Here is a 60,948-nt window from a genome sequence, read left to right as displayed (position 1 = left end):
TGATGTGTATAAAATTGATGACTGTAAGAACCTGCTGTATAAAGAAATAAATAACATAAAATTCAAAAAAAAAAAAAAAAAAAAGAATCCGCCTGCAAGTGCAGGGGACACGGGTTCGAGCTCTGGTCCGGGAAGAACCCACATGCCGCGGAGCAACTAAGCCCGTGCACCACAACTACTGAGCCTGCACTCTAGAGCCCACGAGCCACAACTACTGAGCCTGGGTGCCACAACTACTGAAGCCTGCGTGCCTAGAGCCCGCGCTCCACAACAAGAGAAGCCACCGCAATGAGAAGCCCGCGCCCCGCAACGAAGAGTAGCCCCCGCTCACTGCAACCAGAGGAAGCCCACGCGCAGCAACGAAGACCCAATGCAGCCAAAAATAAATAAATAAAATAAATAAATTTATTTTTGAAAAAAGAAAAGAAAAGGCACAAGATCTGACGTGGGTGGGAGGAAATCACTTTGATAATGATGTGAAGGTTGAAGAGACCAGATGATGGCTCTTAAATTTGGGCACTGTCAATAAAAATGAGTGGGGGGGTCAGGTTGAAAAATTATTGAGGATAATTCTATACAATTAAGAAGTGGCTCTGAGTTTTACAATACCCCTGGGAGGCAGGCGTTTCCCCGTTTTACAAAGGGGGAAATGGACTCAGTGAGGCGCAGTGACTTGGCCGAAGTCACACAGCCAGTTGGCGGTGTAGCCCGGGGGTTCAGTCTTGCTTCTGCAGCGCCGCAGGACCCAGCACACGATGAGGATCCGAGCCAGGCGGGTAGCGGCGGGAACTCTCGCCATTTCTACTCGGTAACTGCCGGAAAGCCTAGCGGACAGCGACTAAAAAGAAGAGCGGGCGTCCACAGACGGGAACAGGGAAGCGAGGCGCGTAGAAGAGTTTTGGGTCTGGGCGGCCGCCGTAGTAGCGGCGCTCTGATCCCCATGACAACAGCGAGAAGCAGCGGGAGGCTTCTGGGCGGTGCAGCAGCTGCGGCCGATTGGAGCAAACAAGGCGCGGAATCCGTGAACTGCCCGCGGCCCCGAGGGCGCAGGTGATGGGGATAGGTCGATGGAGGGAGCCCGGGGTTTGGGGACAACGGTAGGGTGTGGCCGGGGTCGGGCTGGGGCCTTCGAAGGAAGGCGCTGCCCCGAATCCCCGAACCCCCGAACCCCCATCCTCGCTGTCCGGACCAGGGACCGTCGTTGGGCCTCAGTTTCCCCAAACAGGAAATGGGAGGAGGAGAATGGGCATCCCAGCCCAATGGCCCCTCTCAGTGTCTGAGGCCCAGGACTTTCTCTCCTCTGCAGCTCCTGGACTGACCGGCGCTGTCCTGCCCAATGGACGTGAGTCCTACCCCTCTCTGGAGCGGCCCCCTCAGCGCCCTCCACTCACCCTGACTTTGCCTGCCTTGGAGCCTGGACTGGAGAGGGGGCTCTTTACCCAACATAGACCCTTCCAGCTCAGGACAAGAGCTGTGAGACAGAAAGAGAGTTGCAGGGACGGCCTTCCCATGGAAGGGCACATCCCACTCTGGCAAGATGAGGAGCTAGCCAAGCAACAGAGAAGAAAAGGCATCCCAGGCAGAAGGAACAGCATGGGCAGAGACATGAACGTGAGAGAGAGGCCAGGGCATTTGGGGAACTGCTAGGACTTCAGTATGGCTGGAGTGTAATGGGGGAGAGGGAGAGGTAGGCAGGGCCAGATTGAGGCCTTTGCCGCTGAGATAAGAAGTTTGGACTGAGTCGGTGGGAGCCATTGATGGACCGCAAGGGAGGGAAGGATATGCAGGACAGCTGGTGTGGAAAGGGGCACAACTGCAGGTTGCAAGACAGTTAGAGGCCAGTACTGTGGGCTGAGGGATGGTAAAGTAGTGCAGTGGAAGCAGAGACAATAGATCTGTTTGGAGAGGCATTCTGAAAGCAAAAGCAATAAATCTTGGAAAAGTCTAGAATGACCAACAGGTCCTCGATGGTGTTGAAATGGGGATGACAAGAGAAAAGGCAGGTTTGGGGACAAGACGGTGTAGTCCTATTGACTCTCTCCCCACCACCTGGTGGCTGTTCCTCCCCTTTTCCCAGCCACCTCCCGTGTCCCTCCTGGTATTTCTGTGTCCCTGCAGCCCTTTCGCCTCTCCTCATCACCCCTTCCTCCTGTGCTGTCCAGGCCTCCTCTAGCCCGTGGAATCCAACCCCGGCTCCCGTCAGCAGCCCCTCCCTGCTGCTCCCCATCCCTGCCATTGTCGTCCTCGCTGTGGGCATCTATTTGTTGCTGCTGGGCCTAGTGCTGCTGACTAGGCACTGCCTGCTGGTGAGGGGCCTGGTGGGGGCTGAAGGGTGGGCCTGGGGGAGGAGGAACCTGGTCAATTTTTCCCGTCATTCGTAGGCCCTTACCCTGAGACACCTTTGCCATTTAGTCCCCGCATCTGTCCCTTTCGTGGGACCAGGAGATCCTCTTCTCGTCCTCAGCTGAACCTTCTCCTGCCCCTCTCCCCAAAACTGAGTCTTGGCTGTCCCTCCCTACCTGCCGCCTGGCCCAGATCTTGAGCCCTGCCTTCTCTTAGGCCCAGGGCTGCTGCACAGGCTGCAGCTCCCCCTGCAGGAAGCAAGGCGCCTCCAGGCCCCAAGACTGTTGCTGGACCTGTGCAGAAGCCTGTGACTTCCCTCTGCCCAGCCCAGCCCACTACCTGGATGCCTGCTGCTCCCAGCCCGACGAATCTGTGAGTTCTCGTCCTGGCCCCTGGCTCCTGAGTCCTGATCTTGGTACTCTCTGTGCATTCATTTTTTGGTTCAACAAAATTTATTACTGAGTACCTATTCTAGGCCAGGCACAGTTCCGGGTACTGGGTCAGGTGGAGACAGCCAAAAACAACATATCAGATATTTTCTGGTAATGAAAGCTACTTGGAGAAAGGAAAATAGGGCAGCAGTTGGAGAAAGGTAATGTGTGTAACATGTAGGGCACATTTCTACTTCTGAAAATGGTAGTTAAAAGAAAAGACAGCCCCTCACAGAGCTCCTTCTGTTTGCAGAGTAAATACGATGTTCTGGATACTGTGCTACTTTATTAACAACCCCGAGAGCTGGATATTTTAAAAAACCTATCTGTGTATTTTTTTAAATTACAAAGTGTGCATGTAGAAATACATAGAAAGTACAAGTCACTTTATAAACTAGCTCTCTAACCAAGGTTGCTACATTTGGTGTATGTCCCTCATATACTAATACACATACAGTACTATCACTGTTGTATTTTACTATTGGTAAAAATGTAGTCATACCACATATACCACACAGACTATTTCCTCACATCTGCCACTTGCCCTTTTTAACATGACATCACACCTTGGCTACCTATCCATGTTTTTATCCTCCTTTTGCAGGGGAATAAATTGGCTCAGGGAAATTTAGTCACTTTTCCAGCATTCCACAGTAGAGTCTTGCACAGCAAATTGCTCCATCATGTGTTGAAACAGAACCCTCAGGGAGAAGCCTGGCTCACAGAGGACAGGCCATTTTTGCATTTGTGGCTTTAAAGATGTTAAGTGTAATTGACCACCTTCCTAGGCTCTGATTATTTTGGGCTCAGAGATGTAGACAGCAAAGCTCCTGTCCTTGAAGTGGGGACCTTCCCTGGGGAGGGAAGAGTGAGGGGAAAAGACCAAGCAAATTCATAACTCGGGCAGACTGCAGTTGCAAATCCCTGCAAGATGTTTTGAGTTTCAAAATAAATTATGGGCCAAGGAGTTCTCCTCTTTCAGATAATCTGCGTCTGGTTTCCCAGGGGTAGCCCGGAGACGGGGCCCAGGGCTGGGGCTAGGGGGGACAAAGGGGAAAAAGGAGAAGACCCTTGGTCCTCAAACCTCCTATAAGAAATGCTCAATTGCACAATGATTTCTGGCCCCCTGTCCTGGGGACACCACTCCCTTCGCCTTGTGTCCGCGGGGAGGGAAGAGTCAGAGGCCTCTCTTCCTCCTTGAGAGTGAGGTGCACTGTCAGGAGGGACTGGCCCCTCCCACTGCCCCCTCCAGGGCTGCAGGGCGTCCAAGCTGGAGACCTCAGGTCCTGATCCTACCCGGCTTCTGCCGGAGCCAGGAAGGATTCTAGAATGACGAAAGGTCATTCTCTCCTTGAGCTATCTTTCCACAAAGCACAGTAAGGCCTCTGTGTTCTTCAGTTTCCTTACAGTAACAACAGCCACGACAAATATTCCAAAGCTCTTGGCTCCTTCACAGCTGTAGAAACTGAGGCTTACAGAGGCCTAAAGCCTGGGTGGAGACACAAACCCAGGTTTCTCTTTCTCTCAGGGAGAAACCTGCCTATGTTACTTCTTTCACAGGTATGTCGTGAGGACCTAATTCATTCATTCATTTATTTATTCACTTATGGAAGATTTATGGAGTCACTGTTGAGGCACTGTGCTGAGCCTTGGGGGCGCAGTGGAAACAAGGTAGACACGGCCACGGCCACGGGGTTTACATTCCCACGAAGGACAGAGAGAAATAAGTAGGCAATGTGAGAAATTGCCTCACATTCTGAATCGAGGGTGAGAAATGATGCAATCCAGGGCAGTGGTTGGTTCTCAGCCCCTTGTGTGATCAGAAGCTGGGTCCAGGAGGCTTAAATGGAAAGCCAGGCATCCAGGCCCCATGCCCAGTAGATCTGGAATGGGATCGGAATTTGCAAATCTAACAAGTTCTTACACGACTGACACATACCACCAGGGTTAAGAGCTACTGCTAAGGGAAAAGCGCTGTGACAGAAGAGCTCCCTTTTGCTGAGAGCTCCCTCCCTACCAGGCACCGGGCTTCGTGCCTTCCACTGATTCCCCACAGTGACCCTGTGAAGTAGGTGTTATATTTAAAATATATTTCAGAGATGAGGAAACTGAGGTGCAAATCATGAATTAGCCACACCTGGGCCTGAATTAGATTCAAACCCTGAGCTCCAAACAGTAACGATGGCTGGCCTTCACAACCTCAAAGTGAAAGAAATCAGAGTGAAAAACTACGGGCCTAGAGAAACATGGGGGTTAACAGTCATGTGGAGCCCTTGTTTAATGTACTTAAAAAGCAGATTCCTTCCAGAAGCCACAAGGCTGCCTGTGAGAGTCGAGATATCCATTAGCTAGTTATTAACGACTAGAGCCAAACCCTTCCAGGGGGCAGAGCCAAGAAATGCTTTTAATACCCTCTTCTCTGAAGCGAGAGCAGTGTGGGACCTCTCTCAGCCCCCAATTCTGCGCACAGAATGACGGTGCGGTCCTCCAAAAACCCACAGAGTTGACTTCAGCCCAGACTGGGACTCCCCAGAGACACCCCAAACCACACCCCCATCAAATACAAGGAAGCCACCTCGCTCTCTCCCCTCCACCATGATATACTTCTACCTCTTTCTAGAGAGACAATTCTTTTAGCAGGAGCAGATGCCCTCCCCTCACCGGAGCCCCTGGTGATATCTGATCTCACCAGTCATCGGACACTGCACCCCAAAACCTCAGCTCTTCTAAAGGTCATTCCCCTATTCCTGGCTTGGCCCGGTGTCTGATTGAGCTGTGCAACTGTGACTGTCACTAACTCTGTCTCAGGCCTCAAGGAGCCAACCTTGTCACACATCCTGGGTGGGTCCTATTCCAGCCACTTGGCCTGACTCCAGTCCCTGCCTGCAGCGGTGACAGATCATCCGTGTCCCAGGGCAGAAGAGGAGTGGGTGGGAGTGGGCCGGTTCTCCCTTTCCTGTCTCTAAGGACTTGCTGTTCCTATTCCCCAAGAGGCAGACCTTCTGTCTCCCCTAGGAGCTGAGAAGCCCTCTTCTTTCTTCTTTGCCTAAAGAGGGAAAAATGATATGCTTTGATTGATTAATTCATTCAACATTCATCTGTATCTCAGACACCTGCTGAGCCTGAGTCCCCTGGTAGCTCAGTGGAGACAGGAGATGAACTGTCCTTGCCTTAGCAGACCCTGAAAGAAGCTGCTATTCATGGCCCTGGGAAGCAGTTGGTCAAGGGGGATCTCAGGACTGGAAGCAGGCAGGCCCAGACCCATCCCAGCCCCATTCCTTCGTTGTATTCCTTTGCACGATCACTCCCCTCTCTGAACCTCCGTTTCCTCTTTTGTAAAGATGCCCTCTACTCAAGGTTCTGATAAATAAAAGAGATGTAACTCCTTTTAAACATTAAAAAATTAAATCTGCAAATTACCGTTTTTAAGGAAAACTAGATTTTAAAAATCATTCATGAACATAGTCTGTGCCTGGCACAGAGTAGGTGCTCAGAAATAGAGGATGAATGAGATCCAGCTTGGTCTCAGGCCAAGGAAGAAATCCACAAAACCAACAAGTGGTTTTCATCGTAGACAGTGTGTGTGTGCTTTCCCAGTCTAACGACTTTGAATTGCGTGATATACGAGAACCATCTCTGAGCTGAACATTGTGACCTAAGCGTGGGTCCAGGGCCAGTTGACCTCTGGTCCTCAGTCTCCTCATCCATAAGATGGGAAGAAAGAAAGGACCCACCCCCCACCCCACCCCACCGAATGATTTCTTCCAGCTCCTGAACCCAGTTGTTAGGAACATTGCCTCCTTGCTGATTTCTCAACAGCACAAAGAATTGATTTGTTCCCAAGAATGCTGGCTGGTACCCTCTGATCCACTGGGCAAATGGGACTTTCCAGGCCACTCTGTTCCCTTCTCCCCTGAGAAGGAAACAGCTTCAGGCTCTGGTCCCCCTTCCTCCTGCCCAACTCCCTCACCCCGTTCTCCTCTCCCTCAGGATTGGGCCCCTCACTGCCCTCGCTGCTGCCCGCTCTGTGACTGTGCCTGTGCGTGCCAGCTTCCTGACTGCCAGAGCCTCAACTGTCTCTGCTTTGAGATCAAGCTCCGATGACAAGACCCAGGGTCCCTGCCCTTTGGGGAGTGGCCAGCTCCCAGGGCCCACATGCCCTGTTCCCTGAGGGGCCTCAGGACACCTTTCTCCAGGCTATTGGAACCACAAATGGCCTACCCAGCTCACCAGCCTGGGAACCAGCAGTGGAGAGCCTGGCTCCCTGCAGAGTGGGACTCAAGGAGCCCTCCGCCAGCTGGATGGCAGCCCCTTTGGAGGGCCAGAAGAGAGAGTGGCTGGTGCTCTGGCAGGTGCCCCTGCCCTCCTCTCCCCCTCCCCAAGTAAATGATCGTATTTGAAGGTGAGGGTGGGGGACACTGCTCACCACAGTGAGCATTATGGGACAAACTTGGGCCTTGAGTATCAGGGTGTAGGGGTACCCCAGGCACACCCTGTCCATGGACTCTCGGTTATTCTGAGGTGTGAGTGTAGTGCCTGCATGTGCTCTCCCTCTAAAGAAACAGGCTCCAGAGAATCACAGCAGCCAGAGAGAGGCCCGGAGTCAGGGGAGCAGAGGAGGAGGCAGGGAAGGCCGTGGATCTGAGTCCCCTACCCTCCTTCCCTCCCCACAGATCCCTGTCCAAAGATTTCTCTTGACAACCTTTTGAGGGCCTCAGTCTGGATTTCCAAGGAAGAAGTTTCCTCTGAAGTACTGGTGAGTGGGCAGGGGACCCTCCCCCCACCCCCAAAGAGGCAGGCCCACAGCTTCCTTCCCATCCTTCACTTTAGGCCCCCAGCTGGCATGAATGTCAGGAGCTTCAGGTTTCCCTAAATATAGATCCCCTACCAGGGGATCTGTGGCGAGGGAAGGGCAAGGGTCACCGGAGAAGGTCGGGGACATTGGTTGGGGGTAGGGCAGGAGCTGCCTTATAACCCAGCCCGGGTGTGGCCTGACTCACTCGCTGCTGACCAGGCTCTGCCCGCTCCTTCGGCCTCCTCCTCGCAGGTGGGCGCCAGCAGGACAGAGCGGGCGTGGGGCTGGACTGAAGGCGTCGGGATTAAGAGGGTTAAGAGGGGAGACCTGGCGGGTAGGATGGGGAGGCTAGAAGAATATCTGGGAGGCTGACAGCTGGGGGACGGATTTTATTTTGGAGAAGAAAGTCAGTGCCAGGGAGAAGTTTCGCAGGGACTCTGGCCCCGCATCCCCAGACTTGCTTGAGCAGAGCGGTAGCCGGCGGGTTTCCGCTGGGTCTGGCTTTCGGGGGGCGGCCCGGGCGGCGGGCGCGTACGCCCTCCCGGTCCCGGGAGCCAGACCCGCCGGAATGGGGCGCAGATGCGGCGGAGGCACTCTCCCCGCGGGACACCCGGAACCGCTGCCGCCTCGCCTCCGCCCCTTGCCAGCCCCCGCCGTCTCCTCGCGCTCCCCGTGCGTGCCCTCGCCGCCCTCTCTTCCGCCGGGGCTCGCAGTCGGTTGACCTCTGGATTCGGTTACAACGCGACGCACGCTGCCTCAGCGCAGCCGGAAGCTGGGGCTGCCCCGGGCCGCTGGACTGGGCCCGCGGCGGGGGAAGCTGAGCCTCAGTCTTCTCGGGCTCTGCCACCCGCTTTTCCCCGACCCGACCCCACCCCATCCCCATCTCTGCCGGTGCCCCAAATCGGCTGAGTAACAGCGCCCCAAAGCACGCAAAGCAGGGGGGGTTGGGGAAGGAGAAGGGAGAGGGACGGGAGGGCCCCCGCGACCCGCGGGATGTGGCCCGAGTCACGTCCGAGGGGGACGGGGTGGGGGAAGGGATCGTGTTCTCGCCGCACTGTCCTCGCCCAAGCGCCGCCTCCGGGCTTCGCCTTTCGGGGGCCGGACTCTCGCACAGTCCCTTGCCTGCAATTGGACGCCGGGGCGCCTCCGGCCCCCGGCGAAGGGAAAAACCCCGCGGAGGGTGGAGCGGTGCCTTTATAAGGCGCGGCACCGCCTCCTGCCTGCCCGCCCCCGCGCGCCCCCCTCGGGAGCTGAGTAGGCTGCGTTCCCCTTGGAACGCGCCGCAGAACCAGAGTCCTGGTGACGACTGCGGCGTTCGCTCCCTCAGTTCACTCGCCAGCCCGCGGCCCTCCACCGCTGCACCCTGCCAATCCGCCCCTCTCCTGTGCCAGGTGAGCGCCCCTCGCCACGTGCGAAGATCAGGGAGAGGGTCGTGGAGAAGGATCCGGGGTGTAGTGGCGGGTCGGGCGTCCGCGCGGAGCCCCTCACCCGGGCCCAGCATCTCCCCTCTCCACCACCACCCACACCTGTGCTCGTAGCCCAGACTCCCCAACTCTTCCAGCTTGAGCTCCCGCGGTTTGCTGCGCAGTCCAAGGGCCGCTCCGCGCTGAGTCACAGCAGGGAGGAAGGAAGCAGGGCGAGATGAAGTGCCATTTCCCCCTCCCCTTTTCTTGTTAGGACTCTTGGTGCAAGTATTACGGCCCCTTTGCCTCTGCAGGGATCCTAGGATGCCGCAAGGGGTGGGGGCCAGCTCATACACTGCCTCAGGGTTCCCGAAAGCGGGTGGTTGGCCCTGTCCTGGGAGACGGGTGCCCCCGCCGAGGAGGGGAAACCCCTCGGCAGCGTCTGATGCCCCATGAACACTTTCCCTATTTTTCCTTATCGGGTGACCTTGATTCTGAGCCTGGAACAGCTGCAGCCGCAGAGCAGACATGAGCATTTTTCAGGGGAAGGGGTGGGCGCTTGCCTCTCCTCCACGTTCTCTCACCCTGTATGAGCAGTGAGAACGACAAACCTCACCCCTTTTCTCCACCTCGGGCTAGGCTTCCTCTGTGGCCCTTTTCTGGGCTTCTGATGACCCTCCTGCCTTCTTCCTAACATCCTTTTTCTAACAACCTTCCCCCACCGTGGGGGGAGAAGCCTGACCTTGGGGTGTCCTTGAGGCCGTGGAGCCTGAGCCAGCCCTGGGATCTCGAGTGGACTGCAAGGAACGCTCGTGTAACAGTCAGAAGATCTGGGTTCTACTCTCCGATCTGGCTCTAGGGTTGCTGTGTGGCTTGAAACACAGACCTTTTCCCTTCTCTGGCTCCTTTCAGATGAGGAGGTTGGGCCTTCTGCCTTCTGCACAACCTCTAATTCTAAAATACTCTGGCTCGGTTTTGCTTCCAGGCAAGGTGACCCCATGGCAGAGCGCAAGCCAGGAGGGTCCGGCTTCCATGTGACTTGCCTGTCCATGGCTCTGGCCTATTCCCTTTACCCCAGATGCCAGTATACAGCCCCACCCTCAGCTGGGCAACACCCAGCAACAAATAGAGTTAGGAAAGGTACAGGAGGCAGGCCTAGTATAGGGAAGTCGGGTGTAGGGGAGAGCTGGGGACAGGAAGTGCCCCAAGACCTGCCAGTTGTGGGGCAGGGGAGGTAGGGAACCTTTGCCCTGACCTCCAGGCAAGGGGCCTTGCTTGTTGGGAGACCCTGCTAACTAGCCCTCCCTGGTCTGTCTCTTGCCCAGGAACTGACAGGCACCATGCCCCACCAATACCCAGCACTGACCCCGGAGCAGAAGAAGGAGCTCTCTGACATCGCTCACCGGATCGTGGCTCCGGGCAAGGGCATCCTGGCTGCAGATGAGTCCACCGGTGCGGGCAGGACACAGTGGGAGGAGGGCCCCAGGTTGGGGGTGATAGGCTGATCCCCTTATTCCCATGTGATGCTTCCCTCCAGGGAGCATTGCCAAGCGACTGCAGTCCATTGGCACTGAGAACACCGAGGAGAACCGGCGCTTCTACCGCCAACTGCTGCTGACTGCCGACGACCGCGTGAATCCCTGCATTGGGGGCGTCATCCTCTTTCATGAGACGCTCTACCAGAAGACAGATGATGGGCGTCCCTTCCCCCAAGTTATCAAAGCCAAGGGCGGTGTTGTGGGCATCAAGGTGAGGGGGCTAGACCTCAGGGTGTGAGATGTAAGATGGATCTGGGGGAAAGAAATCCAGAGTAGCAGGCTGGGGGATGAACTTCGGGTCGGGAGCCTGGAGACTTGGGTGGAGTCTGCCCCAGATCACCTCCAAATCGTGTGTAAAAAAGCTAGAAACATATGGGACCTGCTTGGCATTTTTAATCCTTGCCATTGTGAGAGGCAGGTGTTACGCTTATTATACAATTGAAAAACCAGATGCTCAAGGCCATGAAGTGTTTTGCTCATAGGGTTAGTAAGTGGTAGGAGCCCAGGCTCTCTGTGTGTGTCCTGCTCTGTAGGATCAGATAACACGACTACGTGAAACATTTGCAAAACAGGAAAGATACTTGAGAGATGAAGTAAAGCCGGGACAGGGCGGGGCTACAGAGGAGAAAATGGCACTAGAGATCACTTCCCTGTCCTGTGTTGTTGCCCCACTCCAACAGGTAGACAAGGGTGTAGTACCCCTGGCAGGAACAAACGGCGAGACAACCACCCAAGGTGAGAACCGTTGAGCTCCCAGCCCTACCGACCAGCCCACCCAGCTCGGTACCCCTCTGGGTGCCCAGGGTGTGTGGGAGCCACGTGCCCCCTCCTCTGCCATGCTTTGATTCCTCCGTCCCCTCTACAGGGCTGGATGGGCTGTCGGAGCGCTGTGCCCAGTACAAGAAGGACGGAGCTGACTTTGCCAAGTGGCGCTGTGTGCTGAAGATAGGGGAACACACCCCCTCCACCCTCGCCATCATGGAAAACGCCAACGTCCTGGCCCGTTATGCCAGCATCTGCCAGCAGGTGGGCCTGTAGGTCCCCAAGAGGCCACTTCCCACCTCTTTCCATTCCAGCGTGTCAGCTAGCCTGCCACCCATCTGCCAGGCTACCTACCTTCCCCAAGGCAACTGCTCTGGATCCTCACCAAGCACCAGGCTTGGGCCCGTGGAGGGCTCTGCAAGCAGAAGAGCAGAATAGGGGTTGTGCAGGTGGATCTGGGGAGATGGCTGATCTCCTGCAATCTGCCAAGGGCTGTGAAGCCAGGGGTCTCTGTTGTCATGGAGATAAGATCTTGGTCAGTGGCTGTGAAGAGCCGTAGGTGGGGCTCTGGGTTAGGAGGCCTCACGGCTGCCCTGTCCCTCACCCCACAGAATGGCATTGTGCCCATCGTGGAGCCTGAGATCCTCCCTGATGGGGACCATGACTTGAAACGCTGTCAGTATGTAACCGAGAAGGTAGGTTGCCTGCCTGGGCAGTGAGGTGGGCTAGAGAGCTGGGCTGGGGGCCCTGGGGCTGACCCCCATCCCCCTCCCTGCTCCACCCTACCCCACTTTGGTCCCGCCCTGCTATAGGTGCTGGCTGCTGTCTACAAGGCTCTGAGTGCCCACCACGTCTACCTGGAAGGCACCTTGCTGAAGCCCAATATGGTAACCCCAGGCCACGCCTGCACCCATAAATATTCTCACGAGGAGATTGCCATGGCAACTGTCACAGCGCTGCGTCGCACAGTGCCCCCCGCTGTCCCTGGTGAGACCCACACCCTCATCTTGACCTCTGGGATGTAGACGAACTGTACCCATAAACCTTGTGCCCATGTGCTCTAATTTCCAGGTCAGCTTCTAGGGCCTCCTACCAGTCCCCCGGGTCTCTGACTACAACCCCTCCCCCCATTTCACCCCCTTGTTCTACAGGGATCACCTTCCTATCTGGAGGCCAGAGTGAGGAGGAGGCATCCATCAACCTCAGCGCCATCAACAAGTGCCACCTGCTGAAGCCGTGGGCCCTGACCTTCTCTTATGGCCGAGCCCTGCAGGCCTCTGCCCTGAAGGCCTGGGGTGGAAAGAAGGAGAACCTGAAGGCTGCCCAGGAAGAATACATCAAGCGAGCCCTGGTAAGGATGGGGCAGGAGGTGGGCAGGGTGCTGGGGTGGATGGGATCTGAGAAGGAACCTTCTCACTCTGGCTCCTCTCCCCTTTTAGGCCAACAGCCTTGCCTGCCAAGGAAAGTACACCCCAAGTGGTAAGGCAGGGGCTGCAGCCAGTGAGTCCCTCTTCATCTCTAACCATGCCTACTAAGCAGAGGTGTTCTAAGGCTGCCCCCTCAACACTCCAGGCCCTGCCCCCTCCCACACTCACTCTTGAAGAGAGGGGGCCTCAACCGGGGCTCCAGGCTGCTCTTTCCCGTCACTCTTGCCTCCCTCGTGACATTGATGCCTGGTGTTGTCTGTGTACGCTAACTCCACCATTTCCAGCCTACTGCCAATAAACAACTATTTAAGGGGGAGTCTGTTGTCCACGTCTGTGGTGTCTAGGGCAGGGGGGTGCTGGGGGAGGGGGCAGAGCCCGGAGAAGAAAGCGCCCTTGCATTATGTTCTTCCTTCTTGAGCAGAAAAATAGGTGAAGGAGATGGATTGGTTTAATACTTTGTTTAATACTTGCCCAGGGCTTCAAGAGAAGAGCTTGTGAATTTTCTTCCAACCACCCAGTGTTCTGTTCCTTCTACCAGCAGCATCTGATAAGGCTTACAGTGGGGGAGTGCATGTGTAACTGCTGGTCTTAGGAGGCTGCAGCCTCAGCCTCAGTTTTAGGCCCCGAACTTACAGGTGTAGAAGGCCCCTGTCACAAAAAAACAGCCACTGACAGAAACTAAGATTTCCTGAATCTATAAGCCGTACAACATGATAGGTATTCTACAGGAGTAGGTACTGTTATTCCCAATTTGTCCTTAAGGCGATCTTGCCTCACTGTTTCTTGGTTGAAACAAGATTATTAATGCATGTCTTCTTAATCTGCACTGTTGAGCTTGTTTGTTTTCCCATCTTAAAAGGAGATGGGATTAGAACTGACTTCTTAGACTCTGGGCTGTGGAACCCCTTGAAGAACCTGGAATCCTCTCTGACATCCACTTCAACAACACAGACACACACACACAGAACTGTGGAGCTCAGGTTCTGGGTTAAGAACTGAACCTCTGTGGCTTCTGCATTCCATGAAGCCAGAATGAGGGCCCTGCACTTCCCCTATACCGCTCTTTGAACCCTTCTCCGTTCACCCAGGCTGGGGTGTAATAGTAACTATATCAGATCTTTTTGGGTATTAAAGATCTTAGTCATAACCAACGACATAGTCCTGCCACTTCCCAAATTTCATGATGTGGACCATTTCCTGTCTGAGCTATCCTCTAGAGGGGAAAAAAAAAATCACCTTTCTGATCTCTGGACCTACTGAATCCCTATAGTCATCTGCATAGAAACTTAGTACCTTCTAGGAATTTAAGAACTTAGTCCTTTACCTTTCTCTGCACATTTGCATCTGTTGCCTACATCCAAAACAGAACTGGTGTCTAGTGCACCTTCAAACTGTGGCCTCACTTCTGTGCCTAGCCTCACTCAGCTCTCTGTGAAACAAAGTCTGAAGTAAAGCAACTAGAAATTGAGGGTCCATAGAAGATAGCAAAAAGGACATTCCAAAAGGGCTCTGACACCAAGAAGTTTGTTTAAAGACCAATCACTTCCTCTGCGTGCAGCAAGAGACTAGGGAAGCAGAGGACTTCAAATGTCAGTTTGGGATGTTTTATAAAGTTTCTAACGACAAAGCGCCAGAAAGAGTAAGTGACAGAAGAAACTAGAACTGAGGACGCAGCTTTCCTGGGTTCAGATTTCAACTTTGGGGACTTCCCTGGTGGTGCAGTGGTTAAGAATCCGCCTGCCAATGCAGGGGACACGGGTTTGAGCCCTGGTCCGGGAAGATCCCACATGCCACGGAGCAACTAAGCCCGTGCGCCACAACTGCTGAGCCTGCGTGCGCCCTAGAGCCCGCGAGCCACAACTACTGAAGCCTGCGTGCTGTGCTCCACAAGAGAAGCCAGCGCAATGAGAAGCCCGCGCACTGCAATGAAGAGTAGCCCCTGCTCCCGCAACTAGAGAAAGCCTGCGGGCAGCAACGAAGACCCAACGCAGCCAAACAAACAAAAACTTCAACTTCGATTCAAACCCAAAGTTCTTAGCTATGCAACCATGAACAAGTTACTTAACCTTTTTTAGCCAGCTTCCGCCTCTAAAAAAAAAGTAAAACTGCAGACAATAAGCAGCTGAGGGGTGTCAAAGGGACCATTCTGGAATCGGGGAGGTCATGTTAGCTGAGGTATAGACTTGGTGTGGGGAAGGTGGACTCTTTTCCACTTCTAATTTCGGAGGTCCTCCACAGCAGAGATTTCTCTGGGGCCCTGGAAAGAGATCCGGACTGGAATTCCTTCACCATTGAACGAATACTTCTGTATGCCAACTGTTCCAGGCCTTGTTCAAAGTAAACACTGGGGCTGCAAGTGTAAACAGGGCAAAGTTCCATCCCTCAGGGATTGTAATGGGGGAGGCCTGCTAAAACAGGTAAACAAAAACGTGTAACTTAAAGTTACAGGTCGGAGTCCCGGCTCAGCTCCAGTTTCCCTCACTGAGATGAGGGGACTGGACTGAGGTCCCTAACATCCCTCGCAGCGCCAATCGGCTTAGCCCACAATCACTTCCGTCCGCTTGTTGCCGACATCCGGTTCCTTGGACTCATTTCCACTCTCAGGCTTGAGGGGGTGGGGTAAGGGCACGGCGTGGGAGGGGGAGTGTGTGTATGACGCCACGTCCGGCGCGCAGCGGAACTGCTCTTCCTCTGCTTCCGCGGCGGGGCCGGAAGTAGAGGCGGTGGTGGCGGCGGCCCAAAGCGGAGGGAAGGAGGAAGACAGGGACCCCGGGAGCCGGAGCCGGAGTCGCAGCGGCGGTAATAGTCTGAGACCCCTCTAGGCCGCCGTCCCCAGCGCGGGCCCGCGGGGCTCGACGGGAGTTAGCGGGGGTGCGGCCCGGCCTGTGGGACGCTGGGGGCCCGGGGGCCGATGTGAGGGGAGGCGGGAGTGGGGAGGCCGGACCAGCTCCAGAATCGAGTTGCCCCCGACCCCGACCCGGCGCCCCCTAGGGACACTCTGATCCGCGGGCTTGTCTTCGCCTTTCCCAGGAGACCCCTGTGCGGTGCGGAGGGGGCGGCGGCCCCGGCTCTGACCCGCGCCGGGGGGTGGGCCATGGCGGAGATCAGCGACCTGGACCGGCAGATCGAGCAGCTGCGGCGCTGCGAGCTCATCAAAGAGAGCGAAGTCAAGGCCCTGTGCGCTAAGGCTAGGTGAGCCCTGTGGCTCCGGGGAAGAGAGGCTTGGGGTTCCGGCCCGGGGCAAACCCAGCTGAGAACTTTGGGCCTGGCTCATCCTGGAAGCTTTCCCGGAGAGGAGCGGAATAGGGCCTCTTCCCTCGAGGAGCAGCCAGCCTGTTGGGGGAAGACAGACCTGGATGAAGACACTTGAAGTATTAGATGATGTGTTTTCAGTGGAGTTAGTTACAGAAAGTACTTAGGAAGCTCAGGGAAACAACCCTATCTGTCTGGGGGGAGCAGAGAACGTTTCTTGGCGGAACTTTGGGATAGACCTCGAAGAATAAGATGATAAAAGGGAGTGTCAGCAAGAACAGGAGTTCAAGGCAGAAACGCTAAAGACTCTGTGGTTTACAGTGTTCTTTTAATTCTAATAACAACCCTAAAATGTGGATGGAATTGATCCCATCTTACAGGTGAGGACTCTCATATTCAACAATTAAGTGATGGGTCGTGAAGCCAGTTCTCCATGTCCTGTCCCTTTTCGGGCCATAATGCAAGAAAGCGGAGTTGGATCACTCTCATATTCATTGTGGGAGCCTAGGAAATAGTAGCCAATAAGTCAGAGTAGAATTAAGCAAGGTGTGGAGGGAGGCCCAACTCAGTTCTGTGGGAAGTAGGGTGATGTAGTGATTAAGAACCAGGTTTTGGAATATGATGGCACTAGGTTGGAATCAGCTCTGCCAACTTCCTCGCTGTGTTGGTGATGTTGAGGTCTCTGAGACTCCGTTTCTTCATGTGGGGATAATAGTACTTAATAAGATGGTTGGTGCTTGGGATGCGCTTAGCATAGGCTTTGGTAAAATGTAAGTGCCGAACAAACGTTGGGTGTTACTGAAATTATTTTGTAGGAAGAGGGCAATGCTGATATGGACAGAAGTTATTAGAGAAGGATTGTAAGAGAAGGTGGCCTTGAAAGATGAAAATAATTTGGATAGCTGATGGGGGCAGGCCCAGTGAGGAAGGGCATTCCTAGCAGGATTAGAATAGGAGTGGAGCCCTGAGATGTGTGGGCAGCGGTGAGGAGACCAGTTACCTGCCTCCTGAGGAACTTTCCATGGCTTCCACCATGCTGGAGAATTGTGGGGAAAGTGCCAGCAGAATTACCCCACATTGATGGAACAACAGGCCCACTGTTAGCCTGGCCTTGTACTGGCAAAGAACTTATATCCATTTCCTTCCCACAGCCATCCTGTGAGGTTGGAATTATTAGCCCCATTTTACAGAATGGGAAGCTGTGACTCCTTGAAGCCTAGTGATTTGACCAAGGCCATCCAGAGAGAAAATGGCCGTCGGGCTCTTTGCTTGGCTTTGCCCCACACAAACTTGTAACAGCGAGACAGGGCCTGCGTGGATTTGGTGAACAGGCAGGGCCTGCTTTTCAGTGCTCGTCTGTGGCTCTTCATGTATTCAGTCTTCATTGCTCTTTGCAGCCCTGTGGAATAGGCAGGGCATGGGATGAGTATTTCACAAAGAGGACACTGAGCCTCAGAGAAGATAATGTCTTGCCCCTGGTCTCACAGCTGATTGGAGGGGAGCCTGGTTTTGGATCCAGGTCTTTGACCATACTCCACGCTCACTGACAGCCAGGCAGACAGACATTTAGACTCTGTGAGAGGCAGCAGGGGGCTACTGAGGAGTGGAAGGGTCCTGCCCAGCTCCTACGATGGAGCTTGGAGGTACTAGGCTCAGGCCTGAGGTGGCCATTGTTATCCCAGGCCCAATCTGGAGGAGGACCAACTCTAGCACCTGGCCGTGGCCTCCTGAGGACCCACCAGGGGCCCAGGCTGAGGCTGGTCGTGTCAAGAGCTTTTGCTCGCTCAGAGGGTACGGAGGCTCGAAACCTTGGAACTACAGAGGCCTGGGAGCTGAATTTGCTCTTGTGAAAAACATCAGCACATTAGAACGGCCGAGGGTTTTGAATCGGGTGGTCTTCAGTATGAAGTATAGCTTTGTCACCTATAAACAGTGTGACCCTGGTCAAGTCACTCTACATCTCCAAGTCTTTGAAATCCTTACGGAGCCTGCATGAGATTCTTCATATCCAGGGACAGGGTCTGGCGCTTTGGTCGGCAGTGTTCGTTGTGGAAGTGAAGGTGAGCAGGTGTGAGCCCTGAGAGGGCTGGTGATGTGCTGCAGGTGACAGAGCTGGGGCCTGGTTCCCACGCTGTGCTGAGGCCTTGCTGGCACTGAGGTAGGTTGCGACCCAGAGTCTGTGGAAGGGGCTGGTATAAAGTCTCAGGAAATTGGGCCCCCGAGGTTCCAATTCAGCCACTCTCCAGCTTTGTGACCTTGATTCTGCCCCTTTTTTCTCTAAAGCCTCAGTTTCTTTGTCAGATGAGGATGGAAAGCACCTCCCAAGTCAGTTGGAAAGGTCATCATAAGCAGTCATGTGGCGGATGTTTGGCACAAGATGCAGTACAGGTGGGAGAGCCTAGCTGCCGGCTGGCCCCTTGGACCACCGCCAGCGCCTCCTGCCGTTCCTGGAAACCGAGGCACACCTCCCTGGAGCCACCTTAGTCGTACAGAGCGCCCTAAACCCAAGGAACTCCTGGTCTTGTGGGAGGGGACTGGCAGAGAGAGAGGGCTGAGCAAGTGCCTCCCACATCAGACTAGCTTGGTAAGGGCCACACTCTGGAGCAGGCTGCCTTGGTTCAGTTTCTGCCTGTGTGACTGGCCGCTTTCTTCATCTGAGCCATAGGAATCATCACAGTGCCTGCCTTCGAGGGTGGTGGTTTGATTGCCTGCGTCATCCATGCAGAGCTCTTACTACCGTCCTGGCACGTGGTGTGAACTGAAGCGTTCACGCTGCCGTGATCATCAAGGACAAAATCTAGAAACACGGCATTACTTACAATTAGGTGTCTGTAACGGACAAAGCAATTTCATGTCAAGCTCACTCAGGTAGAAGTAGACTGCACTGCAAGGAGAAAGGGAGGACCAAGTCCTCACTTCCTCTACATAAATAATAGAAAAGCGTCAACAGCGTATCACTTTGAAGGTGCCTCCGACGGCCGGCCTGCCCAGGGCACCATCCCCATGACTTGGGACAGTCCGGGAGGAGGCCGCTGTGGTGGGGAGAGAGGGGCTGTAAGAGCTCGGCCAAGGGCACGGTCTCTGAGCAGAGGGCTCCGTGGAGAGGAGGAGGAGGACATCTGTTTTCTGGGAGTAAGTGCTGGCTGTGTGAAAGGGAGCAGCGTGGAGAGTCAAGGCCGGGAAAGTCCCAGACTCCTTGCAAAGGCTGAATAAGAGCTTGGGCTTTGGCCTGTTGGCAGCAGGGAGCCACGCACAGAAGGGTCTCGAGCAGTGGGGCTGTGGTCAGACTATCCTGGGGAAATTGCACACCTCCGACCTGCCCCCTAGAGGTTCAAGGACAGCCTCATATCCTCCCCTCCCCCGCAGAAAAGGTCAGGAATAGGGTTGGGCTGGCTCGGCTTTGGTGACCCTGGTCTTCTCCTGTCTCCAGAGAGATCTTGGTGGAGGAGAGCAACGTGCAGAGGGTGGACTCGCCAGTCACAGTGAGTACCCGCCATCCCTCCACAGCCTGGCTTGGTCTTTTAGGCACGTGGTCATTCCCCTTAATCTTGTGGGCTCCGAGGTCTACCCCTCATCCCTGAGAGCCCCATCTTCAAGGGAGCTTTGCTAGAAGAATTGGCTGTTATGGGCAGGGTCTTTGGAGTCATTGGAGGGATGCTCTTGACCAGGGCAGAAGAACTCAGTTCGGTGAGTGATGACTCCACGTGTTCCTGTGTGTTACTAGTGACTTTATTCTGGGTGCCTGGTGGGGAGTAGGGAGAGGAGGGGGCCAGGTCCTCTGGGAGCTGCAGGTCTAGCTGGAAAGAATTGGCTCTAGCTCTTGCCCCCAGAATAGTTGGCACTCAGTGTGGGATGGGGAGATTGGGGTGGGAGAGTAGATTTTTGGCCCTGAGAAGCAGAGGCTTAGCCGAGTGATAAGGATCTTCTCCAGCAGTGGGTGTTTTGAAGGACAGCCCCTGGTAGCAGAGGCTTTCGGACTGTTGAGTTCCGACCTGCTTTCTCACTTCCAGGTATGCGGTGACATCCATGGACAATTCTATGACCTCAAGGAGCTGTTCAGAGTGAGTGTGGGGAAACAATGGGAAAGGTGACCTGGGGGATGACTGGAAGACCCCTTTAACTGAGAGTGGAAACTTTTGAGTTTGGTGAGTGGAGTGGAGGCCAGAGGCCCCTAGTCAGGTGGGCCCATTGTGAAAGAAGGGCCTCAACTTGACTGGAAATGGGCCACCACAGTGGGTAGGGGACAGTTTAGGACCAAGCAGAACCTTCTTCCTCCCTCCTCAGGTGGGAGGCGACGTCCCTGAGACTAACTACCTCTTCATGGGGGACTTTGTGGATCGTGGTTTCTACAGCGTTGAAACGTTCCTCCTGCTGCTGGCACTTAAGGTGGGACCCCCTGACTTCTGGACCCCAGACCCGGGCCACCTCAGGCCTGACCTGTCTGCATCCTTTCGGCCCTCATCTCCTGCTCCATCCACCCCCAACTCTTGAGCTGTGCTGCTGGTGACGGACAGATTCTGCTTGGGTGGTCAGAGAAGCTTTCCTTGACTTGGGGACATCTGATTGGGCCCCTGGAGGATGAGGTCAGAGGGACGGCATTGTAGGGGAGGAAATAGAGGTTCATCCAGTTCAGAAAGTGGCAAGGAGTTGAGTTCAGCTGGGTACATTATCCACTGGGGGGAGAGAGGCTGTAAGGGACCAGATGACAAAGTGCTCTAAGTGTCTTGCTAAGGGCTTGGTCTGTACCTGGTGGATGAAGGAGGGGCCATTAGGTTTGTAGTTGTGAGGTGGGCAGGAGGTGGGAGAGGATTCAGCTTTGCCTCCTCTGGAGGAGGGACTGGGAGCGTGTGAGGTGGATGTAACACCGTTCAGGCAGAGGTGACATGAATCTGGGCCACGGCGGTAGTGATGAGGATGCAGCGGGGCTGGCAGATGTGAGGACATCTAGGAGCACGAGACAGAGCCTCGACCCCAGGCCTGGCGTGGTGCCTACCTCCAGGTTCGCTATCCTGACCGCATCACCCTGATCCGGGGCAACCACGAAAGCCGTCAGATCACCCAGGTCTACGGCTTCTATGACGAGTGTCTGCGCAAGTACGGCTCGGTGACCGTGTGGCGCTACTGCACTGAGATCTTTGACTACCTCAGCCTGTCGGCCATCATCGATGGCAAGGTAGGCCCGCCACACAGCTCCCGGGAATGGGAGAGATGGAAGAGGCGCTGGGCCTCAGCCTCCCTTCCCACCTGTCTCACTCTGCCCTGTAGATCTTCTGTGTGCACGGGGGCCTTTCCCCCTCCATCCAGACACTGGACCAGATCCGGACAATTGACCGAAAGCAAGAGGTGCCTCATGACGGGCCCATGTGTGACCTGCTCTGGTCCGACCCTGAAGGTGAGGGCAGGAGCTCTACTCGTAGTTTGGTGAGTGACTGAGGGGGTCCTGTGGTTAAAGCAGGTGCCTTGAAGGGAAAGCCCGAGCCGGTGAGTTTGGGACAGAGCAGAGCGGGGCTGGTCCTCACTGGCGTCCATGCTTGACTGCCAACTGGCTGGCACCCTTGAGGAGGAGGAGAACATGGGGAGCTGGGTGCTTTGAGCTGGGGGATTGGGGGGGATGTATGTCATTGCTCAGGGGCTTGTTGAGGACAAAATCATCGGCTCCCTGAATGTGAAGGGGCTTCTGCAGAGGTCAGACTCCCAGAATGGTAGCCCCCTGAGGACCCCTCATTTTGTGGGCCTCCTCAGCTAGATGGAGCAGAGCCGAGATGAAAGCCAAGCCTCCTGATCCCCGTCTAGGGCTCTTGTGCTGTAACAGCAGCCTCCACTCCCTCGCTGCCCTGTTACTACCTCCCCGCCGGCTGGGCAGCCCGGGGTCACAGGTGCTGTCCTGGCCTGGTTACTGTCAGCACCTCCTTTTGCTCTTGTGTGTACCTGTTTGGACAGTAAATTACATGGTCACCCTGATGGTGAGGTGGCTCAACTATCAGGAAATTCTTTCTTCTTTGGAGCTTATCTGCTTCAGCATTTGCTGTCCTGCCCCCAGGCTCCCTCAGAACGCATTCGGGCCCTGTGCTCCTGCTGCACAGGCCTAACTGGGGGAGGGGCAGGGTACTCTCCTGCAAAGGGCCGCGGATAACCACTGATGCCCTGAAGACACCCTCTCGGCATCCCTACCCTCATCTGCCTCAGACACAACAGGCTGGGGCGTGAGCCCCCGTGGGGCTGGCTACCTATTTGGCAGTGACGTGGTGGCCCAGTTCAATGCAGCCAACGACATTGACATGATCTGCCGTGCCCACCAACTGGTGATGGAAGGTTATAAGTGGCACTTCAACGAGACTGTACTCACTGTGTGGTCGGCACCCAACTACTGCTACCGGTGAGCTGCCTGGGCCGGGAGGTCGAGGTGGGGATCTAGGCTGACCCGCTTCTTTAACCCTGCTGCCCTCCGACTTCCAGCTGTGGGAATGTGGCAGCCATCCTGGAGCTGGACGAGCATCTCCAGAAAGATTTCATCATCTTTGAGGCCGCTCCCCAAGAGACACGGGGCATCCCCTCCAAAAAGCCCGTGGCTGACTACTTCCTGTGACCCCTTTGGCCCCTGCCTCCTCCAGCCCCTCTGGCCCTTGGACCACTGTGACTCTGCCCTCTTCAGATGAAGGCTGGGGGGCTGTCCCCGGCTGTGCTGTCCCCCCAAAAGAGGGCACTTCGTGGGTGAGGACTTTTCTGGAGAGGCTTGGAGCCTTGGCTCCATGCTCCTCCTCCCCCGTCTCCCCACTTGAACCGTGAAGTTTCCAATAATTTTGTTTTTCTTTTTTTTCCTTTTTTTTTTTGTTTTTTTGTTTGTTTTTAGATAAAAATTTTGAGAAGAAAAAAAAAAAGAAAAAAAATCTAATAAAAGAAGAAAAATGGTCTTTGGGTTTGTGTCAGAATTGATTGGGGATGAGCAGTGGTGCCAGCGCAGCCTGGTAGACGTCAGGACATTGACTGCCCTGGAACCCCAGTCCTGCCAGCAAGGTGCGGCTCAGGCCAGTCAACTTGCCCAGAGCCTCCTGGTCCCCATCCAGTGACAGTGACCGCTCCTGAGGGCTTCCTGAGTGCTAGGTAGAGGGGCGGGTTCTCAGGCAGCCCTATTTAATTCTCAGAACATTGAGTGTCAAGACACTGATTCCCCCATTTTCCTGAAGAGGAAACAGGCCCAGAGTGTTGATTTACACGCACAAGGTCAAGCAGCTGGAAATGACAAGTCTAGATTGGGGCCTGGGTCTCCTCACAGAACCTGTGCTCACACAGCCCCACTCGGGGCCGAACACCATTAGCCCAATGTTTCCAGAACACAGATGTCTTCCGAGTTTTATTAACAAAAAATACTCTAGTCCTGAGAAGAGACCGGCGTGGCTTGCACTGGGGCGACGGGGTAGAACTTGCCGGGCCCAAGGGTGAGGCTGGGAGGTGGGAGTGCTGGTCCCAGGTCCCATTTGGCCAGGCAGAGCCTCCCTCCATTCACACCGAGGTGAGAGCCGGGAAGGGGAAGCTGGCCCCAGCTGGACTCCCAGCGGCTTAGCCAGAGCTTTGAAGCCAGAGGGGGGTGGGAGTGAAATCAAAGTGTGAAGTGGGGTGGGGGAGGCCCGAGGCAGCCATTTGGCATGGGGGATGGGGCCAGTGGAAGTGAGGGGGCAACAGGCCTGGGGGAGGGGAACTGGAGGTTTGTGATGGAAGACGGGGAGGGAGGCAGAGGGGCTTAGCAAAGGCTCAGTACATTGGTTTGGAGCCCACATCCAGGTAAGCCCCAGGCCCAGGGTAGGGCAGAGGGAAGGGGCCCCCTTGGAGGAAGTGCGAGGCAAAGGACGCTGGGGGTGCCGCTGCTGGGTATCCTGAGCCTGCTGGCCCGGGCTGCAGCTCCAGGAAGGCAGCTGAGTAGGGGGCTGGGCGCCCAGAGTCTGGAGCCTCAGGGAAGCTGGGGTTCCTGAAGTGCAGAGAGGCATCAGAACAGGGGAGAGGGATCCCCAGCCTGGAACAGCCCAGCCCTGTGCCCTTGTCCCACTCACCTGGTCGGAAGGTGACCAGGGGCCCCATGGAAAGCTGCAGGGTGCAGAAGGTAGGCCTCAGCACTGGGGCCACCACAGGGAGGAGCTGGGGCTGGGGCAGCTTCCCCGGGCGCTGGGGCCTGCTCTGGATCTGACTCACGAACGTCCCCACCCAGTGTGGAATCACAGGGACCACCTGGTGCATCTGGGGAGACAGAAGGGACAGTGTGGGCTAAGGAGGATCAGCATCTCAGGCCTGGCCCCATCACCACTGGGACTACATTCACCTCCACTCCCATAGGTCGCTGTGGCTACTGGCTCTGGGCCCCGCAGTTTCCTCTTCACACGGGCGTCTCGCTCCCTGGGGAATAGTGATGATGATGATGATGATGATGATGATGATGATGATGATGATGATGATGATGATGGTGGTGGTGGTGGTGGTGGTGGTGGTGGTGGTGATGATGATGATGACGACGATGATGATGATAATGGTGATGGTGATGATGGTAATAAGAGCACTTACCAGGTGCCAGGCATTTCACCCAGGGACCCTATCAGGTAGGTGCCATTATTATACCCATTTTACAGAAGAAGAAATGGAAGGCCAGAGAATTAAATGACCAGGAAATAGCAGAGCTGGGGTTTATTCCCCACTTACAACTTTCTAATGGTTTCCTATTGCATTTAGAATCCATGGAAACTCCTTCCCAAGCAACAAGGCCAGGGCATGGTCTGATCCCAGCTCATGCCACCTTGTTCACGCTGCCCATCTCCACTAGCTGCCTTTCAGCCACACTCTGGAATCCCCGTCTGTCCCCTCTTCACCTGCTTTACTCCTCCTTCTTGTCTCAGTTCAAGCATAACTTCCTCAAAGGAGGCCTCCTGACTTCCCACAGCACCACACGCCCTCCCTGATAACCTTTGTCGAGTGATACTGTTACATTTGTTAGGGTGATCCTTGAATTAATATCTATCTCTTCTGCCTGACTCTAAGTGTCTTGAGGGCAAGGGCCAGCTCTGAAGGGGTTAGTTAGAAGCCAGTGTCCTAACGAAACTTTTACAGCCCACCATAACCTGGCTACCCATCACCTCTCTCACTCCACACCCGCCATACCGCAGGCATGCTCCCACCTCAGGGCCCTGGCATGTTCCCAGATATCCACCTGGCTCCCTCCCATACTTCCTCCAAGTCTTTTCTCAAATGTCCTCTTAGTGAGGCATTTCCAGGCCTCTTATCTAATAAATACCTCTCTCCAGTCCTTCTGATCTTCCTTGCTTGCTTTCTTTTCTCTTTAGAACTTATCCCTAACATATTACATAATATTTATTTCTCTTGTCTACTTGTCTACTCCGCCCACTAGAGTATCATCAGTTCCATGAGGGCAGGGGCTTTGGTTTGTTCACTGTTGCATCCTCACTGCCTAGAACTGTGCCTGGCACATAAGCTGGTGCTAAATAAGTATTTGTCAAATCAGTGAGTGAATACATGTTTTTACTTACATTGTGTTCCTGGCATCCAGCACAGTGCCTGGCACACAGTGGACGATTCATAAACATTTGATGAATGAAAGAGTGAATGAATGAATGATGCCCACCTCTTACAGTTTCTGCCATTCTCCCGGAAGCCCTTGGCAAAGGGGTTGGCTGCAATCTTCAGTTGTGTGATCTGGGGGTGCACATCCAGAGTCAGAACTCCCACAGCCTGGGCAGGGCACGCCACCCCCTCAAGCAGGGTCACTCACCCGTGGGTTCTGGTAGGCTGTCACGGAGATGAACATGGTCTCGGGGAAGCGGAAGGAGGCAACGCCCCCCCAGTGTTGGCTGCAAAGCTGGGCGGCCCGCACCAGGTGTATGCGGGGCTGATACTTATGCATGGAGTGCAAGATCAGCTGGGAAGGAAGAAACAGGAGTGACCCCCTACCCTGGTCCCACCCCCAACCCTTATCCGGGGGGTCCCAGCCTGGGCCTCACGTGGCCATGGGGGTCCAGTGTGCTGTTGGTGAGCTTGACACGATGGAAAGACACAGGCTGCCGCATCCAGTGAGCACCGGTGGCAGGGGAGTCAGGATGAATGTAAACGCGGTCAGGCAGGCGGGGCTCTGCCTTGCCGCTGGGCTCCCAGCGCCGGCCCTGCCAGCGGTAGCGAGCCCCGTCCACTGGAACCACATCCAGAAGAAACAGGTAGCGGGCCTCGGGGTCCAGGCCAGTGACTGATACTCGGCAAGCAGGGAACATGCGCCTGGACAGGGGAAGGGAGGGGAGAGGCCTGGAGCTACCCAGTGGCCAGGGGTGGGCACAGCACCCGCAAGGGGGCATAGCCACTGGCTCACGCAGTTGTCACAGAAAATCGAGGGATGTGGAATCAGAACTCAGAGGGCAGGATCTTAGAGCTATAAGCTTGTCTCATCCCATTTTACAGATGAGAAACAGGACCGACGGGTCAGGTGATCTGACCAGAGTCACACAGCAGGTTAGGAGCAGAGTCTGGCCTCCTGACCCCTGGCCCCTCAAACTCCATTTGCAGAAGCAGGAGTGACACACTTTTCTTCTGGAAATCTTGCCAGGAGCCTCTGCTCCCCACCCTCGTCTCCTCGCTTGATCTCCAGCACCAGAATCTACAGCTGCTGGACAAACTTGCTTCAGAGAAAATAAAAAGGGGACTCACCGCGCTAGTGCCTGAGCTCCTGGCCTAGATAAAGACCGCACACTGACCATATCCCTGCCTCCAAGGTGACCCCTGATCCTGGCCAGACTTCCCTGATGCTGGTCAGTGGCTGGCCCTTGACCCCAGTCATAGTCTGAATGCTGACTCTACGCACAGACTGACCCCTGATCTAGGCCACGTACTAACTTATAACCCAGCCCGACTTTCTGCCCCCGGCCCAGACTGACCTAGGACCCTTGCCATAGGTCAGTCCCTAAACCAGTCACAGACTCCACAGACTGACCCTTGACGCTTGCCACAGAATGACCCCTGGTCCAGCCACAGAAGAATCCCTGACCCAGGCCATAGTCACACTCTGAACTCAGGCAGAGCTCTAGCCTCCCTAGGAATCCCCACACCTAGCCCCATCACCGGGGACTCTGCCTTTCCCAAGAGGCCCCCACCAGGAACACACTGGGTCTTCGGACCCTGGCCCAGCCCCCTCACCTCCCAGCTTTGGTGATGATCATCTCTGTTCCCACGGAGTTGAACTCTTTCCACAACTCCCGGTTCTCCAGGCTCAGACTGACTCCAGGGAGTGGATGAAGGCCCTCTGGGGCTGGAGGGGGCGGCTCAGTGCCCAGGGTTGGGGGCAGCGGGGGTAGAGGTGGGGGAGCGGCCAGAGTTCGGGGAGCAGCCTCAATCCCGGAGAGGAAGCAATCCAGTTTGGGAGTGTCCAGATCTGGAGATGGGAGGAGAATGAGGAGCCAGCCGAGGGCCACAGCTGCCACCCCAATTCCTACACAGGAGCTGCCCCCACTGCTCACCGGGGTAGCGGTAGCCCTCTGCCAGGGCAGGCGGGAAGCTGGAATCTGCTCCAGGCTGGGGGGGCCCTAGGCGGTAGCCGGTCCCCAGGGAGGGGTACAACTCTCGTGGATGGTACATGGAGTAGTCCTGTCTGGCCTCAGGTCACGCTGCCTAGAGTGCCCCAGTGCTGAGAGATGCCCCCTTTATAGCTCACAGCTCAGCCCCTTCCAGACCCAGGATCACAGCCCCTCCCCTCTTTGGGGCCCTGGAGTTAGGCTGGGGTGGAGACCCCTGGGGCCTGGAAGGGGTCCGAGAGGGGGCCGGATACCTGGGTACCCTCCCCTCCTCCCCTCCCCCCCAGGCTTCATTAGCCCCGACCCCCTGCCCCCTCATTACATAATTAACTCCTCGGCCTGATTGATCCCCGGGGCTCGACAGGGACGCAGTTTGGCGCTTCCGGCCAGCTGGTCCCCGTTCCCAAGGGGGGAGCCCCGGCTAGGGATAAGCTACTGAGGGGCGGGGCCTGGACCCTGGGATGGAGCCTGGAGTCCTGGGGCAGACCTTGGCGCCCCAGACTTTTCTGGCAGGTGACCCCCCCCCCCTTCACTTGGAGGATGAGACTTGGAGGGACGAAGCATGACTGGAGGGAAGGAGCAGGGCTGGAGGGACGCGACCAGAGCTTATTGTTAATGCGGGGCACCGGGGACCTCGAGGAGTCCGCAGCCGAGGCCTGAACTCTGGAGTCCTTCCCGGTTCCCATTCTGAAAAACCTCCAGCCGCGGCCTAGTCTCAAAAGTTTGGAGACGCCGACAGCTCGACGGTCTCTGACCGCTGACGCCCGGGTTTCCCAGAAGGTCCCGCGTTGGGGAACCCTCGGAACTACACTTCCCAGCAGGCCCAGGGCCGAGGTTTGGCGCGAAGGAGACAGGCAGGTGCCGCTGGGGCCGCTGGAAGTTGTAGTTGGGACGAGGGGGGCGGTGAAACCCGCGGCGCAGTTGCCTCTCAGGAGAGCTGCCCCTAGGCGGCGTCAAAACGTTCAGGCTGAGAAGATGCAGATCAGCTGAGGTCAAGGCCTAGCGAGCTAGAGTGGGCGCGGGAATCTCCACCGGCAGCGAGATCCGCCCCCGGTGCTAGAGAAGGTAGCTGAGCTCCAGGAGCGAAGGCTCCCAGCTTTGACCGCCGTGCCTACCCCATGTCTCCGGGACTCAAAAGGGAACAGGTCTATAGAGGCAGGAATCTGCATGTGAGTCCCCCCCTTCCCGGATTCCACATGAGCCTGGGGCTGTCTCCACTCCATTGTTTTATTATGTACAAACGCTACAGAACAAGGGGAGCAGACACGTGTGGGGTAAGAGGTGCCCGGTGGGAGGAGAATTTCACAGGGCAGATGGTGCACTGGGGCCAAGAGAGAAGCACACAGGCCATATCTATAGGGCAGGCGGGGCAGGAAGGGGTTAAAAATGAGATCCAAGCCAGCCAGATCGCAGGGAGGTGCGGGGGTGTCGTCCACCTTGTCCACCTTCTGATCTCCCCCCAAGGTCACAGTGCATGCAATAAAATATATGTACAGGAGCTGGATCCTTCCTCTGCAGAGGCCCTGATGGTCCAGAGCTCCGTTCGGGTGGAGGGAAGCCAGTGGCGCCCCCTGGCGGCCAGGCCGGGCTGGAGCCACATGCGTCAGGAGCAGAGGTCAGTCCCAGCCATTGTCTTTGATCATGTGGTTGAGTTCAATGATGTACTTCCCCTCTTTGTACTTCTGGCTGCTCTCGAAGGCCTGTTCCTGAAAGGAGGGGAGAGGCTGTCATCCCTGGAGCTAGGGCCTTACCAAAAGGGATAGGGGCTGGGGAGTGGATATGATTGGCCTCATTTTACATATGAAGAAACTGTCAACCAGAGAAACCAAGCCACCTGCCCACAGACACAGAGCTGGTAAATGGCAGGGCCAGGTTTCTCACTAATAGGGGATAGAGAGAACTCTCTGAATCATAGGTACTTTTTAAGTACTAATGTTGGCTCCAACAGAGAGGATATGGAAGGTTCTAAAAGATCCAGGGATGGACTTCCCTGGTGGCACAGTGGTTAAGAATCCGCCTGCCAATGCAGGGGACACGGGTTCGAGCCCTGGTCCGGGAAGATCCCACATGCCGTGGAGCAACTAAGCCCGTGCGCCACAACTACTGAGCCTGCGCTCTAGAGCCCGCGAGCCTAGAGCCCTTGCTCCGCAACAAGTGAAGCCACCGCAATGAGAAGCCCACGCACTGCAACAAAGAGTAGACCCCCCTCGCCGCAACTAGAGAAAAGCCCGTGCGCAGCAATGAAGACCCAATGCAGCCAAAAATAAATAAATTAATTAATCAATTAGAAAATAATAATAAAAAAATAAAAGATCTAGGGATTACAAACTGGTAGCCTGAGGGCCAATTTTGGCCTATACATGTGTTTTGTTTGGCCAACAGAGTTTAATAAAAGTAACTTTCAAACAGTAAAATACGGGGCAGGCCATGCTCATTCCAGTTTGCCAGACTGACCCCCTCTCCAGATCTATGTTGCCCCTTTTGCAGCTCCACAGCATCTGCTTGGCCCTGCAAGCACTTGAGTTTTTGATCTCTGGATCAGGCTACTTCTTTATTTTACAGAGGTCCAGAGAGGCCAAACCACCTGTCCAGGGACACAAAGCAAATCTGTGGCAGGGCCAGGGGTGAACTCAGGTCAGGGTTCTGTCTCTGCCTGGGGCATCCACCTCACAGAGGCACCACAGCTCCAAGAGATGCCTGAGGATTCCTGTCACTTGCAGTTTCCCAAGAGCATCTTCTTTTGCTGCATCTAATCTGATCCCCGTAACAATTTTGGGTGCCAGGTGGTGGCTTTATCCTCCACTGCCAGATAAGGAAATGATGCTCAGGGTGGTGAAATCAGACCCTGAACAACAGCAGTGGCAATGAGGGCAGTGGAAAAGGAGGCTCATGGACCCAAGCTCCATGTTGCTGTGGGGTCTTGGGCAACTTCTCTGATTCTCTGAATGGCAACAGAAGCTGGGGGTCAAGGGTTTGGAGTTAAAAAAAAAAGACAAAACGAGGATTCTGGTCCCTATTCTGTTACTTACCAGCTGTGTGACCTTGGGGAAGTTACCTAACATCTCTGGGCCTTCCTTTCTTCTTCTGTAAAGTGGAGATAATAACAGACTACCTACAGGATTGCTGTAATGAGTGAATGAGATAAGATATGCCAAGCACATAACAGTGCCTGGCAAATAAGCATTCAATAAATGGTAATTCTCATTATATATTCTCATCTCTAAAATGGGAATGTTTGTGCCTGTGAGGAGAAAGATGAGTTAAGAGAAAAATTCTAAAAGCCCTTGCAGGATGTGAGAGAACATGGTCAGGGGATGAAAAGACAGTTTGACTTGGGTGAACTCGGCCTATACACCCTGAAAGATTACCAGATGACTGCTCTGAGGAGGAGGTGATATGAGGTCAGGTCAAAGGCTAGCCTGGGGTCAGAGGTCACTGACTCACATATTTCCAGCCCAAAGTGGTCTTGCAGTTTTCGCAGTGGATGTCAGCAACAGCATGGAGGCCTGTCAGCAGCACCCGCTCCTCGGCTGGCCCGCAGCCCACGTTCACCCTGTGGGGACATGGGGGCAGTCCCAGGGAGGGTCCCCACCATCACAAAGCCCGCCTCTAGCTTGTATCCTACTGTGTCTGTCCTTAGCATCCAAAAGAAAAGCGATCAAAGCTTCCTGCCCAAACCAGGGGACTCTGAGAGTCTCAGTATGATGCCAGGGGTCACAAGTCACAACAGAGGTCAGGGAAAGAAAGGGAGATTGAATACTCACACAGAGTTGAAGAGGTAGGCACGCCCCTGACTACCCTGGAAGGACTAAAGGGTGGGAGGGAAAAAGGAGGGGATGTCAGGGCTGTTGGTGGGGAGCTGCCAGGCAGCCCCTCTAGCCTCCCAGTCCAGCCCCAGCTGTGACCTGGTTACCTTGGAGATGAGGTCGTCGTGGTTGGCCAGGTGAGCACGGCAGTGGGCACAGCTATACCTCCGGTGACAATCATCCAAGTAGGCCTGAAACGTCTTGGGCTTTGAAATCCGCACCATGGCGGGGGCCGGGGGCAGTGGCCCCACGCGGGGAGCGGCCCACGGGGAGCAGAGGGAGCCCAGTGCCTGCAGCGGAGGGAGTGGGCTGTCAGGACCAGGGCCACACACATGCAGGCATGCCCTGGGCCGCGGGGACTCTCTCTGTCACACTTGGCTGCTGTCTCCTCTCCCCAGAGCCAGCAGCCTCTCCAGGGGCCAGAGCTATCTGAGTTTTGACTCACTGAGGAGTCCTCAAGTTGCATCAATGGGGAAACTGAGGCTAGGAGGAGCCCAAGATGAGTCACCCACCTGCTTTCAGCCTCACCCCCGCTGACCTGGCAACTGAAGCTGGAGGAAGGGGCTCTAGAGTGGATGAGCTGTCAGTTCTCCGTTTAGGGGGAACATGGAGGGGGTTAGGAATTGTATGGTCCTTAGGACCTCAGCTGAACTGCCGGAGGTGGGGACGACTTCACTTGAGGCACAGGGAGTTCACCTGGGGAGAGGATGCCTCACCCTCCTGGGAGAAGGCAGGAGGCCTCAGTGAAGGTGGAGGATCACCTAGGAGGGGACGGGCTCTTACCTGGGGGCGCTGAGGCCTTGTCTATGCCGAGGGGATCTTACCTGCATCGCGGAGCCTTACCTGAGACCCTGGGGCTCACCTGGGGCGCGGGGACGAGGGGCGGGCGCCGGGGGGAAGGGGGCAGTGCTCGCCGCGGGGGCGCGGGGCGACGCGCAACACTGACTTTGCGGGCCTCACCTCGCCTGGGCGCGCGGGGGTCCGGTCCGCCGGGGTGGCCTGGCCTGCGAGTGGGGGGCGCTCCTGGTGGGCGCCGTCCCCCCCCGCCCCCCGGCCCGGGTTCGCAGCCTCCGCGACTTGTTTACACCGATACCAGCTGCTGCCGCCGCTGCGGCGGGAGGGGGAGGGGGACAGCCTCTGGTCCCGGCGGCCGCTGTGGCCAATCGGCGTGCAGTATGCAAATGAGGGGGCGCGTCACACAGCGGCCAGCGCAGGCCTGGGCTGCCCTTCCCCCCTGCTCCTGGATCAGGCCGGCCCGGAAATGCGGCTGCGGCCCGAAACCCAGCCGGCCGGCCCCACGGCCGGGGCCTGGTAGCCCCCTTCTCCTCCCGCGGTCCTCGAAGGGACGAGGATCTGAGGTACCTGACCTGACGTAGGGTTAAGAAGGAGATGGTGTCTGGACGCCCGCCCCCGGGAAATAATAGGCATAATTATCTGCGTTTACCCACCGCCCGTGCCCCACTCCCTTAATCCCCACAGCAATCCTAGGAGGCAGCTTCTGCTATTGTTCCCATTTTACCGGGAAACTGAGGTCCACAGAGGTCTAGCAGCTCTCCAAAGCTTATCCAGCTGATAAGAGGTAAAGCTGAGATTCTCACTTTGGCCCGATTCCGTGGTTCTTGCCACAGCATCAGGGCCAGGCTCTTGGATGGGAAGAGCTAAAGGTATCCATCCGTGTTAGAACCCTGGGAGCCAGAGCCTCACAACAGGCCGATTCCTACTGTTGTGCATCACCTCCTCCCGGCAGTCTCCTCTGATGTCCTGCCCATCCAGGCTGGGGTTAGGTGTCTTTCCCTCTCTCACCTCTGAACTGGGTTGAAAATGAAAATGTCCATTTAAACATGTGCCTGCCATGCTAGGCTTGTCTTGTTCCCTGCACTGGCCCCAGTACCCAGCCTGGCCTATAGTTAATAACTTCTTTGTGAAATATGTGATTCATTAAATGAATAAGGTAGTAGGGCTAACGAGGGCTGAGGAATTCGAGAAGCTTCTGGAGTGGGAGACCTGGTAATGGAAGGTTGGAATGGCTGAGGTAGCAGATGGGCCAGCCATGCCCATCCTCTGAAGCCAGGTGATGTGGCTCACAGGGGCAAGGCAAGTCTCTTGCTGTGTGCTTGGGGCTCTTAATGTCCTCAGGAGAATGGAACCATTGTCTGTGGCTCTGAAGGGGCAGGGGGCCTTGCAAGGGACATTCCTGAGGAGAGTGGAGGCCAGGTTGGCACAGGGTGTGGCATTACTCTGGGTCTGGAATGTGGTAGAACCAGTGGGTCAGGGTGGTTAGGGCCTCAGACTCTGGCCCTCAGCTGGCCTCTTCTGCCACAAGCTGCCATCTTTGCAGTCTTCTAGGATATAACCCCTCACACCTTCCCCCACTCCCCAAGCACAAAGACGTGACTGAAGAGAATACATTTATTGGGGAAGAGAAATAGAGGAGAGGGTGAGCACCTCTGGGTTAGGAGGCCAGGGCAGGTGGTCCATGGTGGTCCAGGTAGCGCCTCAGGGCTGTCGGGTAGTCAGTTATGACGCCAGTGGCCCCCAGGCGGAAGGCCACTTCAAAATCTGACTCTTCGTTAAGGCACCAAAATACCACCTAGTGGGGAGGGAGGGGCTTGTAGTTTCCCAACAACTTTACCTAGCGCTTCCCCTTTTATCCAGACGCTGGGAGCTCTCCTCCTCTGTGGAGACCTCCCAGCAGTGCTATGCTGGAGCTGACTGTCACATTTTCAGGAATTTTGCAAACTGCTTATTAAATACAGCCATTATTAAGTATTACATTATATAAACATACAATTCAATAAATTATATTAAAAACAAAGGTAATAAATACTCAAAACTCATCACTTCCTAATTATTTTACCACATTTTACTGTTACCCCCGTTCTGGAGCTTATCTACATCTATCGAATGTATAAGATGGAAATAGTATATAATGGTGTGCTACCACACCACACATCTCTTCCCAACTCTGTTCTGTGAATTCATGTTGGTAGCCTGAAATTGGCCAAGGTGGGAGTATATACAGCAGGGAAATTACCTAATATTCAAATCAAGGGGTTTCTTTCCCCCTGGGACAGCTGGTAGTGGAATGTTTACCAGCCTGCCTCCCAGCCTGCCCATATCCTGCTGCTCTACATCTTCCCTGCCTTCTGAGTCCTCTCCTGTGGGCACTGAAGTAGGTGGAGCTGGTATTTGTACCCTGGGCTAAGTCACTGGATGGACCTCTCAGTTTCTTAATTTCACAAATGAGAGTGATGGTCTAACCTCCCAGAGTTATGGTGAAGACCGTGGAGCAGGAGGCCTGACCTGAAAGAGCTATGTCATCTCCATGCCTTGCTCACCCCAACATCCAATCAGTGGCCGAGTCCGGCCTGTCTGTGACTTAACCCTTCCATCCATCCCCGCTGCTGCCACCTAAGCCCCAGTCCTGTCAGTGGCAGCATCAGGCGCCTAGTGAGACTCTGCTTCCACACTGGCCCCCACAATCCCTTCTCCACGTGGTGGCCAGAGTGACCCTCACTCGACAAGGCTTAATTGAATCAGGTCTCTCCCCTGCTTAAGGCCCTCAAAAGCTTCCCTCCCCTTTGGGCTGAAGTCCAGGTTCCTTACTGAGGTTCACAGGCTGCCTGCCGCAGCCTCTCCTGCCTTCTCCAGCTCCCCTGGTGCCACTTCCTCCAGACTGCAGCCTGGTGGGACCCCTCTCAGTTCCTCTGCTGGCCTCTTGCTTCTCATGGCCTTCCCACATGCTGAGCCTCCTGCTGAGATGCTCTCCCTATCCCCTCCCTGCCAGCCGGCTCCTCACTGCTTCTAGAAGGTCTTCTCTGACCCCACAGACCACAGCACTCTTCTTCCTTTCTGTCCACTGGCTGCCCCTGCGATGCCTGCTTTTCCTCCTCCTCTGCCCCTGATGGTAAGCTCCCTGCTCCTTCCCCGGGACCACAGTGCCTGGAACTGTGTTCTCAACACAGTTAGTTCCCAACAAAGGTTTGCTAATTAAATGACCTGGTCAGAGCTGATGCTCGGCAGGTTGGAAGAGGGGTGTGGCATGGGCTGGTCTTCCCCTTCTCTGGTCTCTTCCCAGCCCCCCTCATCAGGGATCAGGACAGTTCAATACATCATCATCATCGTAACGGCTACCCTTTATCAAGCCCTTACTAAGTATCGGCTACATATCCAGAAGAGTTAAATGTATCATTATCCCCATTTTACAGATGAAGAAACCGAGACTCAGAAGGTGATCTGCCCAAGTGACCCAGCCAGTTAATAAAAGAGCTGTGACTGGAATGCCGTGCTGGGCCCACGCTGTGAACAACCCACTTGCTCACCTGCACCCCTCGCTGCTCCAGGTGTTGGATCAGACTTTTCCTCATGATAAGCCTGGTGGGGGGCGGGGTAGCAAAGGCTGTGATGAGAGGGGACTAAGGAGAAGGGCGGGTCTCTGTGGGATCCCTCCACCCAGCCTTCTCGCCCACCTCACCATTTGGAAACCACAGCCGCCAGCTGATTCAGCCCAGAGCAGGAAAATGGGAAGTAGGTCCTGTGGAGAGGTGGTGTCGTGGTCAGCCCCTTGGGTCTCTCTGTGTCACAGGGGTGGGGTGGGGGTGGTAGTGACTGCCCCCCCCCAACCAGTATAACCCCACTCCCTCTAGAAGAACATTTGCGGCTGCCCAGAGGAACAAGTCACCCATTGCTCAGTGACTTCCTACTCCGGTATCCTTGACTCCATGCTTTGAGGGTGTGCCCCTCCCTTCACCGTTTTACAGAAGAAGAAACTGAGTCTTGGAGAACTAAAGTGACTTGCCCGAGGTCACACAGCAAATCCATGGTGGGGCCAGGGCCAGGACCCAGCTTGATTCCCAAACTGGATACGCAGTTGGAGGTCCTCCTGGTTAGGCCTGACCAACTTCCTGAGACCAGAGAGCACTTTTAATCGGTCGGCTACTTGCCCCTAATTGTTCCACTCCAGGGTGACTTTTTTTTTTTAATGATGAATTTGTTGTTGTTGTTGTTATTGTCGTTTTTTGTTTTGTTTTGTTTTGTTTGGCTGTGCTGTGCGGCATGCGGCATCTTAGTTCCTTGACCAGGGATTGAACCCGTGCCCCCTGCAGTGGAAGCGTCGAGTCCTAACCACTGGACCTCCAGCGAAGTCCCCAGGGTGACCTTAGAGGCTTTCACAGTGTCCCAGGGCAGGCTCTGTTGTGTGACCTTGGGCAAATTACAGAACCTCTCTGAGCCTCAGATTCTCCATGGGGGTCATGATTCCTGTTATCTCCTGAGGGTGCTGCAAGGTAAGGCTCAGATAAACTAAAGGATGTGAAAACACCTTGCAAACCCTGTATAAAAAGTTAGGTACACCAAGTTTGTAGTATAATGATCTCTTTGTGGCAAGGGATGATGGGGGTTGGCTGGGAGCTTCCCTCAGGACTGACAGAGGGGAGCAGAAAGCACTGGGGGCGCCACAGAGGAGGTCTCAGCAGGCAAAGGGAGGGTCCCGGCCTGAGAGCTGGTGAAGTATCCAAATTCCTGACACTTTGCCCAGCTGTTACTTTGTTAATCCTTGTCCCAAAGCAGGAAAATGCTTGCCTTTCTGTTTGAGAATCAGGGTGATGCTGTAATTAATAAATATTTGTCTTCCCACCCAGACTGTAAGCTCATGGAGGGCCTCTCCCCACCCACATTGGTCTTATTTACTAGTGTAAGTGCACCTGAAACAGAGTAGGCATTCAATAACTCTTTGTTGGATGACTGGATGAACAAATGAACCCTTATCCTAAAACTCCATCCACATCAACGCACATTTGCATAGGATGTCAGGGGGTTCGTGTTCCCCTTAGTATTCATGAATGCTTGGTGAGACCACTGTCTTCAAAGGACCCCGGATGGGAGATTATCCTTGAGGGTAGCCAGGGAGCTGGGGACACTGGATCTCCTGCTCCACAAGGGACCCTGCACAATGGGGTCTGAAGTGGGCAGGGGGTTTTGGTTTTCTTTTAAAATTTTTTAAAAACTCTTAATTTCATATTGCAACATAATTGATTAACAATGTTGTGTTAGTTTCCGGTGTAGGGTGGAGGGGGGTGTTTTTCTGAGGACAGAAGCCTGGCGGAGAATGAGGAAGGGAGATGGGGACCCTGTAGGTACCTGTTGATGATGGTGGGCAGGAAAGAGATGAGGAACCTCTCAGGGATCGAGATGAAGGGCAGCAGCCCCAGGTAATAGAGCAGCAGCACCCAGAATCCTCGGCTTATTGTGAAGGCGGTGGGCATCTTGGGGTTCTGGAAGCCAAGGGGAAGTGAGAAAGGGCATCAGTCTGCTCCTACGGAAGCAGAGAGGAGGCTTGGGCTGCACAGTTTTCAACATTCAGGAAACCCTACCACCTGCAGGATCAAAGCCACATCTTGGCCCAGCATTCCAAGCCTAGAGCCCGCTCCCTGTCCCTCTGGCATGCCTTTGCTCACACACCTTCCCCACCTCCCCTGCTCTCCAAATCCCACCCCGGGAGACCCTGCTCAGGGCTCCTGCAGAACCCCCAGACCCCTCTGGCCTAAGCCCGTTTGGGAGGGGCAGTGGGCGCAGGGAGGGATAAGGGACTCACAGCGGCCTTGCACTTCTTCATGACTGAGCTCTTCTCCGAGGCCCAGATGCTGATTTCATCGCGTTCATAGTGCCTCACCAGGCCCGCTATCTGGGAGGAGGAGGAGGTGATGGGGAGTCAGGCCTCCATCCAGCCCTGGTCCCTCGCCCAGCCCTGCCCACAGCACCACCTTGCGAATGAGCTCTTCATTTTGCTCTTTGACTTCCAAGCTCATGGGCGTCCACGGGAACCTCCGGAACACGTCCTCCAGACGCACCATGTGCCTGTCTGACCCGTGTGCAAAGTGGCCTGAGGGGTTGTGGGAAGAAGGATCAGAGAAGGATTGCTGGGGTGGGGGTGGGGGGTGCAAGCCCGGGGGGAGGGCATGGGTCCCAGAGGAGAAAAGAGGGCAGGAGGCCGTGACCCCACTCCAGCTGGCTCAGCCCGGCGCTGACAGCCCACACTCTCACCCGGCGAGAAGTGAACCTCCAGCTCTTCCTTGTAGAGGGGCAGCTCCTACAGGGAGAGCAGGGAGCATGTCACCAGGAGTCACGCGTGGAGGCACGGTGGTTCTCGGGGCACGGTTGGGGTGCTGGGGCAAGGCCCACCTCAAAGTCCAGGCTGCCCACATCCCTATTCACGCCTGACTGGCGGTACAGGTTCTTGTCGTGTGACACCACCACCACGCCATCCCGAGTCAGCTGGCAGTCGAGCTCCAGGAGGTCGGCTCTCTGGGCCATGGCGCTATGGGAGTGAAGGTCAGTGAGTGGCCGAGGGATGGGGGATGTGCCAGATAGCAGGGCGGTGGGGACGTTTAGGGGAACATGGGGCAGTTCTGGCCGGATGTGCAGGCTGTGCACCGCACAACTCCAGGGGGCTCCAGTCACCCAGAGCAGGAAGCGAACAGCACCCCTTAGCGTCATGCCTCGTACAGCTGGCACAACCTTACCCGGCACCTTGGCCAGGCAGGTGGACTCACTTCTCTATGGCCTCCATGGTGTTCTCCAGGCGCTCTCCAGATCCTGTGTGGGGCAGCTAGGGTGGGTTCCTGCGGCCTGGCCACGCCCCCTGCCTCATCACCCCCAGGCAGGCTAGGTTGAGCAGCCTCTTCTTCCCTGTTCCACATCCTGCCCTGCCACCCAGCTCTCCGCCCACCTCGAACTCTGCCCTCCTTTAACATCCTGCCCTTTGGACCTACCCCTCTCTGCTGTCCACCCTGGCACCTGCGTTGCTATCCTCACTCCATCCTCAGGAGCCCCCACCCCCTGTCTACCCCGGCCCAGCTCACCTCCCCGGTGGGCCCCCAGGCGGGGACAGAAGGCTGAAACCCATGGCGTATGCAGCAGGCGAGGCCGGCGCAGGAAGAAGATGGAGAGCATGACATAGCTGCTCAGGGCGGGAAGGGCGTAGTACAGCAGAGGGCTCATGGCCGCGCTGCTTCTTCAGGCGCTGGCTGCCGCAAGCTGAGCCATTCCCGATGGACTGTGTAGCCTCGCTGACTGCCTGGCTGATGTAGGCTGGCTCCACCACCGGCTGCCACCACACCCCTTGGGACCTGCTGAGCCTGCTTCTGGCCTGAGGCCAGACTGCAGGTCTCAGCTGGGGTTGGGGTAGAGGCAGGAGTAGAGGCCAGGCAGCTCTGGCCCGCGTACCCCCAGGCCCTCCACACACCCCAGAATCCCTCTCTCCGTGGCCACACTGGGGAATCAAGTCCCCCCCACCCCCCACCAGGTCTGCTACAACACTCCCCCTTCCCACTGGTATGTGCGCCCAGGGTACATAACATGCCACCCCTTGCCATTTCCAGAGAAGCCGGGGGTGTACATTGTGTCCCCGAGTCACTCCAGAATCACCCCCAGCCAGTTAAGACAGGAAGCCATTAGAGCGGGGACAGGACAGTGACTAAGGGGGAAATTGACCCCACTCTGTCTAGGAGTCTGAACTCCTTACACTCCCATCCTCAACCCTGGCCGGCGGGGGAGCCAAAGGCCACCGCTCCAGGTAAAGCCACAGGTGGGAAGCAGCGGGGCTGGAGAATCAGTCCTCAAAGCAGCAAGGGTTACGGTCAGGGCATCGGCGAACACAGACAGAGCCAGGGCCATCCATAGACACACCTCTATATTTATATATTAGATACAGGCACGGGGTGGGCAGGGGCACTGGGCTCTCCACGTGCCCCCACCTCCACTTCTGTTCACCCACACACAGAAGCAGCGGGGACGTTAGATGTGGCAGCTTTGTGGGGGAGGGTTTAGGTCTGCTCCTCAGGGACACTAGTCCTTGAGCCTTAGGAATGTTCCTTCAGGGAAAATGGGGTGGGGTTTGAATGAGCTGAGTGGGGCAGGGCTGGCCCTGAGTCCCCACTCAGTGTTCTCCGTGTCCCTCCCCCACTGCCCCTCAGTAGGTCCTGGGGCAGCCAGAGCCCTTGAATTCCAGAACTACCAGAGACTGGGAGAGCGGGGCAGACGGTGGCAGAGCAGCAGAGGGGAATTTGCTTTGGGGCCACCTGAGCCCCTCAGGTCCTCAGGTGAGGGGGGAGGGCGCGTTGGCCTGCCTGAAGCAGGATGCCTGAGCAAAGCGAAGGGAGGTGGCCAGGCCCGCCCTCTGCCTCGACCTGGGCTGTCGGGGTCTGGGCTGGGCACAGAGTCCATTTTCTAACAGTCCGGCAGGGGAGGGGCAGGCAGGAGGCAGGGCCTAAACAAAAAGGCAGGCAGGAAAGGAACCATTAGCACCCTTGAGCGGACCTGCCAGAGCCCCGACCTGCAGCTGGGTTTCCTTATCTGTGAATGCGGATGACATTAGTACCCATTTCAAGGTACTGCTATAAGGACTAAGTGAGTTAATACATGCAAATCTCTTACAACAATGCTTGCTGCTCGGGAGGTGTTTGCTCTCATTATCAGGACTGTGTCCAGGAAACTGAGCTGCAGAAAGGTGAGGTGTCTTGCACAATATCACACAGCCCTTATTGAGTATCAGAGCCGGGCTTTGAACCCAGGTGTGTCTGCCTTGCTGCTATCAGGCCACAGCTGGCCAGAGACAGAGAGGAAACTAGAGGAGGGACAGAGAGCAGTGTGGGTGGCGGTAGCCCCAGCCGGGTCCCCCAAAGGTATGGGAACTGCTGACCTGGACACCAGGTGTGAAAAAGCCTGGCATGCAGGTCAGGCCGGGTGCTGCCGGCTCCTCCCAAAGCAATTACTGCCCCACCTGCCTCTCTGCCCATCCTGGGGGAGCCAAAGCCTGGCTCCGTTCCTCAGATGGGTGAGAGGGGGCCCTCAGTGACCTGGGGCTGGAGTGTGCAGGGTGTTGACAGGTGGGAGACATGTGGGGCTGGGCGACCACAGGTCTGTGGCTGAGGCAGGCTCTGGCCCTTCTGTTGCCACCGTACACGTGGCTCATGGACGTGAGTGAGCTTGTGACTGCGTGGAGGCATGCTGGGCACCCTGGTCTCAGGGTGAATCTGTGCATGGGTGGTGGGGGGCACTCACCAGGCCCCAGGGAGCAGAGGCATCTGTCCAGGTTAGGGGGCCTCCAGCACCCCAGGCTGGAAGCGGGCTGTCTCCTGGAAGATGAGCTCCTTCAGCCGCTCCTTGGGTAGATCATCCAGCTCCATGTCGAAGGTGAAAGGTTCCTCGGCCACTGGCTGGGGTGGCAAAGAAGTGGGGAGGCTCAGGACAGGGACTGAGGGATGCCCACCCATCCACCTACTTGCCAGCCCTGCTGCTGGTGGCTGGCCCACCTCATCTGTTGGGTCGTAGTACTGCTCCAGGTAGGGGTGAGCCAGTGCTTCTTCCACTGTGATCCGTTTGTTGGGGTTAAAGGTCAACATCCGGTCCAGCAGGTCAAGAGCTAGGGAAGCGCAGGTGTCAGGGGTCAAAGGGAAGGTCAGAGGAGCTCCCAGAAGCATTGCTTTTCTTCTCTGTGTCCAGAGGCCCAGGTAGCTACTGGGCTCATGTACCTTCTTCTACACCCAGTTTTTATCACACACCAGCCCCCAAGTCTCTCTCACCTTTGGGGTCCGACTTGGGAAAAAGCTTGGCCCAGGCCACCTTGGTCTTGGAGGGTAGAGACTGTAGGTAGTTTCGGGCCTTCATGTTGATGATACAATTCAGGTCCTCCTGGGAGGGGGAGCCCAGGATACCTGTAGGTAAAGCAGGTGACTTGGTGAGCAATCTCTCCCTTCTGGGAACAGAAGGCGCCAGGAACAAGAGCCTCCACCAACCTGCTCCAGGCCACCAGCCAGTACTATGGTGGTGAAGAGCAAGGGGTCTGGATTCGGGCAGCCCTAGGTTCAAATCCCGGCCCTAGCACTTCCTAAGCGTGGGGTGTATGTAGCCTTACTGTTCCCATCTATCAAATGGGGACAGTATCTATACCTCAGTGAACTACTGTGAAATGCTGTAGGGGCCCCACACACGGTCGTCCCCCTGACCTGACTCCCACAGACTCACTGACCCTGACCCTAAAGAAATCTTACCTCCAATAAGTGAAATCTCCCTCCCACTCAGCTGGCCAGTCCCCCCTCACCCAGAATGTGGTTGAGCTGGTCCAGGTAGTGCTTGCCCGGGAAGATGGGCCGGTTGGAGAGCATCTCAGCCAGAATGCAGCCCACAGACCAGATGTCGATGGACTTGGTGTAGCCCTGGGGAGGAGGAGAAAGTGGTGGGCTCCTGGGCCAGCCTCAACCTGTTGTTGAGCCAAACCTGATGTTTGGGCCTACGCACAACCTCCAACCTAGGTTCAACGCCAGCCAGGGAGGCAGAGGGCAGAGGCCCAGAGGAGCTAATCCACAGTTTCTTTCCAGAGCCCAAGGACCAGAATAATGTGACAAGGCCTGGGGGTAGACTTCCTGCATCATGGGGATCAGTGCCTGGCTTAGAGGCGGCTCCAGGGCTTTCTGGGACACAGCCTCTTCCCTTCAGGGGTGGGTGGCCCCCCTACCTTGGAGTTAAGCATGATCTCTGGGGCCCGGTACCAGCGTGTGGCCACGTATTCCGTCAGAAAGCCAGTGTGGTCGTGCTCAGGATCGGCGATCCGGGCAAGACCAAAATCACAGATCTAGAATGCAACCCAGGCTACTGAGCTCAGTGCTCAAGGCCTCCTGGGCCCAAGTAATCATATCACCGCGTCTCTGCCCATGCTATTCCCTTTGCTTGCGATACTCTCCTACCTATGGGTGGGTGGGGGGGGGGGTGGTACTGGGCACCTGCAAGCCTGAGACCCCAGGGGTAGGAGGAGACCGGCCCTCAACCCTCTGACCTTAAGGTCGCAGGTGGTGTTGATGAGCAGGTTGGAGGGCTTTAAATCCCGGTGGAGCACGTTGGCGGAGTGGATATACTTGAGGCCCCGCAGGATTTGGTAGAGGAAGTAGCAGATGTGGTCGTTGCTCAGCTGCTGGCTTTTAAGCAACTTGTACAGGTCTGTCTCCATCAGGTCTTGCACAATGTAGCTGAGGTTGGTGCCAGAGACCCCGCAGATGGGGGCAACGAGAGGCACTCGGTTAAGAAGAACAGCCTTTGGTGAACAGGCTTCATATCCCTCCAGCTGATGCCCCTGGGACTCAACAGATCTGCCAACTCATATCATGAGCTGGGCAAGGCCCATACTTAGCAGTTGGGCTCAAGGCCTCTGCTGGATCTCAGCCAGTAACCCTGACCAAAGCACTTCAGTTCTGTGGCCTCAGTTTCCCTACTGGGAGAACAGGGCTAATAAACTGTGGGAAGCAGGAGAACGTCCCATTTAAGAGCAGTAACTCTGGAGTTCACCTGCCAGTGTCTGAATCCCCACTGCCCTGCTCACTGGCTTTACGGCCTCAACCTGTCTGCGCCTCTATTTCCTCATCTGTAAAGTAAGGGAAAAAAATTGTTCTTTAGAAAGTGGTTGTGAAGATTAGCTGAGAGATGACCCATGTAGAGCAGCCAGCCCAGTGCCTGGCACGTTGTAAGTGCTCGGCAAACATGAACTAGTACTGCTGTTATAAAAGCCTGAGCCGCATGGCTCTTGAGAAGGTTAAATGAGATAATGTATGAACACCATCTGGCATGCAATAAATGTTTGCTTAAAAATAAATGCCTGCGTTATGGGAATGGTTTGTGAAAGACGATGAGGAGAAACTCCCCACTGCACGTTCCTACTCAGGGTGCTTGGCCATACATCCAAAGACAGAGGAGTAAATGTCCTTTTATATTCTAAGATAAAAAGACTACACATAAATAAACAAATAAATGTCATGTGGTTTGTTTCTGGAAGACTAAATTAGGCCTGTCTTTCAGAATCAGCCTCCAAAGGGCCTTCTGAGAACACCTGGACCAACCCTGCTGTTTTAAAGATGAGGAGGCCCAACACGATGCAGTGACCTGGTTAAGGTCACACGGCAAGCTGGGGGTGAGTGTGGAGATTTCCTGCCCACGGTTTGTGGTGGAAGCTGCAGACGGTGCAGTACTAATCCTCACTCTTGGGTGGAGGACTGGGACTGGCTGGGGTGGGTGGGGCAGGGGAGAGGTGATGGTGTTATAAGCTGCTCACAGAGCCAGGCAGGAAGTGGACAACAAACTAGGAAAGCAATATGGGGGGAGGGCAACAAAGGCAAGGCTGTCCCTCCCGGGGCAAGGTGCAAGTCCACAGGGGATTGGGGTGGGGCTCTGAGCAGGAAGTCCCAGAGAGAGGACAGGTTCTCATTTGGGGGAGAGGAGGAGGTAGCAACAGAAGCACTTGATTTTATTGAGGCTTTCTGAGTCTCAGTTGCCTCATCTTTGAAATGGAGCTGATGAGACCCATCTCATAGGGCAGTTGGGAGTCAGAATAAGAAATGTCAAAGCACTCGGCTTGCACTGCCCCAAACTCATAGTAGCCCCTCCAAAAAGGGCAGTTTTCTTCCTTCCTGCCTTCCTTCCAGTCTGAGGACCCAGAGGAGAAAGAATCACCGTCTGTTAAACAAAAAAACTGACTGTGGGCAGAGGCTGGATCTCATCACAGAATTGCAGATGTCAGAAGACAAAGCTCCCATAGAGACCATCTTGCCCAGCCCCCTACTGAGGCAGAACTCAGAGAACAGACTTGCCCAGGGCCATACTGCCTGGCTGCAGCAGGCCAGGATTCATCTGAGGCCTCCCCGTCGTCCTCTTACACTCTGTGGCCTCTTTACTGCTGGAAAGTTTCTTTTACTGGGTTTGTTTTGGAGGGTGGTAGGGAAGAAGGAAACAGAAAACAAGCCAACATTCTCCCAGCCCAGCTCTGAGGCTGTGCCTGGCCAGCCATCTGGCCAAGGTGAAGGATACACATCCCTCATGGCTTCCAGGGTGGGTGCCCGCAGAATGTCTCGGATGCCGATGACGTTCTCATGGCGGAAGCGCAGCAAGATCTGGATCTCTCGCAACGTACGCTGGCAGTAGGTCTGATGCTCAAAGGGGCTGATTTTCTTGATGGCCACTCGAGTCTTGCGCACGTGGTCGTAAGCTGAGCTGAGAGGGCCAGAGATGTTGTTGGCGTGGCCTTACGAAAGGGGGAGTCCAGGCCCGGTGGCCCCACCCAGGTCTTAGCAGGGAGGGGAGGGAGCAGGAGAGGCTCTGGCCAGTCATAAACAATGCTGGTTCCTTCCTGCTGTGAAGGCCTGGGATCTCCAGGGAGAAAGCTGGGGACCAGCCAGGCAGCCCTTCAGTGACTTCACAAACAGAGGAAGAGACTGACCGATCACTGACTTCCCCTCTCCTCAACCCTTTCCATTCTAGTTGCCCTGACCCCTCATCCTCCCCTTCCCAGGATGGGCTCCCTCAACCCAAGGCAGGTCCAGGGGGTGGGAGGTGTGGAGGACGTACAGTGAGGCAAATACAGTGAGAAGGAGGGAATCATAGGAGGGACTGGAGAGAAGGGATAGGCAGGGCAGGGGCGGGTGTCAGGGGGAGGTTCCTGGGCAGCAGAGTTATTCCCAGATGAACAAAGGCCCAGAGCACCCAGTGGGGCTGGGAGAACTCACAGACCCCTCCTAAAAGTTGCAGGAAGGCATTCCTGGACCCCTCATTGCTCACTGGGTCCCTGGCCCCAGGCCCAAAGCCCCACCCCACCCTGCCTAGCCCTGAGCTCTGCTCTTTTCTCCCAAACTCCTTGGCAAGCCTCATTGAGGGGGGATTCCAAGGCATCCTCTCCCCAGTGAAGGGTCCTTCACTCCTGCTTCACTAAGGATATTACCTCCCCCAGAAGACTTATTCTCTTCTCCTCACCCCGTGTCTATAGGGTCCCCAAGGTCCCCAGAGCTCCCCCACATATACTCAGATGCCCCTCCCTTTATTACAGAATGGTGGGTTCAAAGCTCCCAAGCCCCCTCTCCTTAGATTTTACGCAGCGCCCCCTCCCCCAGAAAGCACTCAAAGGCCCTCTCCCTGGGACGCTCCCCAGCCTCCTGAAGCCTCAGCTTCTTCCGGATGCTCAGAGTCCCCAAGGCCCAGAGAGCTCTCAGCAACCCTCCCTGCCCCCTCCCTCGGAGCCCCCTCCCCAAAGACGCCCCCTCCCCCAGAACGCCCCTCACCTGACCATGCCATACGCGCCCTCGCCGATGTACTGCAGCTGCGTGTAGCGCGGGCCCACGTCGAACGGCTGCCCCTTTACTATCTCTACTTCCCCCGGGACCCCCGGGCCGACCCCATCAGTTCTCCGGGGCTCCCCGCCCCCGCCCCCCTGAGCCGCCGCCGCCGCCGCCATCTCCACTCCTCCCCTCCCGCCCGCCCGCCTCCCCCCGGCGGCCCCGCCCGAGGCCCCGCCCCTTCCCGCCCGCCCTGTCACCCCGCGGAGCCTGGCGCGCCAGGCCCCGCCCCCGCCCGCCCCCGTCACGTGACCCCCACCCCGCGCCCAGCTTAAGGAGCCTGGTCCTTGGCACCTGTCGGCTCTGTCTACTCCAGTCAACCTAGAAGCTCCCCAGGACCATCTTGAGACTGTCCAGACCCTCCCCCCGAATGCAGACCAGTAGGGCCGCCCGGTGACCTCACCCAGAGCTACCCAGCAAATGAGTGCTGGACCGGGGACCAAGACCGGGCCACGTGGTCCCGCTGCCCCCGCCAGCCCCACTCAGCCGGAAGAGTGGCCCGGGCCTCGAGATGGAACCTTTAGGGAAGCCTCACCATCCCTCTGGAGTTTAGCCTCCCGGAGCCAGGCCCGATGCTAAGTGATCCAATGTGTATTTCACAGTGGCCGTGGGAGATGGATGCCTCACAGATGTGGCGTGCTTTTCACAGATGAGGAAACTGAAACCTGAGCTGGACAAGGTGACTTGAGAGCTGGAAAACCCAGGCTTCCAGACTCCCAGCGTAATGGCTTTCAGATGGAGGCCTATCGGAGTGGGCTAGGGACCTGGCCTCAGCAACCAGGCTGTGCCTGTATCCTGAGGACAGATACTCCCAGCCTATCCTTACATGGAGAGCAGGGGAGAGGTGAGAGAGCTGCGTTGACTGGGTTCGGTGAAAATATACTATTAGGCTTTTCTCAAAAACAGCAAGATAGCTAACGTTTTTGTTGTAGTTGGGTTTGGCAATCCTGTCAAGATCATCATCTTTTGATTCTGTACTAGACTTTATAGTTTACACAATACTTGGTCCACTTCAGTTTCTAAATTAGGACAACCCCACAATGCAGATGTCATCTGCTTTTCTGAGCTGGATGAGCAGGAGCTATGTCTGTCTTGTTCATCGCTGTATCCCCCACCCCTCACCCCTACACTCAAACTCATACCCTCAAAAATTTTTGAATGGATGAATCGACTTTTACAGAATGGGAAACCTGAGAGTTGGGGAGCTGAGACTCAGCATGGTACCTTCTGACACATAAGTAGAGGCTCTTTTTAATTTCATTCTGTCTCCCAGAATCATAGTCTGTTAAAACTGAAGAGAGGGCCCTCAGAGACCATCCAGTGCATCTCCCTCACTTCACAGTGAAAATGTGAGCTGGGACCTTCACAGAAACACACCTCCTAGGCTTAAGTAATGTTGTTTTTGTCTTCCTTAGAAGCTGGGAGTAGGTCCTTGTATGCATTAAAGATCAAGAGACAAACTGGAACTGTAATTATGATTCTGAAATTGCTCATAATTAGATCTATGGTGAGGCTCTAATTCAGACTGAGACCAAGTTGCTGGTTCCCGATAACCCACAAGTCAGCGAAGGTTCAAGAGGTGCTAATTAGGACTTCCCTGGTGGCGCAGTGGTTAAGAATTCGCCTGCCAATGCAGGGGACACTGGTTCGAGCCCTGGCCTGGGAAGATCCCACATGCCACGGAGCAACTAAGTCCATGTGCCACAGCTACTGAAGTCCGTGCGCCACAGCTACTGAAGTCCATGCGCCACAGCTACTGAAGCCTGCACGCCTAGAGCACGTGATCCGCAACAGGAGAACCACCGCAATGAGACACCCGCGCACTGCAACAAAGAGTAGCCCCCGCTCTCCGCACGGAGAGAAAGCCTGCGTGCAGTAACGAAGACCCAACACAGCCAAAAATAAATAAATAATTAATTTTAAAAACAAGAGGTGCTAATTAGATCCTTTTTTTTTTTAAGTTATTCATTTGATAAGCTATTGAATGGTACTGTGTGCAAAGCTCTGAGCTAGGCACTAGGGCTGATAAAAGATTACTGTATAGTGTGAATTAGTGGTTAAGAGCAAGAGCTCTGTGGTGTCAGATTGCCTGGATTAGAATCCCATTTTTGCCACTTGCTATGTTATCCTGGACAGATTACACACTGGCCTCTCTACTCGTCGAGTTTCTAATCTTAAAAAGAAATGATAGGACTTCCCTAGTGGCACAGTGGTTAAGAATCCGCCTGCCAAAAGCAATTATACTCCAATAAAGATGTTAAGAAAAAAAAAAAAAGAATCCGCCTGCCAATGCAGGGGACATGGGTTCGAGCCCTGGTCCTCCAGGAAGATCCCACATGCCGTGGAGCAACTAAGCCCATGCACCAAAACTACTGAGCCTGCGCTCTAGGGCCCTTGAGCTGCAACTACTGAGCCTGAGTGCCACAACTACTGTAGCCAGCATGCCTAGAGCCCGTGCTCCGCAACAAGAGAAGCCACTGCAATGAGAAGCCTGTGCACCGCAACGAAGAGGAGCCCCGTGGCAACTAGAGAAAACCCACGCGCAGCAACAAAGACCCAACGCAGCCAAAAAATAAATAAATAAAATTAATTAATTAATTAAAAAAAGAGAAAAGATGCACATACAGAAATCAATTTAATACAGGATAGATGGATGTAATATATGTGATATATGGATGTGAGATCACTCTAGAGAAGTGAGGAGGGAATGATGGAGGAGGTAGCATCTGCATCTCTGAAAAAGAAGTAGGGTTTCAGAAGGACAGTATGGAGGAAAGGCATCAAGAAGAAGGAGCAGCATGAACCACCGCATAGAGGCAGGAGCATGATTTGTCCCACGTGGCTGCAGTATAAAGGGTTAAGGGGAGTTTAGGCTGGAGAGGTAGGTTGGGGCCAGGTTGAGGAAGGCCTCCAGTTCCGGCAAGGAGTTTGGATGTTACTCAGTAAGCAGTAAAAGCCTTTCAGGGACTTTTGCCAGATCATTTTGCAACTATGGGAGAATATAGTGACTCAGAGAAAACACCATGGAGTTGAGCGTGGAGCCAGGTTTCCTGAGTAGGAGTGAGTTTCCCGGCATGGGAAAGGCTGGTGTATCCGGAGGGGTGCCTGCCACCTCAGCTGTATCTGAGCCTCATTTAAAGGCGTGTGACTGAGAGTCCCCTCTAGTGGCTGGGGTTGGTACTTCCTTCTTCCTTGGAGATTGGATTGGGATTTCTTAGTCTATTTCATAAATTCATATTCAACTAATACAGACTGAACATCTATTCTGTGCCAGACACTTTTTTTTAATAGTTGGAGACTTCAGTACGCCACTTTTTTTGTTTTTGTTTTTATTTTTATTTTTTGGCTTGCTGCACGGCTTGCATGATCTTAGTTCCCCGACCATGGATCAAACCCGGGTTCCTGGCAGTGAGAGCACCAAGTCCTACCCGCTGAATGGCCAGGGAATTCCCTGTGCCAGGCACTTTTATGTACTTTATCTCCTGTCATCCTCATAGCAGCCATATGAAGTAGATACTGTAAACATTTAACAGAAGAAAAATAAGCAGCAGCTCACTGAACTACGGAGTTGGAAGGAACTTTAGAATCATTTCCTCTGTCAGGTAGTGCAGTACCTCCACAGCCTCTGGATCTACCCAGACTAAGTCTTTTTAAGTCCTTTTTTTTTTTTTTTTGACCACACCACACAGCATGCAGAATCTTACTTTCCCTACCAGGGATCGAACCCTCGCCCCCTGCAGTAGAAGCATGGAACCTTAACCACTGGTCCGCCAGGGAAGTCCCAACCCAGACTAAATCTTAAACCAGCTCTTATCTCTTTGTGATGTCAAGGTCACAAGAGAGGCCAGTTGGTAATTTGTTCAGGGTAATACAAGCGAGTAACATTGGAAGAACACAGATGAACAATCCCATTTCAGCTAACTCAGCTCACCAGCACAAACCGAGAAAGGAGCAAATGTACAGGAATAGGGGTCAGAACACAATGAATAATTTATTAAGATTTAAATACTGATCTCTCTTTTAAATCCAAAAAAAACCTCATTATAATTTTCTTGTGACACTTCTTCATATATGAGAGATTAGCTGGGTCTAAACATCTCTCCCCTGGTATAAGCATTCTTCAGCTGATCCCTTCTCTGAAGTCTTTGTGGTCAGCTCTGCCTGCCCCCACTGGGCTCCTTGCCTGGGCTGTCCTCACCAGCCTTCTTTCTTGATGTCTCTCTCTTAGTCATATCATACTCCTGTGATGTCAAGTTTTTCCTTTATGTTAAATCTCTCCTTAGCCATTGCCTTTCATCCAAGTTCCAGTTCTAAAATTTCAGTGTTTGATGGACATATTCACCTGGAGACAAGCTGATATAGAAAATTCAGGATGTCCAATGAAAGTCATCCTTTTTACTCCCAAACCTGCTTCTCTTACAGACTCTGTTTCAGGACAACCACCATTCTCTCAGAGTTGAACCCTGTTATTTTCTCATTTTCCATTTCTCTCCACGTCTAGCCAACTCCTTGCCATTTTATTATCACAATATTTCCCAAAGCCATCTCTTCTACCATTGATCAAACCCTAATTTCAGGGACTTCCCTGGTGGTCCAGTGGCTAAGACTCCACGCTTCCAATGCAGCGGGCCAAGGTTCCATTCCTGGTCAGGGAACCAGATCCCACATGCCACAACTAAGACCCGGCGCAGCCAAATAAATAAATAATTTTAAAAACCCTAATTTCATGTTTTTATTCTTTTACTTTCTAACTCTTTAACTAACTTCAGAACTTACCAAAAAGTTGCAGAAATAGTTCAAAAAATTTCTGTATACCCTTCATCAACACTCCCTAAATGTTAACATTTTAAATAAACACAGTACAATAATTAAAATCAAGACATTAACATGAACAGAGTTAATCTACAGGTCTTTTTCAGCCACCTGTCCCCATAATGTCCATTTTCTAGTTCAGGATCCAAATCAGGATCACATGTTGCATTTAGTTGTTATCACTCAATTTCTTTTAATCTGGAATAGTTCCTTAGTCTTTTTTTTTTTTTTGGTCCTTCTTGACCTTGACACTTTTGGAGAGTGTGTCTGATGTTTCCTTGTGGTTCCTCCTTTCACTTTGCCTCTACTATTGTGTGATGCTACTACTGTTGTACTAACTAGCCTCCTTTTCTTCAGTCTTCTTCCTCCTCAGATATGCCTAAAACACAGAGCTTATAAGGTGTGTATGAAGCAGGAATCTTTCAGTAACAAGTGGTTAAAGATCCAGCTCAAACCCACTTAAACAAGAAAGGAAATGTATGGGTTTACTTACTGAAAAATTTAGAGGTAGATGTTAAGGCACAGTTGGCTCCAGGGACTTAAACAATGTCATCAGGACTTTGGTCCCACCTCTGATCTCTGCTTTCTTCTGAATTGTTTCCATTCTCTGGTGGTTCCTTTCATGGTGGCAAGATGGCTGCCAGCAGGTCCAGATTTATGTCTGATGTTTTTTCCAGTAACTCCAGCAGGGGAAAAGCTCATCTCTGTCTTTCTGTCTCCTTGTAACAAAAATGCCAGATTTGACTCCCATTGGTTATTGGTTCTGTTTGGAGCCTGTGCAAATCCCTGAACCAATCAATGTAGAACTTGGGATTTAGCTATCTCTACTTGCATGACATGAACTGGTCTGGGGGAGGGATGGTTTTCCCAATGAAAATTGGTGTGCTATCCTCAGAAAGTGCTGGACAGGCAAAATAACAGTGTCATTACAATGTTTCTCTTTAGAGATTCTTCATTCCTCCTTTAACTACCAAATGAAGTCCAAATTCCTTACCAACATCCAAGGCCCTACTTACTTTGATCCAAATCTTATCTTTCTCAGGCTCATTTCCTAGATGAACATTTCTCTCTAGGAAAACTGAATTTCTCAGTGGCTTGCATACCATACACATTCCTGCTTCTGTACCTTTGCTCACGCAATTTCTGTTATTTGGGATGACCGTTATGCAGGTTTTTCAATAAAAGGAATCATTTCCATTTCCAGGATGAAGTGTTTCCTGGTATCCTCCAGCTACATGTGCTACATCTGCAGCTCTATGTCTTAGAGCAAATGTCAAATGTGTATTATATTTATGTGCTCATCTTGCCCTTCCTACTAGATGGTAGAATTTCTTGAGGGCTGTAATGATGGTGTCTTTACTTTGCAACCCTCTTCAGTACCAAGATGTGTTTTGCACTCAATAAATACTTGCTGAAAGAGAGAATTGAATATTTATGGAATGGTCTCCACACCCTTTGTCAGCTGGGATGCACTTTTCTGTATGAGCTCAGGGTTGACTGTGTTCCTGTTAAAAATGCAGCACCCAAAATAGAATACCATTTTCTCTATGTAGTCTGACCAGTGGGAGTATAGTAGGAGTATTGCTTCCCTTGTATTGGTCCAATATTTTATTCTCTTCCACACAGAGACTTTCCCTGAAGCTCATATGCCTCCTCACAGTGTTCTTTTCTTTCATGGGACTTACCACAGTTTGTCAGAGATTCACTTGTGAAGTGGTAGAACACAGTAATTAGAAGTGTGGGGACTGCAAGTTCCCTTCGCTTTCTGCCTCCGTGAATTCACTTTCCAGAACTGTGGAGAGATGAGCTATAATCCTATTAACTGCAGAGGCTCGGGTTATTTTATTTCAACACACAATGAAATTGAGTACCTTAGGGCCAGGTAGGCAATGGCTAAATTGAGGGGGGAAACTGAGTGCCTCCCAAGTGCTAGATTTTTGAGGGCACATGATCTTATTTGATATTCACACAAGCCTTGTGAAACAGATGTCATCTTCTTTTCACACATGGGAGAGCTGGGGTGGAAAGCTTGGGTGACTTGCTGGAGACCACACCTGTGATAAGTGTCAGGCCCGGGACTCAAACACCTGTCTATCTGATTCTTCACTGGAGGCTGTAAACAGGTAACCCAAGGCCATATTCAGCCTGCAGATGTATATTACTTGACTCATGTCATTTTGCTTTCCTTTAATTTAAAAAAATCAAAAAACAAAGCAAAACAAAAATTCAGGTCCTGGAATCAAACTGCTGGAGTTTGAATCCTGTCACCACTAATCAGTTGTTTAACTTCTTCCTCAGTTTTCTCATCTGAAAAAGAGGATATAGTACTTTATAGGGATTCTGAGATTTAAATGCTTTTAATATGTGAAACTGGGTGGGTGGCATAACTTTTCTAAACTTTAGTTGAATCAAATCCAAATATGGGATCATAAATTGATTCTGTCTACTTCACAAAGTTAGGTACAGTAAAGTTTTAGAGTTTTTTAAAAAATAAATTTATTTTATTTATTTATTTTTGGCTGTGTTGGGTCTTCGTTGCTGCGCGCAGGCTTTCTCTAGTTGTGGTGAGCAGGAGCTACTCTTTGTTGCAGTGTGCGGGCTTCTCATTGTGGTGGCTTCTCTTGTTGCAGAGCACGGGCTCTAGGCATGCCGGCTGCAGTAGTTGCGGCACGCGGGCTCAGTAGTTGTGGCTCGCAGGCTCTAGAGCACAGGCTCAGTAGTTGTGGCACACAGGCTTAGCTGCTCCGTGGCATGTGGGATCTTCCCGGACCAGGGATCGAACCCGTGTCCCCGGCATTGGCAGGCAGATTCTCAACCACTGCGCCACCAGGGAAGCCCCTACAGATTTTTAAATATGGAGGCCTTAAAAACTGCAAAAGATATATAGATGTTATATGTCTCTTATCATAAGAGGTAACTCCCTAAGCTGACATCAAATTTTTGTTGTTTTTAAAATTAAGATATTAATTATAATCAATAAAATCCACCCATTTTACATATACAGCTTGATGAATTTTGGTAATTCAATACAATTATGTAACAGTCACCTCAATCAGGATATAGAACAATTTCTTCAAACTAAAAAGCTCCTTTCCAGGGACTTCCCTGGCGGTCCAGCAGTTAAGACTCCGTGCTTCCAATGCAGGGGGCACGGGTTCGATCCCTGGTGGGGTAATAAGGTCCCATATGCCCCGTGGTGCGGCCAAAAGATTTAAAAAAAAAAAAAAAAGCCCCCTTCCAGTGATTCTCTCTTCCAGGCAATGATTGATCTACTTTCTGTTACTCTAGTTTTTTTTGTTTTTGTTTTTTTTTCTTTTTTAAATTTATTTATTTATTATATTTTATTTTTGGCTGTGTTGGGTCTTCATTTCTGTGCGAGGGCTTTCTCCAGTTGCGGCGAGCAGGGGCCACTCTTCATCGCGGTGCGCGGGCCTCTCAGTGTCGCGGCCTCTCCCGTTGCGGAGCACAGGCTCCAGACGCGCAGCCTCAGTAGCTGTGGCTCACGGGCCCAGTTGCTCCGCGGCACGTGGGATCTTCCCAGACCAGGGCTCGAACCTATGTCCCCCGCATTGGCAGGCAGATTCTTAACCACTGCGCCACCAGGGAAGCCCTGTTACTCTAGTTTTGCCTTTTCTAGGATTTCATTTAAATGGAATCACAAAGTAGTGTTTATGTTTGACTTCTCATGCTTAGTATATTTTTAGATTAAATTACGTTGTGCATACTAATATTCAACTCTTGAATTGAGATATAATTCATATACCATAAAATTCACCTTTTTTTTTTTTTTTAATTTTGGCTGCGGCTTGCAGGATCTCAGTTCCCCGACCAGGGACTGAACCTCAGGCCACGGCAGTGAAAGCGCTGAATCCTAACAACTAGGCCACCAGGGAACTCACAAAATTCACTATTTTAAAGTGTACAATTCAGTGGTTTTCAGTATATTTACAAGGTTGTGCCACCATCACCACTATCTAATTCCAGAACATTTTCATTACCCCCCAAAGAAAGCCCATACCCATTAGTAGTTACTGCCCATTCCCCCAACCCTACAGCCTGGCAACAATTAATCCCTTCTGTCTCTATGGATTTGCTTATTCTGAACATTTCGCATAGAACCATATAATATGTGGCCTTTTTGCATCTGGCTTCTTTTCCTTAGCATGTTTTCAAGATTCACCCAGGGTTTGGCATATGTCAGTACTTCATTCTTATTTTATGCCTTAATAATATTTCATTGTATGCAGATACCACATTTATAGATCTATTCATCAGTTGGTGGACGTTTGGATTGTTTCCACTTTCGACTATTATGCATAATGCTGCTATGAACTTTTGTGTACAAGTTTTTGTGTGAACATATGTCTTCTGTTCTCTTGGGTATATATCTAGGTGTAGAATTGCTGCATCATATGGTAACTCTGTTTAACCTTTTGAGGAACTGCCAAACTCTTTTCCATGGTGGCTGCACCATTTAACATTACCACCAGCAGTGCATGAGGGTTTCAATTTCTTTACATCCTTGCCAACACTGTTATTATCTGTCTTTTTAAATAATACCCATCCTAGCAAGTGTGAAATGGTATCTCGTAGTTTTTATTTGCATTTTTCTGAAGGTTTTGTGCTTACTGGCCATTTGTATATCTTCTCTGGAGAAATGTCTATTCAAGTCCTTTGTCCATTTTAAAATTGCGATGTTAGTCTTTCTGTTGTTGAGTTGTAAAAGTTCTTTATGTATTCTGGAATATTAGACCCTTATCAGATAAATGATTCACAAATATTTTCTCCCATTCAATGGATTCTTTTCATTTTCTTTAAGCACAAAATGTTTTACTTTTTGAATTCCAATTTATCTAGTTTTTCTCTTGTTGCTTGTACATAGGTTTCTTAGATAAGAAACTGTTGTATATTCCAAGGTCATGAAGATTTATGCCTATGTTTTCCTCTAAGAGTTTTATAGTTTTAGTTCTTACATTTAGGTCCAGCTGTTTATCTTATTGTAACCCCCTTGCATGTGATAAATCTTTTTTTTCTCTTGCTGTTTCCAAGATTTTCTCTTTATCTTTCAGTACTTTTACTATGATATGTCTGGATGTGGATCTCTTTGCATTTATCCTACTTGGGATTTGTTGAGCTTCTTGGAGGTATAGATTAACATTTTCCAGCTAATTGGGGAAGTCTTTAGCCAAGTTTTCTTCAAATGTTTTTCCTTTCTCCTTTCTCTTTCTCCTCTCCTCTGGTACTCTTATTGCACATATGTTGGTGTGTTTAAAGGCGTCCCACATTTCTCTGAGGCTCTGTTCACTTTTCTTCATTCCATTTTCTCTCCGTCCTTTGGATTCCATAAGCTCTATCCATTTATCTTCAAGCTTGTTAATTCTTTCTTTTGCCAGTTCAAATCAACTGTTGAGCCCTTATAATGAATTTTTCCTTTTGGTTAATGTACATTTCAACTCCAGAATTTCTACTTGGTTATTTAAAAAAATAATTTCCACCCTTTTATCTCTATTTGATAGTCTCTAGTCTCTATTTGATGAGACATCATCATCATCATACCTTCCTTTATTTCTTTAAGCATGGTTTCCTTTAATTCTTTGAACGTATTTATAACAGCTACATTGAAGCCTGTTAAATTGGACATTTAGTCCCTCTTGCAGGCAGTTTCTGTTGCCTGCTTTTTTGCCTGTGTATAGGTTACACTTTTTCTTTATGTGTCTCATAATTTTTGTTGAAAACTGGACATTTTAGGTACTATAGCAACTCTGGATACTGATTCCCCTTCTCCCTCCCTAGGGGTTGTTTTTGTTGTTGTTGGCTTGTTTGTTTTGTGACTTGACTAGGCTATTTTAGTTAGTTTTCCCTCACTGTGAAAGCTCTGGTCTTGCTCCTTGAAGGGCATAGCCTTGGACTCTGCCTTCCTGTTTGAGCTCTTGTCACCTTGGGATGACAGGGGTTATAGCAGGCTCTCTTTGTCTCTTTCCCGATTTCTCTGGTAAGTGGTCTGCTTCATTTGATATCACACACTGCCTATTAGGCTCCACTAATTACTGGCTGATTGCTCTATTGTTTTTGACGATGCCCTGGGGCATATATTGCTCAGCAGTCTGATTCAATTAAATTTGGGCAGGGGTAAGTGTTAAGGCTGGTCTTTGAGGTTTGTTCTGACCCCAGGAGGGCTCTTTTTAGCTGTCTCTTTCACTGGTTCTCTCTGGTGAATTAAATGGCTTATGGTTTAGCCTTGTGGTTCTTAATTAAGAAGAGCTTTTTTTTTTTTTTTGAGAGTGCCCTTAGGCTTGAGCTTTCCTATACTAAATTTCAAATAAAGTCAGTTCCTTTGGGGAGAGCCTCAAGTCTCTTTTCTATGGACTGTCTGTCCCTGGGCAAAGTCTCTCAACTACTACTCTGGGCACTGGCTAGGGCAGTAGCTTCTGGTCTTCTTGGCTTGCTTCTCCCAGCACTGGATCTCTACTCTACAAGCAAGCTGGGATGAGGGTGGTTGGGGCCCCAATGTTCTTAGACCATCACACCAGGGACAGAGCCTCCATCCTATGAGTAGGGGCTGCATGGGGGAAGGGAACCCCCTACTTCTCTGCCACACTCACCAGAAATTTAGCCTCTTCAGCTTGGAGTTGGAGGGGATGAAAAATGCTGGCAGCCTGTCCCTCATGGTGAGATATGGTAAGGCTTGATTGGGAGCTGAGGGGAGAGGGAGCCCTGTCTTCTTGGCCACACCTACCTGGGGCAGAGTTTCCTTTAAGATGAACTGGGGGGAGGGTGGGAGGGAGGGAATTCTTTTGGCTCAAATGCCACAGACTCTTCCTAGTTTTACCAAGTTTTAGTAGATTTTCCTGAGTAAACGTCTCTTCATTGGCTATGTGCCATTAGTACAACTTCCAGAAATTTTAAGATTTTTTAAAAAAATAATTTTCATCAATTTTGCTTGTTATTCTGGGGAATGGGAATGCAGAGCTCCTCACACCGTCATCTCAGAGCTTTGATCTCCCCTAGCTTTTCCTCTAAAGCTTTTTGGTTAGTCTATTGTTTGCCCTAACAGCTATCTACTACCTCAGGCAGCTGCAAAGTTAAAACACTTGCCTTTAAATGTTTTTGACAAATGACCCCTGGGAAGAGGACTTCTCACACTGGGCAAGCTCCAAGTGAAGTCAAATACAGACAGCCTTGTAAGCTGGGTCTTCCAAGGAACCACACGACAGTGCCAATAATGACAATTCTTTGGAAATAAGACTTGGAAAGAACTGTGATAAACCATAATGGAAAAGAATATGAAAAAGAATATATATAACTGAGTCACTTTGCTGTACAGCAGTAAGTAACACAACGTTGTAATTCAACTATACTTCAATTAAAAAAAAAAAAAGAAGACTTGGAAAGTGCTCCAGCTCCATTCTGTTCCCTCCAGTGTCTGCCAGGTTGTACTGGGAATGTGGGCTATTTTTCAAGGTTTCAACAGAGCTGGAGAGTAGAGGACAGGACTTAAGCAAGTTAAAATGTCACAAAACTCAGTGTTCTCACCAAGATTCAGCAATTTTTCTTGAATAAGCATTCCTCAAGTTGCTATTAGCCTTTGGTTAATTTATAGAGTTTTTAAAAAGTTGATTCTGACAATTTTTGCTGGGTTCTTTACTGCTCTTATGTAGGAGTGAATTTTCATAGGTCCTTCCTCTGTCATTTTTCTGACATCACCAAAATAAGCATTTAATTAATATTAACATTCAAACTACTACAGACCCACCAAATTCCTGAACTCATGATCACGTTCCTTTATATGATCTGCAAGGATGTCCTGAAAGACTGTGCTTCCTCCTTGAAATCAAGGTAGAAAGCAAATAAAATCCTAAGGGTTCCCCTGTCTCATCGTGGGGTAACCCTATCGTAACACTATGAAAAAGGGAAATGAGGTTTATTTAACATTAGTTCTCACTGTCCCCACTACTTAGTGCTCACAAATAGTGCTCACAAATTATCTGAAGAATATAGAATCTAGAACCTTGTCAGGGAGACTAATACCAAAGTCATTGGTGAATAGTTTTAAAAATCACTTTTTAAAACTTCTTGAAAGTAAGAATGGTGTTTGCCTATCTCCGGTACTTTTCCTATTTTCTAAAATTTCTCAGAGTTTGTCTACCATGGTTCCCAAACTATATCTCCAGTTTCCTTCAGCATCCTGTGGATGGACTGCATGCAGATCTGGGGTCTTGAACATTTTAATTGAGTTAGTGTTCTCATATCATTATTCTTCACTTTTGGGGCTTCAATTTCCTCTGAACCACAACCTTAAAACCATTTTAAAATCTTGAGCATCATTTTCTTTATAGAAGGCAAACCAAATGAAAGTTGAGAGGTTCTGCTTTCTCTTGGTCATCTGTTAATATTACACCATCTACCCCGAGCAATGGGCCCATTTCTTCCTTCTTCTTCTTCTTGCTCCAAATATAGCTTTAAAAGCCCTTTTTGTTGTCTATAGCATGTTTCACAGTCTCAGCCATCCTGATAATATTCTTATAGGTTTATACCAGTCTTGTGTGTTTATCCCTGAGTAGGTAGCTCTTCCATCTTCTCTTGTAGAATTTCCTGTGCAGTCAATTTAGTTCCTTTATATGTTCTCCCATTGCATCATCATCAGGATCTAAAAGGGATGAAGGAATGACTTTTTTTTCTTTGTTTATTTTTGGTTGGATGTTCTTGAAGTGATAATTAAAATTACACATATTAGTTTAGTATTGGAACATAAAGAGAAAATTATTTAGTACATACAATGAAATAATTGTTCACTAATTTAGGACCCAAGCACCCAATGATTAATTTATGCATCAATTTAGCACCCAATGATTAATTCAGCATTGTAATGGTTGTAGGCATTGTTTTTTTCGTGCTGAGTACATTAATACATAATTACTTGCCGCTATTGCCCTTAGCTTTTGTTTCATTTATTACTCTGTAACACACCATTCCAATATTTAGTGGTATAAAACATTTTTTTTAAATGCTCACTGACTCTGTGGGTCAGTAATTTGGAAAAGGCATATACTATACTCAGTTTCATGATGTCTGAGTCTCAGCTTGGGTGACCTGAACAGCTGGGCGTGACTCTAACGGCTGGGGTTGGAACAGCTGGGACTGGGGGATCCACTTCCAAGATGGTTTCTTCACTCACATGACTGTGGCCTGGGCTAGGATGGCTGAAGGACAGGCTCAACCATAGTGCCTATGGGTGTCCTTACCAGCATGACTGTGGCAGGGTAACTGGACTTCTCACCTGGGAGTTCCAGACTCCAGCAACAAGTGTTCCAGTGAGCAAGGTGAAAACTGCATGACCCATCCTTGGAAGTCACCCAGCATCATTTCCACCACACTTTTTATTGAAGCAGTCACAGACAGGCTTAATTAAGGGAAGGGGACATAGATTCCACCTCTTTTTTTTTTGGCCGCGCCGCACGACTTGAGGGATCTCAGTTCCCTGACCAGGGATTGAACCTGGGCTACGGCAGTGAAAGCCTGGAATTCTAACCACTAGGCCACCAGAGAACTCCCCCAGACCCCACCTCTTGATGGGAGGAGTGTCAAAGAGTTTATGGCTCAGAAGAACTGTTCAACCAACCCACAGAATTGTAAGCTCAATAAAATGGATATTGCTTTAAGCCATTAAAAAAAAAAGATTTT

At 52.7% G+C, this 60,948-nt stretch overlaps 7 protein-coding genes across 14 annotated transcripts; 3 read left to right on the top strand and 4 right to left on the bottom strand.

Moving 5' to 3' along the window:
- The first annotated feature begins 981 nt into the window (after positions 1-981).
- Positions 982-7,530, top strand: LOC133103823 (keratin-associated protein 10-10). Of its 3 annotated transcripts, XM_061209374.1 has the most exons (6): positions 982-1,050; positions 1,307-1,342; positions 2,163-2,306; positions 2,560-2,715; positions 6,765-7,156; positions 7,448-7,492. In XM_061209374.1, the coding sequence occupies exons 2-5, from the start codon at positions 1,337-1,339 to the stop codon at positions 6,876-6,878; spliced, it is 420 nt and encodes a 139-aa protein (XP_061065357.1). In that variant the 5' UTR covers positions 982-1,050; positions 1,307-1,336; the 3' UTR covers positions 6,879-7,156; positions 7,448-7,492. The 3 variants fall into 3 exon arrangements, with proteins under 3 accessions (XP_061065357.1, XP_061065356.1, XP_061065355.1); XM_061209373.1 differs by lacking the exons at positions 982-1,050; positions 1,307-1,342 and adding an exon at positions 1,501-1,611 and having other exon boundaries at positions 6,765-7,126; positions 7,448-7,530; XM_061209372.1 differs by lacking the exons at positions 982-1,050; positions 1,307-1,342 and adding an exon at positions 1,501-1,611.
- A 230-nt stretch (positions 7,531-7,760) lies between these two features.
- Positions 7,761-13,015, top strand: ALDOA (aldolase, fructose-bisphosphate A). 2 transcript variants are annotated; one of them, XM_061208019.1, is made up of 9 exons: positions 7,761-7,821; positions 10,298-10,424; positions 10,510-10,721; positions 11,191-11,245; positions 11,376-11,536; positions 11,884-11,967; positions 12,085-12,259; positions 12,424-12,623; positions 12,712-13,015. In XM_061208019.1, exons 2-9 carry the CDS (start codon positions 10,313-10,315, stop codon positions 12,805-12,807), a joined length of 1,095 nt encoding a protein of 364 aa, XP_061064002.1. In that variant the 5' UTR covers positions 7,761-7,821; positions 10,298-10,312; the 3' UTR covers positions 12,808-13,015. The 2 variants fall into 2 exon arrangements, with proteins under 2 accessions (XP_061064002.1, XP_061064001.1); XM_061208018.1 differs by lacking the exon at positions 7,761-7,821 and adding an exon at positions 8,792-8,960.
- Positions 13,016-15,398: 2,383 nt separating this feature from the next.
- On the top strand, positions 15,399-22,860 carry PPP4C (protein phosphatase 4 catalytic subunit). Its single transcript, XM_061208347.1, has 9 exons — positions 15,399-15,498; positions 15,730-15,891; positions 19,382-19,433; positions 19,962-20,012; positions 20,236-20,337; positions 20,951-21,124; positions 21,217-21,343; positions 22,138-22,327; positions 22,408-22,860. Exons 2-9 carry the CDS (start codon positions 15,794-15,796, stop codon positions 22,535-22,537), a joined length of 924 nt encoding a protein of 307 aa, XP_061064330.1. The 5' UTR covers positions 15,399-15,498; positions 15,730-15,793; the 3' UTR covers positions 22,538-22,860.
- A 751-nt stretch (positions 22,861-23,611) lies between these two features.
- Positions 23,612-27,600, bottom strand: TBX6 (T-box transcription factor 6). The gene is made up of 8 exons (XM_061208943.1): positions 27,450-27,600; positions 27,130-27,364; positions 25,950-26,217; positions 25,721-25,867; positions 25,574-25,644; positions 24,263-24,336; positions 23,997-24,180; positions 23,612-23,914 (listed from the first exon to the last, which is right to left on the bottom strand). Exons 1-8 carry the CDS (start codon positions 27,565-27,567, stop codon positions 23,701-23,703), a joined length of 1,311 nt encoding a protein of 436 aa, XP_061064926.1. The 5' UTR covers positions 27,568-27,600; the 3' UTR covers positions 23,612-23,700.
- A 1,112-nt stretch (positions 27,601-28,712) lies between these two features.
- On the bottom strand, positions 28,713-32,443 carry YPEL3 (yippee like 3). Its single transcript, XM_061208944.1, has 5 exons — positions 32,270-32,443; positions 31,417-31,599; positions 31,268-31,311; positions 30,948-31,056; positions 28,713-29,209 (listed from the first exon to the last, which is right to left on the bottom strand). Exons 2-5 carry the CDS (start codon positions 31,531-31,533, stop codon positions 29,120-29,122), a joined length of 360 nt encoding a protein of 119 aa, XP_061064927.1. The 5' UTR covers positions 31,534-31,599; positions 32,270-32,443; the 3' UTR covers positions 28,713-29,119.
- Positions 32,444-33,704: 1,261 nt separating this feature from the next.
- On the bottom strand, positions 33,705-39,573 carry GDPD3 (glycerophosphodiester phosphodiesterase domain containing 3). Of its 4 annotated transcripts, none has more exons than XM_061210372.1 (10): positions 39,169-39,573; positions 38,860-38,902; positions 38,489-38,624; positions 38,351-38,396; positions 38,071-38,189; positions 37,902-37,991; positions 37,448-37,581; positions 35,784-35,883; positions 35,632-35,683; positions 33,705-33,899 (listed from the first exon to the last, which is right to left on the bottom strand). In XM_061210372.1, the coding sequence occupies exons 1-10, from the start codon at positions 39,305-39,307 to the stop codon at positions 33,880-33,882; spliced, it is 879 nt and encodes a 292-aa protein (XP_061066355.1). In that variant the 5' UTR covers positions 39,308-39,573; the 3' UTR covers positions 33,705-33,879. The 4 variants fall into 4 exon arrangements, with proteins under 4 accessions (XP_061066355.1, XP_061066354.1, XP_061066353.1 ...); XM_061210371.1 differs by having other exon boundaries at positions 35,784-35,843; positions 38,860-38,915; positions 39,169-39,571; XM_061210370.1 differs by having other exon boundaries at positions 35,784-35,843; positions 39,169-39,570.
- Positions 39,574-39,981: 408 nt separating this feature from the next.
- On the bottom strand, positions 39,982-46,574 carry MAPK3 (mitogen-activated protein kinase 3). Of its 2 annotated transcripts, XM_061210369.1 has the most exons (9): positions 46,402-46,574; positions 45,158-45,340; positions 43,140-43,329; positions 42,822-42,938; positions 42,408-42,522; positions 41,890-42,021; positions 41,620-41,729; positions 41,369-41,523; positions 39,982-40,574 (listed from the first exon to the last, which is right to left on the bottom strand). In XM_061210369.1, exons 1-8 carry the CDS (start codon positions 46,572-46,574, stop codon positions 41,401-41,403), a joined length of 1,143 nt encoding a protein of 380 aa, XP_061066352.1. In that variant the 3' UTR covers positions 39,982-40,574; positions 41,369-41,400. The 2 variants fall into 2 exon arrangements, with proteins under 2 accessions (XP_061066352.1, XP_061066351.1); XM_061210368.1 differs by having other exon boundaries at positions 41,369-41,729.
- Positions 46,575-60,948: the final 14,374 nt, after the last annotated feature.

This window comes from Eubalaena glacialis, chromosome 13 (assembly GCF_028564815.1).
Source record: "Eubalaena glacialis isolate mEubGla1 chromosome 13, mEubGla1.1.hap2.+ XY, whole genome shotgun sequence".
Taxonomy (NCBI): Eukaryota; Metazoa; Chordata; class Mammalia; order Artiodactyla; family Balaenidae; genus Eubalaena; species Eubalaena glacialis.
This window is presented reverse-complemented; position numbering and strand designations above follow the sequence as displayed.

Coding starts and splice junctions, on each gene's coding strand:
- GDPD3 (XM_061210370.1), bottom strand. CDS start 39,307: ATGAGCCCTCTGCTGTACTACGCCCTTCCCGCCCTGAGCAGCTATGTC. Junction 35,684..35,783: donor GCGGCTGTGGTTTCCAAATG/GTGAGGTGGGCG, acceptor GCCCCCCACCAG/GCTTATCATGAGGAAAAGTC. Junction 33,900..35,631: donor TGGAGCAGCGAGGGGTGCAG/GTGAGCAAGTGG, acceptor CCTCCCCACTAG/GTGGTATTTTGGTGCCTTAA.
- PPP4C (XM_061208347.1), top strand. CDS start 15,794: ATGGCGGAGATCAGCGACCTGGACCGGCAGATCGAGCAGCTGCGGCGC. Junction 21,125..21,216: donor CGGCCATCATCGATGGCAAG/GTAGGCCCGCCA, acceptor TCTGCCCTGTAG/ATCTTCTGTGTGCACGGGGG. Junction 21,344..22,137: donor GCTCTGGTCCGACCCTGAAG/GTGAGGGCAGGA, acceptor CATCTGCCTCAG/ACACAACAGGCTGGGGCGTG.
- ALDOA (XM_061208019.1), top strand. CDS start 10,313: ATGCCCCACCAATACCCAGCACTGACCCCGGAGCAGAAGAAGGAGCTC. Junction 10,425..10,509: donor GGCTGCAGATGAGTCCACCG/GTGCGGGCAGGA, acceptor GCTTCCCTCCAG/GGAGCATTGCCAAGCGACTG. Junction 11,968..12,084: donor GTCAGTATGTAACCGAGAAG/GTAGGTTGCCTG, acceptor GCCCTGCTATAG/GTGCTGGCTGCTGTCTACAA.
- YPEL3 (XM_061208944.1), bottom strand. CDS start 31,533: ATGGTGCGGATTTCAAAGCCCAAGACGTTTCAGGCCTACTTGGATGAT. Junction 31,312..31,416: donor ACGACGACCTCATCTCCAAG/GTAACCAGGTCA, acceptor CCCACCCTTTAG/TCCTTCCAGGGTAGTCAGGG. Junction 29,210..30,947: donor CCACTTTGGGCTGGAAATAT/GTGAGTCAGTGA, acceptor CCCTCCTTTCAG/GAACAGGCCTTCGAGAGCAG.
- MAPK3 (XM_061210368.1), bottom strand. CDS start 46,574: ATGGCGGCGGCGGCGGCGGCTCAGGGGGGCGGGGGCGGGGAGCCCCGG. Junction 42,939..43,139: donor ACACCACCTGCGACCTTAAG/GTCAGAGGGTTG, acceptor GTTGCATTCTAG/ATCTGTGATTTTGGTCTTGC. Junction 42,022..42,407: donor CCAGCTCAACCACATTCTGG/GTGAGGGGGGAC, acceptor CTTTACCTACAG/GTATCCTGGGCTCCCCCTCC.
- LOC133103823 (XM_061209373.1), top strand. CDS start 1,510: ATGGAAGGGCACATCCCACTCTGGCAAGATGAGGAGCTAGCCAAGCAA. Junction 1,612..2,162: donor GCATGGGCAGAGACATGAAC/GTGAGAGAGAGG, acceptor TGTGCTGTCCAG/GCCTCCTCTAGCCCGTGGAA. Junction 2,716..6,764: donor GCTCCCAGCCCGACGAATCT/GTGAGTTCTCGT, acceptor CCTCTCCCTCAG/GATTGGGCCCCTCACTGCCC.
- TBX6 (XM_061208943.1), bottom strand. CDS start 27,567: ATGTACCATCCACGAGAGTTGTACCCCTCCCTGGGGACCGGCTACCGC. Junction 27,365..27,449: donor AGAGGGCTACCGCTACCCCG/GTGAGCAGTGGG, acceptor TCCCATCTCCAG/ATCTGGACACTCCCAAACTG. Junction 26,218..27,129: donor ATCATCACCAAAGCTGGGAG/GTGAGGGGGCTG, acceptor TCCCCTGTCCAG/GCGCATGTTCCCTGCTTGCC.